This window comes from Macadamia integrifolia, unplaced genomic scaffold (genome assembly GCF_013358625.1).
Source record: "Macadamia integrifolia cultivar HAES 741 unplaced genomic scaffold, SCU_Mint_v3 scaffold553, whole genome shotgun sequence".
Taxonomy (NCBI): Eukaryota; Viridiplantae; Streptophyta; class Magnoliopsida; order Proteales; family Proteaceae; genus Macadamia; species Macadamia integrifolia.
The window spans coordinates 384,777-456,865 of record NW_024870482.1 but is presented as its reverse complement, the minus strand read 5'-3'; the positions used below and the strand labels follow the sequence as shown (position 1 = coordinate 456,865).

The following is a 72,089-nucleotide window of genomic DNA, read 5'->3' as shown; positions in this document are numbered from 1 at the left end:
GAGATTATACTTGAATTTGACCCTTGTTTCGGGTTAAATAGGGGTGGGCCCCTGGTTGATCCTGACTTTTCTCGTAGATTCTTTTGGCTCAGGAGAAGATAGTCTTGAACTCCAACTTCCAATTTCAAGAGAAGTTGACTGTGGTTATCTACGGATAGAGGTCCGACTTTATGATTAGCTTGTTTGTTGACTATTGATTCTGACAGAGCTTCCACTAGAGATGAGCTATTTTTGGAAAGATTCTAGGGGCACTCGGACAGAGTTTCCGTTGGGGCTAGCTATTTTTGGAAAATATTTCAAATGCACTCAGGCAGAGCTTCCTCTAGGACTGGCTACTTTTGGAAAAGATTCTAGGGGCACTCGGGTAGAGCTTTCGTTGGGACTAGCTACTTTTGGAAAATATTCCAGGGGCACTTGGGTAGATCTTCGGCTGGGACCGGCTACTTTTAGAAAAGATTCCAGGGGTACTCGGGCAGAGCTTCCACTGGGGATAGCTTATGGAAGGCTAGGCTGAGGTGGCACTCAAACAGGGCTTCGGCTTAAAACTTTTTTTCTTTGGCAAAAAAATCAAAAGCACTCAAAGGGGGAAGCTAAAACTTTTCATTTTTGGTAAAAAATGGATCGAGCTAAAACTTGGATTGAAGATCTTCAAAACCCCAAAGAACACTTCGAAGATCCAAGCAGAACTTCAAATTTTTATGAAGATCGCTTCGAAGCACGAAGAAGCTCAAAGGGGGAGGGAAGGAGGAGAGAGGGCAGAGCTCCTACAAGAAAGGGGTTGCCCTTAAGAGAGTCTTTTTTGTGTCCTTTCACAAGTGAAAGGGGGGGCATTTATAGTTTTTTTAAATCAATGAGGTGATGACACCTAATTTTTACTCAATGGGTAAAGATTAGTGACATGACATAAAGTGTGATGTGATATTTTTGAAAATGGTGAAGGTATTTTCTTACTTGTGAAAGTGGATAAGATCTTTTCTGACAAATAGAATCTTTTCTCAAAAAGTGAGATTTTTAGCAGAAAATCCGACTGTCGGGAGAATTTTATCAGAAAGCTTGACTATTGAGAGAATTTTAATCAATGAGGTGATGACACCTAATTTTTATCCAATGGATAAAGACCAATGACATGACATAAAGTGTGATGTGACATTTTTGAAAATTGTGAAGATTTTCTCTTGCTTGTGAAAGTGGATAAGATATTTTCTTGCTTTTGAAAGTGGAGAAGATATTTTCTGGTAAATAGAATCTTTTCTTAAAAAGTAGAATTTTTAGCAGAAAACCCGACTGTCAGGGGAGTTTCTGAAAAAAATACGAAAATGTCAGAAAATCTTTGGAAGTGTCGGGACTGACTTTCAGGAATATTACAGGAGATTCCTAAGTCCAATTTTGACGCACCATATATCGTTGGAATCGTATTTCCAAGTACTATCCATTCGTATAGTCACTTTTGATCCGATTCCTTTGCATATAAAAAGTAAAAATTGGACCTTCTTTCCTCCCACATCGGATTTTAGGGTTTTCGAGTAAATCAGGGTTTGGGTAGGTTTGGGGATGGTTAAGGGTAGATTACCATTGTTAATCATCTCTGTTGATTGGAAGTGAAAGTTTGCATCCACCATCCATGTATCATCATTACCGAGGGAGGGTGACAAAATTGGGTGTCTACAGAATGCCCTCTTTGGCCGAGGCCTGTGCCAACAGCTAAAGGGCAAAGAAAAGAATGACCGCATTTTATCACCCAGAGCATGTACTGCCGTCATCTTGCTCAACAATGACGGAGTTGAAAATGCACCAAGTAATATTTTCTAACTAGTCAAAGTTTAGAATCTTATCTGGTTTGCTGATCTTGCATGCAGGGATTTTACGCGATTCCTGTAGAAGATGTTAGTACTTGAGATTGATCTGGTTTGGCGAATGCCATTCTAAAAATGTTGTTTGTAGAGGTTTGAACCCTCTCTACAGAAGGGATTTAGTAAATTCACCTTAGTTTCCTTTGATCGGGCTTCCATATGCCGATCTCGGGTGGGGTTTCCAAGCTGGGCCTTTTGATCCAATCTGGGCTTTAACAAATTCACCTTAATTTCCTTCGATCGAGCTTCCATATGTCGTTCTCAAGAGGAGTTTCCGAGTTGGGCCTTTCGATCCAATTTGGGCTTTAGTCTTGGTTTGGATGTACAATGAAACTAGACTCCTTTGTACCGGTGCAAATGATTAAGGATCGCTAGGGTCGATCAAATGAGGTTGGCCTGTTCAGGGCCAGTGTAATGAGATTTGGCCACTTGAGGCCGAATTGATGATGATTTGGCCACTTAGAGCCGATGTAATGTGATTTGGCCACTTGAGGCCGATGTAATGAGATTTGACCACCTGAGGTCGATGTAATGAGATTTGGCCACCTGAGGCCGATGCAGTGAGATTTGGCCATCTAAGGCCAATATAATGATGCTTACCATGGATTGCTCCGAATATGGTACCAAAGGGGATGTTGATCCTTAACGATCCTTCCCTGGCAAGATACAGATATGGTGTTTCATTTTGAAATTTTCTTTTCCCTCCCCATGTTTGTTCCTCTTTTATTTTCTTTCTTTGTCTTTTCTCTATGTACTTTGTACTTTTGAAATGAAGAATTTCTTAATTTTAATAAACTTTTCTGCATTTTGAATATTTAGGCATGATGAATTCCACAACTCAATCATTCATCAGGGCAATTGGAATAATGTAAAAATTCAAGCATCACCATACTTTACTACCAAGTGAAAGCAAATGGATTACATGAATACAATTCTCCTACCAAAGGGAGGAAAGATGAGCTACAATGTGAGGAGACAATTCTTGGAGTGGATAAAAATCCACCAATTCCTCCAAAGTTGGACATATCTCAATGGTCATGAACCGAAATACATGGAGATTAGCGTCCCAATGTTAAGGTGCTTGTTTGAGTAAGCCATGGTGTAATTCCATACATCTGACCTAGTCGAGTATAGACAAATTCACTAATTTTAGTAGGTTTGGTGCAAAGATGCTAATGTTTAATGTCTACTTCCTCAATGTCTCATCCAAAGAGTCTATGATCTTTCCTGAAACCAAATTAAGCAAAGAAGAGGTATAATGACATTAGCCAGTGTCATAACCAAACCTTTACCATTATGCATCAAAGTCCTGACTAATCAAGGGTGGGGAATGATTTGGCCTTGATTAATAGTGTCGGGTGGCAATCTTTAGGGGAGAGATGAAACTCTGAATAGGTATTGGGAGGACCATAGGGGAATGGCAGATTCCTAATGATCATGTATGCCAAATGGCGATTCTTGGGGAAAATGATGTTTTAGATGAGATGTGATGGACTATAGAGGAATGACAGATTCCTGATGGTCATATATGCCAAATGGCAATTCTTATGAGACGCAATCTATGTTGATCTTTTAAGGTACCTTGATTATTAATCTGGGAACCAATTTATTGCCTTGAGATGGTTAAGACTGCACTTGAGCATATCAAGTTGCCTACGTATCCCTTAGGAGGAATCATGTCTAGCGTAGTTCGGGCTATTCACCCGATTAAACATAATATCTCCTGAGTTGATCCATATTCACCAATCCTAATACTTCTTCCCCACTGAGGTCAGTAAGCTTCACTACTTTGCCTGGTAAAATTTTTTTGATAGTAAACGGGCCACTCCAATTAGGCCGAAACTTTCCTCTTAGATCATGAATTGGAGCTTTTTGTTCATGAAGAATAATCTCGCCTTCTTCTATGTGTCGAGGCTTCACATTTTTGTTGAAAGCCCTTGCTATTCCCAGCTGATACTTCCTTAGATGATCCATGGCCTTCATACGCCTTTCATTAATAAAATTGAGCTCATCGCGCCTAGCTTTCACCCATTCTACTCTTGGTAATTGATTATCCAACAGTACCCTTAGGGATGGTACTAGGATTTTTACTAGAAAAACTACTTCGACTCTGTAAACCAAGGAGAATGGAGTTGCCCCAAACGAGGATTGCACAGAAGTTCAATATGCCCATAATGCAAGTGGTAACTTGTCTTCCCAATCCTTTTGTGTTTCCGCCATCTTCTAGAGGATAACCTTGATATTCTTGTTGATTGCTTCTACTGCCCCATTGGTCTGTGGCCTGTAAGTGGTAGAGTGATGCCTCTTGATGCCAAATTTTATGCAAATCTTATCAGTCTTGCCCCAGAAATAGGATCCTTGATCAGACATCAACTCTTGCGGTACTCCATATAGGCTAATAATGTTTTCTTGAATGAACTTTACTACCTTAGTTGATGTGAGAACTGCATATGATTGAACTTCAACCCACTTGGTGAAGTAATCAATGGCCACCAAGATGAACTCATGTCTATTGGATGCTTGAGGTTGACCTTCCCTATGATGTCAATGCCCCAAGTGGAGAACGGCCAGGGCGAACTAAGTGAGTGCAATTCCGTTGGTAGGATATGTATGATGTTGGCAAATATCTAGCACTTGTTGCATTACATAATTGACATAATCTGCTTCCATTATATTCCAATAATATCCCAATCTGAGGAACTTCTTATCTAACATTTTGGTATTCATATGGGGACTGCAAAGGCCTTGATGAATTTCTTTCATGATTGTCTGAGCTTGCTCTTCATCTGCACACAATAGTTGTATCCCATCATAGGATCTTTTGTACAACAAATCTCCTTGGAGGATGAACTAGAGAGCATATCTCCTTAGGAACTTCTTTTTCCTATTGGTAACTTCAACTAGATACTTTCTTTCCTTGATGAAGTCCAAAATGTGAATGAACCAAGATCGTCCATCTATGGTGGGAGAATTCACTGTATTCTGGCAGATGAGCTTGCTTCTTTGCTCCACTAAGAATGGTCGAATCTTGGCCATCGGATTGCATTCTACCATCGATGCCAAGGTTGCCAAGGTGTCAGCAAACCGGTTGTTATATCTTTGGAAGTATTCAAATGAGATCTTCTCAAAATGTCCCATCATGTCTTTGAAATGTTCTTAGTATGGCTTTAGTTTTTCATCTCTGGTCTTCCACTTTCCTTGTGTCTGACATATGACAATAGCTGAATCCCCATATACCTTGATTCTTTTTACTCCAATGGTTAGGGCTATCTCCAGTCCCAAGACACATGTTTCATACTCAGCAATGTTATTGGTACATGAAAAATCAAGGCGGAATGACAAGGGCAAATAAAGGCTGTCTGGAGTGACAAATAAAATCCTTGCACCACACCTCTGCCATTCGTTGGATGCGTCTTCTTCTTCAATTGTTGACATCTCGTCATCTGGAAAAGCATCATCTAGGGCTCTTCCATCTTCTGTTAGGTAGGTAGCCAAATGATCGGCTATAGCCTGCCCCTTAATAGCTTTCTGAGCAACATAAGTGATGTCAAATTCTGATAACAATAGCAGCCTACGAGCCATTTTTCCTGTGAGAGCTGGTTTCTCGAAGAGATACTTGATTGGATCCATCCTTGAGATCAATTGTATTGGATATGCTATCATGTAATATTGCAGCCTTTTGGTCGCCCAAATTAATGCAGCACAGGTTCTCTCTAGAGATGTGTACCGTGTTTCATACTCCAAAAACTTCTTTCTAAGGTAATATATGGCGTGCTTTACCCCCTATCTATTTCTTTCTGAGCTAGCAACGAGCCTATGGAATTTTCTCCAATTGACAAATACAGCAAGAGCGGTTCTCCTTCCACTGGTGGTGTTAAGGTTCATAAGATATTCTTTTATCTTTTCAAAAGCCTGTTGACATTGATCGTTCCATTTCGTGGGCTGATCCTTCTTTAGCAACTTGAAAATTGGTTCATAGGTCTTGGTCAATTGGGTTATGAACTTACTGATGTACTAGATGTGACCCAAGAACCCTTAGATTTGCTTCTCTATGCGAGGAGCGAGCATTTTTTGAATTGTCTTGATCTTGATGGGGTTAACTTCGATGCCTCTTTCGTTCATTAAGAAACTCAACAACTTCCCTGACGTTGCCCATAACACACACTTCTTGGGGTTCAACCTTAGCTGGTACTTTTTTATCCTTTCGAAGAAACTTCTCAACGCAGTAATGTGCCCCGGTTGATCTCTTGACTTCACAGTCATATCATCCACATAGACCTCCACATCCTTTTGTATCATGTCATGTAGGATGGCTATAGTTGCTCTCTGATAAGTTGCTTGCCCCGACATTTTTCAATCTGAAAGGCATGACCTTGTAGCAATAAGTACCCCATGGAGTGGTGAAGGCTGTCTTCTCACGATCCTCTGGGTGCAAACTCACTTGATTATATCCTGAGAATCCTTCCATAAATGATAGAAAGGCATGCCCTGTGGTGCTATCAACTAATACCTCAATATGAGGTATTGGGAAATCATCTTTTGGACTCACTTTGTTAAGATCTCGAAAATCCACACACATACATACTCTTCCATCTTTCTTTGGAACTAGTACAAAGAAATCAGTGATGGAAGAGTATGTATGTGTGTGGATTTTGGAAAGGGTGGGCCTGATTATTGAGAAAAGGGCCTAAAAAAGGGATCATACAGAAAGGGTGTGGAGTCGCCATCTAGGGTTATGGGTCTAGGACCCTGGGGGCTAGGCCCGATTCTTGAGAAAAGGGCCCAGAAATTGGTCTGGACTAGAGATTTAGGGTAAGAGTCAGGTTATAGAGTTGGGAAGGTGTTAGGCACTCAATCTACCCGGTTCAACCGGTCTTCCTACTAGATACTTAAGAACGAATATTTTTCATAATTTATTCCTATTCTGCATGCATGGCTATATTATCAAACATATGTACATTAAATAAAAATAACTGTTTATGTACACTAAAGCAAGGTTAATTAGATATCTACATTATGCTTAAATGAGGAGAGAGATTATACCTGAATTTAACCCTTGTTTCGAGTCAAAGAGGGGTGGGCCCCTGGTTGATGCTGACTTTTCTCATAGATTCTCTTGGCTCAAGGGAAGATGGTCTTGGACTCCAACTTTCGATTTTAGGAGATGTTGACTGTGGTTATCTGCGGACAGAGGTCTGACTTAGGATTAGCTTGTTTGTTGACTGTTGATTATGGCAGAGCTTCCGCTAGGGATGAGCTACTTTTGGAAAGATTTTTAGGGCCACTCAAGCAGAGCTTCTGCTGGGACCAGCTATTTTTGGAAAAGATTCCAGAAGCACTCGGGCAGAACTTTCACTGGGAATGGCTACTTTTGGAAAAGATCCCAGGGGCACTTCGGCATAGCTTCCATTGGAACCGACTACTTTTGGAAAAGATTCTAAGGGCACTCGGGCAAAGCTTCCGCTAGGGATGGGTTATGGAAGGCTAAGTTGAGATGGCACTCCAATAGGGCTTCGGCTTGAAACTTTCTTTTTTTGGTAAAAAACCAAAAAGCACTCAAAAGGAGAAGCTAAAAACTTTTCAATTTTGGCAAAAAAGGATCGAACTAAAACTTGGATTGAAGTTCTTCAAATCCCAAAGAACACTTCGAAGATCAGAGCAGAACTTCGGATCTTTACGAAGATTGCTTCGAAGGCCTGAAGAAGCTCAAAAGGGGAGGGAAAGAGGAGGAGAGAGGGAAAAGCTATTACAAGAAAGGGGTTGCTCTTAAGAGAGTCTTTTTTGTGTTCTTTTACAAGTGAAAGGGGGTATTTATAGTTTTTTGAAATCAATGAGGTGATGATACCTAATTTTTACCCAGTGGGTAAAGACTAGTGACATGACATAAAATGTGATGTGATATTTTTAAAAATGGTGAAGGTATTTTCTTACTTGTGAAAGTGGACAAGATCTTTTCTGACAAATAGAATCTTTTCTCACAAAGTGAGATTTTAAGCAGAAATCTCAATAGTTAGGAGAATTTTTAATAGAAAACCCGACTGTCGAGAGAATTTTAATCAATGAGGTAATGACACCTAATTTTTATCTAGTGGATAAAGGCTAATGACATGACATAAAGTGTGATGTGACATTTTGAAAATGGTGAAGATTTTCTCTTGCTTTTGAAAGTGGAGAAGATATTTTCTAGCAAGTGAAATATTTTCTCAAAAGTGGGATTTTTAGCAGAAAACCTGACTGTCGAGGGAATTTCTGGAAAAAATACAAAAATGTCGAAAAATCTCTGAAAGTGTCGGGAATGATTACTAGAGATCCATAAGTCCGATTTTAACGCACCATATATTGTTGGAATCGTATTTTTGAGTACTATCCATTCGTGTGGTCACTTTTGATCAGATTCCTTCACATATGAAAAGTCAAAATTATACTCTCTTTCCTCCTGCATCAGGTTTTAGGGTTTTCGGGTAAGTCAGGGTTTGGGTAGGTTTGGGGATGGTTAAGGGTAGATTACTACTGTCAAGCATCTCCGTTAATTGGAAGTGAGAGTTTGCGTCCACTGTCCTTGTATTGTCATTGCCGGGGGAGGGTGACAAAATTGGGTGTCTACACCATGACTAATTCAGTATTCTACTTGTTTAAGAAAACAAACTGTAAGTGAGCAAAACAAAATTTCGTTTATATCTAGGAATATCAGTAGAGTTGAAAAAATATATAACCAAATTATGAAGGGAGGAGAAAGAAAGTAAATCTGATTTGAAACCCAATGGGCTAGCAGTCCAAACTCTTCCTACTAACTCGCAATCAAGGAGAACATGCCATAATGTTTGTTGATGTTTGTAGCAAAACCCACAGGTAGGGTCAATATCCACCCACTTGTGCAATGAAGCCTTAGTGGGTATTCCTTCATTGGCAATTCTCCATAGGAAGATCTTAAATTTGGGGTGGAAATTGAATTTTTAAAAAAATCTCCACCATTGTGAGCAAGGTAATGAGCAAAAACACCTGTTTGAGCATTCATTAGAGTTTGTTAGTGTACCAGATTTGAGATATCTGGCAACTAGTTTAGTTGTGAGGGACCCCTCTTTAGAAATATGGCACCACCATCAATCGGGTTGAGGGGTATGGGATCTAGAGAATAGAATTAGTTGCAGATAAAGGAAAAAGTGAATTAAAACTCTAGCATTCCATTCCCTACCGATTAAATAGAGTTTGTTGATACATAACTTTAGCATCTCTGAACATCTTGAGATTTTCATCATAGTTATTCATTTCTAGGTCGTGCAACCAATTAGGTTTACAAAGAAACTTAGAAATCGACTACTGAACAAAGAAACTTAGAAATCGACTACTGATCCAATTTGAGTACCTCTGCGGGATAGACCTCAACAAATTTTTTGATTTGAAGTTTCCTAAGCCCATTATCAAAAAGGAAATGAAAAAATAATCAAGGTCTATGCAGTCTACTCTAGAATGGACAAGGATCATTCTACTGGTTGGGTGAGCCATTCAAAATTTTAATCACCAAAATGGGAAGATCATGATTACCTTTAACCCCGCCATCACAAGACCTCCACCCAATCTTGGCCCTTCTACAAGATTTCCTTCTCTCCATCGTCACTACTTGTTCCCATTAATTGGCCACCACAGATGTCGCCTCTCAATAGGGTTTTCTCAAAACCTTAGTTTTCTCTCACACTCACACAAGGGAGAGAGAGAGAGAGAGAGAGAGAGAGAGAATGTATCTCTAAGAAGACAATGAGAATTATATTGGATATTCCAATTCACTTAAAGCAATTTTAAGAGATAGAGGTGATTTTCAAAAAAAAAAAAAAAAATGAAGATGAAGAAGAAGAAGATAGAGGTGAAATTGGTTTCCATATTGGAGTCAATCACCAATAAACTCCTAAAATCATGCATAATCCTATCATGGCATGATTTTACTATTGTTTGAATTCGAAATTTAGATACTAAGTATTCTCCCTCTCATCGTCTCCTTAATCTTTGATATAAGATCACATTTGACAACAAGATTTCATTCTAAAAGATATCCTCCGAAGGATGATGGCCAATTCAAATAATGCTATCGTAATGGACAAATCTAAATCAGGAAGGGGTAGGACCCATTGGATTTCCATCTAGCAATGCCATGTGTCAACTTAATGCCACATTCACAATATGGTTTTACAAATAGATATGTATGTGTAACTAAAACTCCCAATTTAAATAAATAATTACACACCACTCCATCCACTAAACAATATTACATAATAGACTATAGAGCATATATTAATCTACAATCAAAACCTCAATCTATTGAAAAATGAAATTACAAAGATTATGTAATTTCAATTCGACCTTTAAAACATTTTCAGAAATATTTATGAAAATAAATATTACTATAAAAACTTTGCAAATAAAATTTACCAAAATGATACCGAATCCAGATTTATGTCCAATTGCAGACTTTCTCTCTTCGATCTCTTAATTAGGCCAATGAATTCTCTATTAGGTGTTTCTTTTGAATAATGGCTAAACATTACAATTTCAGTACACCGACATATAATTAGGGAGACATCAATCATTGATGCGTCAAAATTCATAATATTCAACTACATCGATAAGGATACCTCAGGTCAAGGAACCTATTGTACACTATGGATGAGAATTTCATTTCAAATTAACCGATAATAAAGCACATTCGAGATTATTGTATGATTTGGTTCATCAATGTATACATAGTATGTACATTCACAATTGTACCTTAGAATCTCCATTCCTAGATTGATGCAGTGTGATAACTATATGAACGTAATGTCCAATTCTATCCCTAATCATGAATAATTTTAGATAAAAACCTAGGGTTAACAAGGCACATAATTAAACCACAATTAATAATTAAATAATTTAATTTAATCAATATGGTTTGATGGACACACTTCCAACACCTTGTATATGCTCTCCATCTTCAACTTTTCAACACATGTTCTCTCCCATTACCAAAAATCACAGGTTCTCTCTCTCTCTCTCACTCATACGTGGTGTTTAATAAGGGAAAAAATTCTACCATGCTCTCACCTACAAGTAGTAGATTAGGAACAGTGTTTTTACCATGTGGAAGGATGATGTTAAAATTCGATTACTGGGAGTTCAAGAAATGAAGTAGATACAATTTTAGCCCCACTGAATCCACCCATATAGAAATTAAAATTGGGCTTAAATTTGATGGGTGAGAGAGGACCTTAGATTAAATCCACCTATAACAATTTTAGCCCCACTTAAACTAACCCATGACAGATGTTGACAGATATACTGTTCAACTTTGTTATACACCCACCTCTTATCAAAAATAGTGTATACAAATATGGAGAAAAGGTCAAGTTCTCCAAACCATTGGAGTAGGTATGCTAGGCTGCTAGCCTTCTTTATGTTTATCTTTCTTCTCTCATATGAAATGATTTTGTTGTCATGATACCAATTTATTACATCTCATTTGTACACTCTTTCCTCTATATTGTTTACTCAGAGAATATTATTCTATATATTTTAGAAAAAAGACCCAATGCGTGGTTGGTTAGGTAACAAGTAATGTGTCTATAATAATACTTTTCTCCACTGGTCCACTGCCAAGAGCCATTACAGTTTGCAGAGTAGGAAACTGCTTGCAAGTTGCAATTATACTGTTGTTTTTTGTGTTTGAAGGAAAGAAATTATCTTTAAATAGCCAGAGTAGGTATTTCTTTTCAATTAATAGTTGATGTTGGATCTGAAAGAATGGGACACAACAAAGGTAGACAGCACAGATCATGCATATTCACATGCCGAGATATCCATATTGTTGGCTTGGTGACCCACCTGAAATAGCTATTACCAAGGACAAAATTTCCTTAGACCGCACAGTGGGATTCATCGCACGATCCAAGGGTTGGAGATCCCACTCCCCCCCCTCCATCGATGGCCTCAACGGCACATAGTGAATGGATTTTTCCTTTCATCATGACCTTAGGAGAACTCAGTCCTAATATCAATTTAAAAAAAAAAAATCGTTTTTGACTTCTCTTAGTAAGACTTTAATTGTTGATAAAAAGAAAATATAAAAAAAAAAAAGTCAAATTTCTTAAAAAGAATGAGCCACATAGGTTATACTAGTGTTTTCTATCCATATTCTCTCTTTTTCGAACACTCACTCTTCTTTATTGACGAACTACATTCAGATAAAGAAACCAACTACAACAAACTGCATTGTGCACACCAAAAAAAACAATAGCATTCCTGCAGCACGAATGGCAAGTCCCATGCATTTTACACAGTATATAAAATAAGGAAGGGACCATAATTTACCAAAAAAAAGAAAAAAAAGAAAGGGCCATAGACTTCACATAACCACCTTATATAGGGAATATGTGTCGTTCATGGTTGCTCCTGCACTGTTGCTTGAAGGAACGAGATCAATTACAAATTGGGTTTTCAGTTATAATTAATCTATTTTAAAGACTAAGGATTTGGTCAATCAAGAAATAGCCATGCTTGGTACATTCTCATATTAAAACTTTAATCAATATGAAAAGAATTGCTTTAAAAATGGGTGACATAACTTTATTAGCTACTTTATTTTTTTTTTTTTTCCGAAAAATGCTTTAAAAATGGGTGGCTTAGCATTATTAGTTATCAAAGTCTTTTATTCAAGCCACGTGGAGAGACAATATGGGCTAATTATACAGATTTCCCTTTGCAATCTTAATCCTACAAAGATTTGATTTAAAGATCGGCAAGCAAGAGTTCCTCTTCTAAGTTCAACCCCAAATTTCAATTAATAATCTTGGGTGATTTTTTTTTTTTTTTTAGTGCGCAAACTATTGAAAATTCTTAAGATATTCCACTTCCATTGGGTTGGATAGGATATTCAATAGGAGGTTGAAGACTTTGACACGAGCTCTAATATTACACAGAACTTCAGCAATTTCAGCTGGCCAGGGTCTTCACATCTTAATATCACATTTTGTAAACCATATCTTAGTCAATTTTCCTTTTATGTAGAAAGAACCTTGCGAGTTTGGTGTTGCCTAATCCCAACCATAGGCGGACCATAGAAAGACCACCTTTGGCTCTCTTATTGGCCATACACCTGATGTTCCCTATACCAAGCTGACATGATTATTTTTTCTTTCTTTTAATCAAAATGTGCTTTGTTTATACTAACAACTGAATAAAAAGTCTAGCCTTCTAGGATTGGATTTGCTACTTATACCCTACCTTGTATTGGAGTGCATTTTTATACTTTTCAGCTATCCATGAATATCCATGCATCCCATAGTATTGTAGATTTTCATATCTTTTTAGTGCCGCTTGGCAAACTCTATTAGAGCTGAGACTCTAAGCTTACTTATGCACACTACACATAGGCCTACTTATCCACAAAATTTGGACATTCATCTGATCTGTCACATGGCAAAAATTTTAAGCCATTCCTCATAAGCTTATCAAGATGGCTCATCTGAAATAACTTATCCCAATAAGTAATTGAGGATACCAGATATATAGTTGTAATAATGAAAAAAAGAGAGAGATAAGCACAACCCCCGCATACAGTGAGCTAACGAGTGGCACCAATAGAGTACCATACAGGAGGAGCATGAGGTTCATTTTAAAGGGGGAAGAGAGATATAGATAGAGGGCATTAGCTTACGATACACCTGAGGTGTGCCCAGCCTTTATATTAATAGAAAAAAAAAAAAAATGCCAAGTCACCAACCAAACATAAACCAAGGCAAAGACAACTAATCTAAACAAAATCCCCACTGAAAATTAGCATTGATTATGAAAAAAAATAAAAAATGAATATAAACTACAATGTCTCTAACAAAGAATATTTAATGATGTAATAGTATCCGACGATGCTCTCTCTAACAATGAATATTCAATGTGCAAGTCTCTAATGATTATTAAATTTCTTTGGGATCAACTCATCAACTCAATTCCATAATGCATCACTCGTAACCTCAAACTCCAAATAATTAATAATATTTTATTATTATAATATTAGCTATTAGAATATTATATGCAAATACTCTATTTTTAATTAGTAATGTGTTTTTTTTTTCCATTGACTTTTTTTAGGTATTTTCTTATTAACCCCTCTTTTCAATAATTTGTAACTTTAACTTTTTTTCCCCTCTTAGTATATATATATATATATATATATATTTTTTTTTCCCAATGAAAACAAAAGTCTCAATACACTTATAGAGGTATCGTTCAAATAACCCTTTTTTTAATAATAAAGCCCTTTTAATTTTCTCCTGCTTGTTTCTTTATGTTCCACTTTATAGCGCTTCTTAATGCTTGAATGTTATAATACCGATCCAATTAATTGCTTGGAAAAAAAAAAAAAAACATATATTTATATCTTATCTTAAATGAAAGGGTAGAAAATACCTTTCTTTGTCTGATTTGAGAGGTAGGATCCGTTGGTTTCTTATACTTCTGTGTGAGACTTGGATCTATACCATAGTATAAAAGGTGAAAATTTTAACTAGTTAACATAATCAGAATATTTTATTCTTATAAATATGGACTCTTGCTTCAATGTTTAAAATTACTCTATTCTTTTTTTCTTTTTTCTTTATGATGATCTTGTTTAATAGGAAAATTTACATCTGTCTCCCCTGATGTTGGTCCAATTACACCTACCCCCAAAGTTTCATTTATTATATTTCAGTCCCAAAAACATAACACCATTAGTGAGTTTTGAATTTTTAAACCATTAAGTTATGCCATATTTTTGTCAATGTCCATATTACCCGTCTTTTTACCCTTTTATACAACCCTATCTCTAATGTCCTCAACCTTCCAACAAATGGAAGATCTCATATTTCTTCTCCAATGACTTGCCTAATTGAAGGTATAATTTCCAGCAATTTTGCTATTCATCTTCGGCAATGCTACCCGTCAAAGTAGAGATGGTCCTTTCTTGCGGCCGCCTCTGGGTCTACTGGGTCTACTGGGTCTACTACTATCACCACCACAACCAGTAGAAGAAGCAACATTGCCGACATCAGCTGCCTAGTTGCTACTCTGAGTCTGATGAAAAGATAAGTCCATGAGGTCGAGTCTTTGGCTGAAACTAGGGTTCTATTCTTGGTGATTAACTACCTCTGCCTCGTTCGACCTCTAAGTGTTAAATCTTCTTACCCTCTGCTTCTGTTTACAAAAAGTATCTAGAATCAGAGGGAAAAAAAAAAGAAGGAAAGGAAAAAAATTTGGCTCTAATGGAAATCTTAGCATTCCCATCCATAACATGCCCTGCGAACCCCTCAGAGCAAGTATTCTTGATGTATCCAAGTGAAGTTGAACTTTTGTTGAAGATGGTAGATGTGGTGGTGTTGGCGAAGCAGAGGAGCAGTATGAAGGAAGCTCTCTCTTCACTTTTGCCAGGAAGATGTATTTTCTCCATCTTTACCGGACAAGGAACTATAAAGAACCTTAAACCATTGTCTCCTTTAAATTGGGGATTTTAGTTTACATATAAGAAAGGGTAATATTAATATTTAATTATTGGATGCTTTAGTTCAAGATATAAAAGGGTAGCATAGTCTTTTCAATTTCAAAATTAGCACCTCTTTTGCGGTGTAGTAGTGCTAGGTTGATTTGTAATTTTCAAAATGCAAAAGGGGTGACTGTAATTAGATCAAACATCAGGGGAGGTATATATAAATTTTCCTTTTTAATATGAAGAATTAGTTCTATTGATTTAGAGTATTGATTCTTCAAAAGTCAAAAGCACAAAAATAAATAACCAATCCATTTTATTGATGACACAATTTCTGGAATTCTATTAGGCATCATGTAAAGTTTTTTATTTTTATTTTTTATTTTTATACTAATAACTAATATGGCCTTCTCCAGTTGTGAGTTTGTGTTAAGTTGAAATATTATTTGTTTAGTTTACGGGATGTTTTAACGTAACAAGGTTTGGTTATTTTTGGAAAAATAACAAAAAGATAAAAAGACAAATTTATAAGGAGAAATTATATTGTAGGAACAATTAATTGGGGGCATACAAGACATATCAATTTTTATAAATTAGAATCGGAAGATATATTCACAATTGAAATTCTAAGGCACTTCTATCATTTCACAATTGAAATTCCAGAAGCAATTTTGTCATTTCATCTTATTTCCTGCCTTACTCATTCTCTAATAACTAGGGGTGCAAGTTTGGCCCTGATGGCCCAAACCCGCCCTTAGCCCACCCTGATCCCGAACAAGTACCGACCCAAATTTTGGCCTCGAGGGCTGGTCCGACCCTAAAATTTCTGACCCTGAGTCAGGGTCAGGGCGGGTAAGGGTTGATGTCTTTGGCCAGCTCAACCCGCCCAGGCCGCCTTGAACTCGACCCTGATTTTTGCCACTGATGTTGACCTTGGTTGTGACCCTGATGTTAACCCTGAATTTAACCTAATTTTATATATTGTTTGATATTAAGTCATTGACACCTCAAAACTCCTAATATATATTCTCACCGATCTCTCTTATTTTTTTTTACCAGAAAAAAAGATCTCTCTTGCTTTTTTTACCAAGAAATTTGTAACTTTGTTTTTTTTTTTTTTATCTCCTCTTTATTATGAATAATTTTTTATTTTTAAGTTATTTCATATTTTGCAGGTCAAGGTCAGGGTCAGGATATACCCAGCCCTTGATGGCAAACCAAGGCCAGGGTCATTTTGGCCCGACCATGAAAAATTAGGGTCAATCAAGACGGGTAAGGGTTGGGCTGAACTCTGAAGGGTAGGGTCAGGGTTGAAGTTTTGCGGCCCTGAGTCAGGGTCAGGATGGGTTTGGACCCAATTCAGGGGATTCAGGGTTGGGCTAGGGTTTTAAGAAACCCAGCCCAACCCTGTTGCACCCCTACTAATAACCCACCTTCAAGTTGGGGTTTTATTTCGCTCAACCGAGTTTTTTGAATGGAACTTCATATCTTAATACCAACTTATCATCTACCCCCGCCATCGCCACCACATCAAACTTTCCACCCATAATTCCTTTTCAGAAGCTTTGTATTCTTGTATCTCCACTACTGTATAATCATCTTTCACCCAGAAAGTCCATTCAAGAGTTTTATCATATTTAATAGTCTACTCTTCCCTACCACCAACCTATTTAACCAGAAATGTATTTCATCAGATGCCCAGGGGAGGGGAACCATCTGAAATTATGAAAATTGAAAACCCACTTCCTCTCCTTTATGTTATTCCGTTTCACATTTTGAGCAAACCCCTTTCTTCTTCTGCGCAAACCTTTTCTCCCTTCATCTTCTTCTCTTTTTCCTTCTGTTAGGTTTTCTCGAAAAAAACCGCTACCGAAACTTCCTTCTTATGCATAGAATGGAGACACGTGTCTCGAATAGGCAGTATCTAGATAGAGAATTTGTTGATGAAGAATTGGAGACTAGCCAAATCGAGCCAAAATCAAAACCTACCCAATAACAAATTGTCATAATAAACCGAAACCAATCCAAAACCAAATTGAATCGAAATCGAAATTTCCTTATTGGTTCGATTTCGGTTTCACCATTTGCACGCTAAAACCAATTCAACCTAAATTGAAGCTGGCCCAACTGAGTGATTGACACCCTTAATTTTACCTACAAGGAGGGTAATGTGGTCAAGCCCAGTTTTAGCTTCCTAATCTACCCAAAGGCCCAATTGAGGGCTGATATGTTAGCTGGTAATCTTTGTCAAACCTAAGTTTTTTTTCGATCAACCTTGTGTTATGCTGGTTAATTTTGAGTAAAATTTAAGGCATATTTAAATAAAGTTTGGATATATTTGTCAAACTTGTGAAAAGTATATCAAATGATAGAGGTTTTGATGAAAGCGATAAATGATTTTATCAAATTTGTTAAGTTTGGCTTACTAATTTTGTTCATACTAGGATACTAGAGCCATTTAAGATGTACTAGTGAATTCTATTTTGCATATGAATAATTTGATCGAATCTATAATATTTAGATAATTTTGTCAAATTTGTTAAACTTGGCTTACGTTGTTCAAACATGAGATACTTTGGTCATTTAGGACATATTAGTGAATATATGTAGAAATGCAACTATAAAACGATGCAAAAAATAATGGAAAAACAAGAACAAGCAACGCACACATGTTTACGAGGTTAGGCAAGAATCACCTACGTTGTCCTGCCTGTCGAGGCGCTTGCACCAATACTCCCTGGATTAAACTGCGACGGAATACAAGATATTGTACACTTACAATATGCTGGTCAGTTTTGGTCAAACTGAAGAAAATTCAGGTATATTTAGGTAAGGTTGGGCATCCTTGATCAAACTTGTGAAAATTACCTCAAATGAGATTTTGGCGCCTTGTTCAAACATAAAACACTATGGTAATTTAAGGCATGCTAGTGAATTTCTGTTCTAGATATAGATAACTTGATCAATTATGGAATATTGGATAATTTTGATTTTTTTTGTTCAACATTGTAATGTATTAGTCAAATTTGGTGAAACTAGGAGCAAGTGCCTTGTGCACTTGTTAGAGTGTGAGGTGTTAAAATCCATCCTACCATGAGGTCTTGGGTTCAAGATTTTGGTTTACATCCCCCCCCAATAGAATAGAATAGAATAGAGTCGAAATTATCAAAGAGAAAAATTGGTCAAAGTGAAGAAAATTTAGGTACACTGAGGTAAATTTTGGACAACCTGGTCAACTTCTGAAAACTAAGTCAAATGATAGAGATTTTGATGAAATTTAGATTATTCTCATAATAAATTTATCTTACGCCAATCGCTAACTATAGTGTCACATAGCAAGTTCATAACATTCAATAATCACAACAATGTCATCATTAACCAATATTGGTTTTTCTTGTACATATTAAACCAATGAAGGGGAGTAGGATGATTTTATCCATCTTTTCCATAGAGAGAGGAAGGGAAGCATTTTCAACTTTTTTGTCCATCTTTTTAGTTTTTATTTGTTGTCTTATATATATGACAATTGTTATTTGTGCTAATGCAATTAGAACTAAAAAAATTAGCTAGATACAACAACAACCATAACCTTATTTCAACTTAATGGGATCAGCTCATCAAAAAAACTAGACGTAAGAAAATTCAATGAGTCTTGATGGATTTGAACCACCATCTCATGAGGAATTCCCAAGTGCTCTACCTATTTGAGCTAAAGACTCACATACAAGAAAATAAATAAAAGCAATTCTCACAGCATTCTGTGTGGAAAATAAATAAGAGCAATTCTCATAGTAATAATGCATTTTCCCCTTACCTCTCATAGCATTCTTTGTAGAAATGTTAAGGTCATAAACTGAGTAATGCAAGTGAAGAAGAACTGGAATAAAGAATAATAATAACACAAAAGTGTGAACTAACAAGGAAGAACTCAGCCTTGTTAACTAGCTCTCTGTAGTTGGAGAGTAACCCTAGAATATACAGTAATCTGTTTCCCTTCTTATTTTTGTTCTTGTTTTTCAGTTTTTCTTTTGGTAGGCCACCAAGGGCTGATTCATGATGCTTCTATCCCACGCTGGACTCAGTGCAAAGAATGCTTAATCATTTTTGAGGTAGCTGATGATTGAAGCAATAAAAGAAAACTCAAATTACTATTGCAATAGCTGTTACAGCCAGAACTCACTTGTGAGCTAATTCTTTTTAAATTGTCAACATAATGGATCTGAAACTGAAGTCCTGAATGGAAACAATAACTTTCACCATCCCTACTCATGTGAAATTGGAATATCTGCAACATAATAAAGAGATTCCTAGTTTATTTATCAGGACTGAGAAAGATACATATCATTTCATTTTCAACTACCTTATAAAACAAGGAGAATCTCATATTGGAGTTTCAAATACATTTTTCATGAATTCGAAGGTTGTTGATGGGAGGATGCCTTGCTTTGTCATTAATGCAACCATTTCAACATTTCAGTGATATGATATTGAAGCTGGATCGTTTTGCTTCCAAGTACAGATCTTTTGTGTTTCTAGCCAACATGGATTGAACAATGGCTTGAAATGGAGGGTGAACAGATTCAAGTTCTGTTCCCTCTTTAGAAACATAAGTGGTTGTCACATTCTTAATCTCACTAACCTGATGAGGGTTAGAGGATTTATTAAGAAGATGAATTTTTAACCACTGAAAGAGGGAAGATTTATTTGATGAGTTCCATGTGAGAAACCCATTTTTCATGAAGCTCTTGCCGCTCAGAACTGGAAGAATAATGCTCTTCAAATAGTTTTCTTTTTCCTTCGTTCTTAGCAGATCTGTACTCCTGAATTAGGAATTTCTTATTAATTTGGAATTTGGGTTCTTCAGTGATATGAAGCATCATGATTCTTGAAGGGGCTTGCATATCAGAGGGGGTTGGAGAAGAAGACCCAGTTTCCCCATTAATTGGAGCAAGAGGAGACTGGAATTGAGCCTGTGATTGTTCTCTTTGCAGAGGACCATAAACAGGTTGATTAACCTAGAAAGGTGTACGGTTGGTACCCTGAAGGTTTATAATCCCATCATAATTCTCATTCTGAATTCTAGAAGTAGAAGCACAAGAAGGTGCTTGAAACAAAGGATATTCAAAAGAAGAAGAAATTACAGAAGAGGTAAATCTTCTTGAATCATTAGATCTACGATCGAAAGTAATTTCAACATCACTAGAAGAAAGCTGAGTAATGAGATCTACATGCTGGTCAGTTTGATGAAGCCACAAACTTCCCAAAAGATTTATAAACACACCAAGCCAGTGGAATATGCTGCTTAGGTTATCTTCTTTTCTCCTGCTTTTCAATATCAGCTCTACATTTCTTAGAACTGCATACTTGTAGGCAATAGTCATTACATATTTGGAAGAAGATAGGATATATGCAGCAAGGTCAAGGGGTTTGGATCAAGGAGGAAGGCATAATGCTGCCACCAAGTTGCAGTTAGAATCCAGTAGAGCCTATGATTTGTAGCTTCATTTTCAAGGACTCATGAAAACCAATGATGCATCCAATTACCATAATTATTTAGAAGTCAAGGATTAGGCATTTCCTGGATGCAAATATTGTTCCAGAAGGTGCATATGAACATGGGAAGGTGGAAAAAATACTTCAATCAATTCATTTTTTCCTTACAAACCTCAACCAAAGCTTGAATCTTAATCCTTAACCTCAGTAAATTAAAAAAAAAAAAAAAAAAAAAAAAAAGGTCATTTCTTCCAAGAAAGGAAAGAAAATGAATCACTATTTTTCAGAAATTAATTACAGGAAACCATTGTGGCTACAGACAAAAGCATACCCATAAGGCCATAACACAATCAAGAAAATGACCTATTTTTCCTCCTACAAATCAGTCAAAATAAGCATCCATCCATATAGAAATCACAGATCCCACAAAGCATAGCTAGCCTAAACTTCACCCCTCAATTTGCTAAGCAAGCAACATCTATAAAAAAACATTTTTAGATTCATACTTGCTCAAAATATTGTCGACTCCATCTCAAACAGATGGATAAATCAAGAGAAGATACTGTTACTATGTTAGGCAGTATCTTGTAAATATAGGATCAGAAAACATGAATCATTTTGTACTTTAGAGAGTGAGGATGAAATGGGTAAAGTATTTTGTAGCTGTGTGGTACGCCTCGGGTAGCTAGACACTGAAAGAGTACTTGGTTGGAGCTAACTTCTAAATACTGTTTATTCTTTTTTACTAGACAAAAAATCACTCTAGGGTGTAGAACTTATAAGATTCACATAACATATAATGGAGTACTCTATGAAGAAAAAAAAAAACTGAGATAGCAGACAAGAAGAAGTGATGCAGATTAATTACCAAACTAGGCTTGTTTTATTAGGAATAAGCTTAGGGTTGGGTTCCATACATGTTGGGCCTTTGATCCCATGTATTTTGAGTGTAATAGACCACTTTTATGGGTCTAAAAGGAGGGCTCTAAGATTGAATACGGGATTACTAGTTAGTTTCATTTTTCCATTAGTTTCCTTTTTAGTTGGGTTTGATTTGAGTTATATATGTTTCCTTAGGAGTCAAGTTGTTAATTGAGTAAAGTCATTAGTAGTAAGTTTCCTTTTTCAACTAGTTTCTAATTTCAGTTAGTTTATAATTTCAGTTTTTAGTAACTATTGTATTAGGAGAATATTTGGTTTCCTTTTTGAGGAACCTTCTATTTTGTAATTCCCTCCCCCATTAACATTATAAATAAAAAAGATGAGGCTTCTAAAAACCTAAAATGATTTTGATAAAAAAATTAATGGCTATTTCTATTGTCTTCTTCATGAAGAGTTGTCTTGTGTTTGATCAAGGCTGAAGGAACGGCATGAAGTCCAAGAGGTCTCTTCAACTATTCTTTCTTTCTTTTCAAAGTTAATTGCAAGGCTGTTCAAACCAGGTAAGGGATCTGAACTGCTTTTGATTTCTGGTTCTGAAAATCTCAAGTTTCTCTCCTGCTGCCCCTATACTGTTCTGAAGATCCAGCCATCCGATGGCTCTCTGTTTTTAATCAAGTGTTAAGATCATATAGAGGGGAACTCAGCCTTAATTTGAGGTTCATCAGACCAGGGAATCTACAGTTATGGGATTTCTCCCTATTCTGGCCAATCCTAATTTCTGCCCAGATTTGCTAATCGATTTCTATTGGGTATTGCTAATTGGTTGCTGATACTATTCCTTATTGATTTGACTTCATTAGTTGATGATTTTAGTCCTATATTCCCTGCTGTTTATTCAGTTACAGAATTTCTGAAACTGAGATCGATTGGACTGGTTTGAATCTTGCTGTTGTGTTAGACTTTGGTTCATGAATTAAAGTTGTTTGTGAATCCAATTGAACTACTTTCAGTCCCTGGTTTAGTTCTAAAAAGTTGCTGCTGGTTTGACCTGATTAGTATTGCCATATTGAAGTCGATAGCCTGCTAGACTATCTTATATTATTTTGATTTTCTGTTGTATTGTTGGTTTGGTTCTGGTTATTCTTAGATTAAAAGATCCTAAAGCTGAGCCTTGGTTAGACCCCTACCCTAGTCTACATTACTTAATGTAGAGATGGATTTGACAACCAAACCAGACCCAAGACTGTAGGATCTTATAAACCAAAGAACAACCAAAATTCACCCAAAAGGAGACAGCAGCAATAATCCAGAATTTAACCAGTAAACAGAATTTGAAAACCAGAAGTAACAAACACAAAATTCTGGAATATCGACTAGCAGAAATTATACCAGTAAGCAGAATCAATTAACAACAGAATTAGGATAGAAAATAGGTCACAATCAGTCACCCCAGATCATAGAAATAGTATCGATCTGATAGGCAGTAACACGGTGAATAAATCAACCCAATAGCAGTTTTAGATTTAAATCAAAAACTGTTGAAGCGCTAACAGTTTTCAATAATCAAAAAACATTATTCAACAGTCCAGGAAATACTATTCAGATCAGCAGAACCAGAATCCAAAAAATAGAAACTTCAGTCCACTAAAAGACAAAACTAGGGTGATTTTAAATAACTCAACAACCATAGGTCAGAAAGGTCTCAAAGTAGGGTTGATCCCTAGTAAGGTATAGGTGAACCATCGACCAGGAATTTGGAGTAATCTGATAACCAAAGCTGATACTTCCAGTGAGGGGCGGATGCTCGGTTTTTTTTTGCAGAAATTTCGGGGTAAGTTCAGAATTCACTTACCTGGTTTGCAGCCTTAAGAAACCTTGAAAAATATATAAGAACTTAAGAGAATAATACTTGAAGTAGACCTCCTGGACTTCACGCCGCAAGGAGTCAATTGGATCAAACACCAATTCCTTCAACCTTGATCAAACGCAAGACAACTCTTCATGAAGAAGACAATAGCAACAACCATTATTTTTTTTTATCAAAATCATTCTAGGGTTTTAGGATCCTCCTCTTCTTTATTTGTAATGTTAATGGGGGAGGGAATTACAAAATAGAAGGTTCCTAAAAAAGGAAACCAAATATTCTCCTAATACAATAGTTACTAAAAACTGAAATTAGAAACTAGTTGAAAAAGGAAACTAACTACTAATGACTTGACTCAATTAACAACTTGACTCCTAAGGAAACAAATATAACTCAAATCAAACCCAACTAAAAAGGAAACTCATGGAAAAAGAAAACTAACTAATAATCCCGTACTCAATCTTACAACCCCGTTTTAGACCCATAAAAGTGATCTATTACACTCAAAATACGTGGGATCAAAGGCCCAACATGTATGGAACCCAACCCAAGGCTTATTCCTAATAAAACAAGCCTATTTTGGTAATTAATCTGCATCAAGAAGAGAGAGGGATAGAAATTCACCAGATTCATGCCAATAATCACAGTAATTTACTACGTGATGGCCCTATCACTAAGTATGACGCAAAAGTATACAAACATAGACACAAATGCAGTCTATTTGATGGAGGGCCTGTAAAGAAAGGAAAGAAATCCCTGAGTGAACTCAGAGTTGTAGGGAGAAGAGAAGAATCACACAAAAAAGGGAGGGAAAAAAGGTCTCACGACCAAGCAAACCACAAGCTTTCAACCAATTAATTAATTCATCATTCAAAATCTGCCTAATACTTGTGTTACATGCCTTTATATAATCAACTGAAATTAAAACTTACCTAATAAAATCTAAAATTAAATTAGCAACTTCTAATTTGTTTCTTAAATTCTACTAATGAAATCAAAAACATAATAAAACTTAAATTGATAAACTCCCTAATTGACTATTAATTACCCAATTAAAAGATTGCAAATAATCCCCAAATAAAATAAAATCCTAAAGATCCTAATGAATCCAAAAATCCAATCGGACCCAGTTTATCTCGATTGAGATTGCTTGAAGGGTCAACCCAGTTCAGCAGCATCAATTCTGCATCAACTCCTCTGATGTTGAGAAAAACTCATCCACGAGTTTTAAAGAATGATAACAATGAAAACTCACGAACGGGGGTAAATTGTTCATCGTCTGCATCACAAACAAAATCCATGATGTGAAGCGTTGGGGGTGCATTCAAGTTCGAAAAATCATGGGGAAGAACAAATTCATGATGGTGAATAAGTGACACTACATTGATGCCCTTCATTGCATGATCCATAATTTTCTCACTTTCTGTTGTCATCACCTATTCCACAAGAGGACGGTCTTCCACTTGTGTTGATGTATCTAGTTCGTCTTCTAGCTGTATTAGGGGTATCACTTTCTTTGACTCAACTAATCCATGAAGATCAAATTTTGTTCGCATGTGGTAAGCTTGGAAGGTGCACACATTGTTGTCACGATCAAGAATACCGTTCCGTTGTTCCAACTAGCCTTAATCCACTTTAATGATGCGCTGAGGAGAGTCAAACACTTCACAAAAAGCACAATCATAATAAGGAGGAATAGAAAATTCAACAAATACATTATCCTCTGACTAAAAAATGATCTGATTGGTCTTTAACAACATATCCACCATAGATCTGGAGACAAAATTGTCATTTAGTCGCTCATCAATTAACAATTTAGTAGGCTTTCCATTGGGCAGACAAACTCTGAACTTGAACACAAAGGACTCCATGATTGAATCACTTGTGGACTGAAATCGGATCACTTAGGGCCCACAAGAATGACAAAATACCTCAATTTAATGGTTGAGGGGCAATCTTGTAAATTCAGAAACCCTTAAGCACTTAAAAGAGTGGAAAAATAAATAATAGGATCAAACTGAAATAGAAATTTAGGAGAAGAGGGGTTTTCTGGAATTAAAAGTTTAAAGAGTGTGCTGCTCTGAAAATTAAAGAGGAAAGGGTATAGACTGAAATAAAGTCTAGCCATGGGGTCTTTTGTAATTTGACGAACTTATCTTCTTCTTCTCCATGATAAACAGAAACCAACGGAAAAAAACAAACCTTGAAATCGATCCAACAACCCAACGGCAATTCCAGATCTCACGAAATCTTGGGAATAAGATCGTTTTTCCTAACCGAGTTGAATCCAGACAACCAATCTTCAAACGGAGGATCTGAAACTTGTTCGACACTGCTGCAATCAAACTTGGCGCCAGGTAGAGAACCAGGTATGTTCTTCTTCTTCTTTTGTTGGTTGCTACTGGAACCCTCAAAAAAAGATGTTCAATCAAAGGAGATGGAAAAGAAAACCGGCGGTGGGATGGGTCGATGTCTCTGTTCTGAACAGAGACGATCGTTTTTTTTTTCACAGGTTTGGGACGGGGTTACGATGAGGAAAGGAAAGGGAGATGGTTACTTAAACAAGGTTAGGGAAGGGTGAGAGTTGCTGGAAGACAGAGGAGGGTTATAGGAAAGGACTTGAATCTCTGTTTGGACAGAGTTTTATTTTATTTTTTTATTATTTTTTTTATTGCTTTTCTCAGTCTCTGTAGAAACCAGAACTGAGAAGGGGAAGAAGATAGGGAAGGAAAAGAGATGGATCCTTCGGCTCTGATACCACTTGATGGAGGGCCCGTAAAGAAAGGAAAGAAATCCCTGAGTGAACTCAGAGTTGCAGGGAGAAGAGAAGAATCACACAAAAAGGGGAGGGGGAAGGTCTCACGACCAAGCAAACCACAAGGTTTCAACAATATAATTAATTCATCATTCAAAATCTGTCTAATACTTGTGTTACATGCCTTTATATAATAAACTGAAATGAAAAATGGCCTAATAAAATCTAAAATTAAATGAGAAACTTCTAAGTTGCTTCCTAAATTCTACTAATGAAATTAAAAGATTACAAATAATCCCCAAACAAAATAAATTCCTGAAGATTCTAATGAATCCAAAAATCCAATCGGACCCGGTTCATCTCGATTGAGATTGTTTTAAGGGTCAACCTGGTTCAACAGCATTAATTCTGCATCACTACTCTTTTGCATTTCAAAGTGTCAGGATGAAATTGGTTATTTTATAAATCTAGGTTTTCTCAAGGGAATGATTATTGTTTTATTGGTGTGAACACTTGGCCAGGCATGCTATACTACTCACATTGAAAGGGCTCACATGATCCCACAATGGTTGTTTCTTGTCCACCCAAAAACAAGTACACCATCAATGCTACACTTTTGATCACCCTTCAAGTACTTGTATTACTTTCTTCTCTAGCTTAGATGTCCTGCCAAGCTTGATATCCATCAGCACACACTTTGTTTTTACAATGGTGGCATAATTGAACTCCCAGTGAGGGGATACTATGTGAGAAGAACTGCTCCTCAAAGAAACCTCTTGAAGCTGGTAATCTTTCTGTTATACTTCTTCAATGGGAACTTTCCCAAAGTTTGGGGAGTTCCTCCGATTCCTTGGCTGCCATCCTTGTCGATAGCAACAAACATGTTCGGCTATTCCTGATGGGTTCTCTTGGCTTCTAGGATTTTGTGAGGTTCGGTATCTGTACCATCATAATGCTGGTTTACTATGTTTTTGTTGACTTGACCCATCAAATGGCAAGTTCAAATCCAGCAGAAGTTGTGGAAAAGAACATAGGAAAATTCTTCAATATGACTTGCTACAGTGATTTCAACTAGCATATTGGAAGATGATACAAATAGTTAAAAATATGTACTAACACTGAGGAAAATAATAGCTAATATAAATCCAAGATATAATTTTGCAGGGAATGATAGTTGCCTAGTCCATGTAAAAGTAAAAAAAAATTTTGAAAAATTATCTCTTTGTGCCATTTCTAAGGTTCCTGAAAATTGTGGACCAATCATACATTGATAGTAACCCTGCCATCTTAGGGAGTTACATGGTGATCACCCTAGAAACCAGAAAATGGTTGGGGATATACATGCTCATTCATCCAAAGATGAACTGCAAATATTAGGGTAATGCATCTTCAATTCAGTTCTGCCTCACTATTAACTAACGCTATTTTCCCCCACAAACTTGGCTCATTGTTGCAATAATTACCATTAAAGAGCTGTATTTTAAGAGATTAAGAAAACTGAAATTTTCTCTTCTTGGCCTTTAATATTTAATGTATGTCACAAAGTCAAATGTGGTGTTTATTCCTTAGTTGATGGCTAATATCCTTTGTTGCAGTTTAGATCTTTGTTTCAACACTTAACATGAACATCACATTTGTTCACTTGGTTAGAAGCATGATAAGTTAGTTCTCAACGAATGGTTTAGTTCTCAACGAATGGATGCCTTTTGGGGAATCAAGAGTAGGTAATTTAATAGTTTGTTTGCATAGGTCGATTAAACCAGAAGATCAAGAAATTCGATTTGGAGAACAAGAAGTATACAGTCATACATGGGATAGAGTCTGATTACATGCTTCCCATTGGAGGAGAGAGAGGGAGAGAGATATGATTTCTTACCTTAGTTGCAGAGTCTGATGACTCGACCGTCGCACGGTGCTACACCGTTGCCTCAACTGTAGATGCCAACAACTCCGAACGTCACATGGTGTGAAGGGAACACGGGAATGAGGGATTAGAAATGATCAATAGACAGGGAGAAGGAAGGAAGGAGGGAGTCGACAGAATGAGGGAGAGGTAGAAGGACTATTACCTCTGCCGGAAACAAAGAGAAAGGGGTTGGGTTGGTTCATGGTTGGAAACAAAGAGACGTTTGGGGAAGATGGATTGTTTTGAATAACTATTTAACCCTTCGTTGAAAAAGCTAATTAAAGATCTTGCATTTTATGGCCTTTTTCCTTATTATCCGTGGTGAATGTGAGTTTCCCTAATTATCCTTATAAATTTATATCTAATTGAATCCCTATTGTATTTTTAAGAGGGTAGTTGGTGTCTTGTTATGTTTGGATAAATAATAGACCTTTGTTATTTTAATAAAAATCCTTAGTTTATTTATTATTTTTAATTAAATTTGAGCCCTAATTATTTTAATATTGTAAATATTAATTTACATCTATTATTTATTCAAATTGAGATCTATGGAATAGAAAATTGCTGATGTTCGTTTAGGAAACCTTACCTTAATAGTTTTAAAAGTCTATGACATGGTAGATCAGATTGTTAAGAATTAACAAAGTAGCAAAACAACGATTTGCATTAGAAGGAAAAATTACAAAACCCTTGTGACACCACTTCCTTACGAGATAACTCCCTACATATAGTGTCTTCTGCATTACAAAAAGAAACCATAATCCCAAAAGTCCAAAATTACCCCCAATAAATTATTCCCAAAAATATCAAGCGGGAGGCTTCATCCCCCCTACACCCACTATGCATGGGGAGCCTCCTATCCCCTTGTAACCACCACAACCTGCTTATTGGCAAGGGTGCCACCATTAATTGGGAAATATCATTAATACTTCTTGGTTTAAACTGAGATCATGCTCGCCAATAACACAGATTTGGTCCAAATTTCATGGATAGGTAGACTCCATGGTTCCTAATGCAACTCAAAAATCACCTAGAAAACACTGAAGAGTTCTATTGCAAAATAAGGAACAAGCACAAGATAACAAGGATCAAAGAGGACCACTTAATTCAAAAGTTAGAGAGGAACACTTAACTCCAGGGTTGCTTGAGGGTTCACTTACCATAGAAGACCTCAAATTCAAATGGGGAGTAACTCACCAAGAATTGGGACTCTCACCCTTATTACATTGGAAACAAACCCCTTTTTTTCTCTTATAAACCAAAAGATATATGCATATACCAAGAAAAAAAAATTTGTTGGAACAAAGTCATTTGTTGTATATATATAATGAGTTTCAAATTATCTCACTTTTATTGTTTGAAATTTTGGTTTTCCCTCTCACATGATTTTATTCTATGCTTTAATGTGTTTTGCTTTTTGGGCATTACATTTTTTGTGTGTGGAATGTTTAGTTTCACATTGAAAGTAGAAGAGGAAGTAGAGAAGTATTTATGGGGATTATAAGGGACAAGAGCTTTTGAAGGGAAGCCTCCCTCCTTTCATGTGTTGGGGTGGGTTCAGGGTGTTTTTTCACTAGTGCGGTTTGGTGTGGTGTGGTATATATGCCCATATCCATATATATATATATATATATATATATCTTTTATGGACGTATCTTTTATGCCTACATAATTAAGGCATTACCTTATGGGCTTGAGTCGGGCCCATGTGGCAAGGAGTCACTACTCTCTACAGGGGGATATATCCATATGTTTATAAACAAGTCCAATTGCAAAGGTGCAACCCTAGTTCTTGAATTGGAATCTCTTAATATAATATTGAATCAAAAGTCGAACCCACATCATGACCAGACTTGGATCCTTTGTGGCACAACAGGTATCTGACATGCATTTAATACTCAGAAACGTCTTGAACTGCGACCACCTTGGACTCCATGCTTGAGTGTTTCTGACCGTTGAATGCTCGACAGATGCCCTATTATGTCAAAGAGGTATTCAAACTTTCAAGGGGCACTTGGATCTTAGCCCTAGGGAATAAAATCTTTTAATCCAACCCGTAGGAACTAATGAACACACCCACTCCATGGGGTACCTTGCTGGAGTGTTTACTCTACTATAAAGACGAGGAAGAGCCATAAACGAGTTGAACAAGTTGATGTTCAAATTCCTCTCTCTCTCTCTCTCTCTCCCTCTAACCCTAGGTTCTAATCCCCAAATACTTCCTCCACTAAGATTTGAAACCCATAATCAAATCTTATTTGTGAAGTACCGCCCATATCTGTTTCAGCCATTGATTATCAACAAAAATCATGAATATTGAATCTGTGTTGAGTGCTTCTACGAGCCCCTAGATGTTCTGAATCAGTACCTGAAATCTCAGGTCAACCAGATTAAAGGTGAGTGAGCTATATCATTTGAAACCAACAAGTGTTTCCTCAGGTTATCGGTTGTGGTGAGGTTGAAGTAGGTAAATAACAAGGGGGCTTTAGAAAATTGATAATTTTTCTCCAATCAGCTCTATTCAAAAGTCATACTTGTTACTAATCATAATTGATGCATGTCTTTTCTCACCACTTCTCTTACAGTCATTTTAGCTTTACGCTTGCCTCTTTTAGCTCATGCAAACTGAATTAAATCACCCTTCGTATAAGAGAATCCAAAAGCCTCCATATCATCTCAAACGAATTTCCCTCAATTTATCATGTATTGGAGTTACTCCTAAATTACCTCTACTTTGATCATCCTTCTTTTCTAGTTTTAAAACTTCTCCATCTCAACATCCTTATTTCAGTTATACTTAGATTGTTTATATGTGTTTCTCCAATGCCCACTATTCAGCTCCATACACCATTCCCCCATCCCTTTATTAGTTTTCAAAAATACCTCTTTTAAGTAGTTGCTTCCAATTAAAATCCTTAAAGTCTCAATCTTTTCACTTGATTGATTCTGAATTTCAAGAAAAAATTCCATTAACTATATTATTTGATTTGTTTGTCAATTGGGTGAGCATGTGTTTCGAAACCGTGGTTGCATCAATTGGTAGTAGAGCCAAAAGTCCTTGCCTCCGTTTGGCCATGGTAGCCAAAAGTGACACTAGCAGTTTAACTCCTATAAGGAAGAAAAAGAGGTAGATGTTGCCAACTTCATAAACTGTGTTGATACCCTCCACATAATTATCGATTCCCTCTAGACTGTGATGACATCCGTCCAAACTTCTACGGACCAACTAGTATCTTCAGATAAACATAAAGAGTCCAATCCAATCTCATGATTCTTCCAATTCCAATCCACAAAGCCCATCTCATATTACCACCAATAAAGAGGGTTGGCTGACCTTGACAATGCTCCTTGGAGCTAAGTTATATTTCTTTGATTTCTATAGAGATAATAATCTAGAGTTGATACTTGGATTGGATTCATAGTCTAGAGACCAAGGTTCTATGTATCTTACCCAATCTGTCAATATTAATCAATATGTATGGTATCTTTAAGGTACCGATACAATACTTAAAAAATGTGGTAACAATACTTGTAACAAACCTCATCATCTTTTATATAATCAATTGAATGCACTTGTCTTGTCGTTATATGTTTTCCTTTTTATACATTATATATTTTATGTATTACTTATTTAGGGTGTTTTATGCTTCAAAACTGTAATTTGCACATATCATAAGCATTTCATACATTTCTTAACCATTTCTACACACATCTTTAGTGTATCATACATCTCTTTGATACGATATGATATGTCTCTCAAAATTACCCTTACAATACAATACATGATATTGATACTTTTAACCTTGCTAGAGACATTTTTCTGATTGTAGCGGTTGGCTGAGATTAGGAAGATTTTATATTTTTTAAGTCAAATTGAAGGGTACGGCTCGAATATGGTGAATAAATACTAGCAACAGAATCGTACTCAAGGCATTGGGTTAGTAGAGACTTAGGTTGAAACGCAAAAGGCTATGAATCAACGATTTTTTGCCTACAAACTAACACATGCATCTCAAGTTCACTCAGCTAAGGCAGGACAACATGGCTACTAAGGATATGTTGTAATATTTTACTATTTAGCCACTCGGTCTGTTTTATTAATGGGACGAAGAGATCTTAGTGGCACAATTTCAGAATTGTTTGCATCCTTATATTAGTATTGTATTAGCTTTCAACAGACTACCTATGATGGACGATGTCGTATGGGTAGCGTAATAGGTGGAGGACAATCTGAACAAGGCCTTAAAGTCAGAAGAGTATTTTTAACACCTTCTCTAAGGGGTGATAGTGTGAGAAAACCTCCTTCCCATATGGACTAAGCCACAAGTCAATGGTTTTTTTGTGGCATCTTCACGGTCGAACCACACTTAGACTCGTCATGAGTGTGGTTCTTCAGACCTTATGTGATGACAAAGTTTGTGATTTAATGCTTCAAGTGCAAAAGGTATGAACATGTCTTTGCTCAATGTCCCAACCGTTTGGTGGCCTATAGTGTGACGAGATTCTTTCATACCTCTTGTTTCATAAGAGCAACAAAATCCTAAGACAGATTATTTGGAAGCAGAGTGTAAGCTTGGTGAAGGCAACGATGATAACAGTGACGGGGAACAACCTTGCTATATTCTTCATCGACTTTTGGCCACTCAAAAGGCTTTTGAGGGAGAAGATTGACATGCAACAGTATTTCCCAGACCCAAGTGAAGTGCAGTGACTAACTTTGTAGCATGGTGATTAACGAAGGCAGTAGCACTCGTCTTCGAAGACGTCATTATAGCTTAGGTTGAAGGCAGAGCAATATCCCTACAAGGTTGCATGGGTGAACAACACCAATCTCAATATTACTGATAGGTGTTTCCTCGCATATTCTATTGGTGGGTTCTTAGATACGATGCAATGTGACATCCTACCTCTGTAGTTGTGTTACATTCTTCTTGGGTGAATGTTGCTATACGATTAGGCACAACATTATGGATATGTGAATATCTACTCTTTCAAACACAGTGGCCAAAAAATGAAGCTTTTTTCCCATCAAGGACCTCGCCGAGATTAAGCTCAAGAAGGTAGCAGGTTCATTTCTCCTCCAACGAGTTGAGTTGGACAACATCATTGGTCTCAGCCGAACTTGATGAAGCCGAGTTCTTTTTCAAGGGGGGAATTGATGCAGTTGGGTTATCATGGTTGGATCGGCATGACCAGATCTGGATACCGAGACCAAGAAGAACCGGAGCCAAGACGCGGCTTTGAGGAGATTTATTTTATTTGGAACAGTATTGTGTATCTTTCATTTATCTTATTGTCTTTAGTTTCCTCGTTGAAGGCAGTTTCCTAAGTAAAAGTTGACTTCTATTTTTGTGTTGGAGTTTTTCTCCTTGTATATGTGCTAGTGTAACGAACTAGTGATGGAAGACAGAAAATTGAATGAATAAAATTGCAATTAACTTACAGTACCCTAAACTGTGGGAGCCAAGAGTTGGTTGTACTGTCTTCTGTTAGATCAAAAGTCAAGAAAATACGAAAATAAACAGATAATAAATCTGTACAACACAGAGATTTAACTAGATTCACACACGGATGTGGTGTGCTAGGTTCTCGGGCGAAGAAGAAGATATTTCACTATGCAAAAGAGAGATTACACTGAAGCAGTAGCAGCGAGAAAACTCGCCTTGAGACCCTAGCTCGAAAAACCCCCCAAAATACAATGACTTTCTCAACAAGACAATAGTACATTATATATTCCAAGTCACGGGTCGACCCATCGGGTTGCAGTCAATCTGGTCAAACCATACCGCAGGGGCGTATCAGCCCAACCCCTCTGCTTCCATCACAGATCTCAGAAAACTTTCCATTCAGGTTGCCACCAAAATATGTCGGAGCAGGTCAATCTTCAAAACGGATCAAGAATTCAAGACAAACTTAACATCTTCCTTCCTCTCATTGATCCAATCTTATTCCCTTCACAGCTGAACTTCTTCCCTATCAAATACTTCCTTCACTCCTTTGTGTTGCTTACCCACTGTTGTTTCTTCTTTCCATCTTCCTTTCTGTCCCGTCTTTCTTCAATTTTACTACTACTCTTATCGTTCCCATGCTCTAGGTAACCTAGATTAGGGACTGATCTCTCCCGCCTCTTCTTCTTTACTCCTCATGTTTTGGGGGTTTGATCACTCTAGGGTGACTCAAACCTTAGGTTCCCATCCCCAAATACTGATTCCATTGTGAGATTTGAAACCATAATCACATATAGTTTCTGAACCAAATCCCAGATATGTTTCATCCATTGGTTATCAAAGCAATACCTGACTATTTGATCTGTTTTTGAGTGCGTCTAACAACCCTAGATGTTGCGAATTAGTTGCTTTATATCTCAGGTCTAACAAATTAAAAGGGAGTGGGATATATCACTTGAAACCAGCATGGGTTACCTCTGGTTATTGGTTGTTATGAGTTTGAAGATCTCCTCTCCAACATTATTGTCTAAATACCCCTCCATGCCGTACTTTATTCCACTCCTTCCCTATCTGATCCCTTTGTCAGTTCCCAAAATGCCCCTTTTTAAGTATTTGCTTCCAATTATATCCTCAACTCTATTTCTCCACCTGATTGATTCTGAGTTTCAAAAAAATTACAGAAGTTCAGATCAACCCAATTTTTGTTTGTTTGTCAATTGGGTAGGCTCATAGCAATCCAATTTAGGGGTTTCGGAACTCATGGCCACATCAAATGTGGTTTAAAATTCAATTCTTGCCACACCACAGGGAGTTTTGAATCCATAGGCTAGGAAAAGTAAATGATCTCACAAATCTACTTGCAGTGTATTCTGGACCATGAGGTGAGTTGCTTCCATTATATAATCATGTAATCAAAATATCCATCTTGTACCACAAGGAAGTCCAAAATTTGTGCAAGTAAAACAAGAGATGAACTTCTCATGAAACAACATCAACAACAACAACAGTTTTAGGGAATCATTCTGGCTTGTCATTCTCCACTTTTGAGAATGAAGAAATGGATGTATGGTCATAGGATCTTTCCCAGTTTCTCCCATCAAATTGCCTGATCTCAATGTGATCCAGTGTACCAGGTTCAACACACCAGACTGTCACAGCAATCCCATCGGGATTTGTTCATGGTGTATAGAAGGAAGTTATGCCACAAACCTTGCAGAAGGTGTGCTTTGCCATGTGTACCAAAGGTGTATGTTGTGAGAAACTCCTAACAATTCAAAACATGTGGCGGGGACTATGAAGTGAGTGTTGCCTCTCATGTTGCAGTCGGAACAGTTGCACTTCCAATCAACAACACTTCTTGGCGCTTGGACTTGCCATCTCACGTGCCTGCAGTGACATCCTCCATTGTGCACCACTTTCTCAGAACCCATTTCCAAACAGTCCCACAAACCGCTTAGAAGAGATGTATTTCTAGAAGCTGATATCAGTGTAAAACTTGCATATCCTATTGTTGCAAAAAAAAAAAAAAATGTTGTCAATCAAATTTTGTCAGCTATTGTGATCACCTTTATGATTATGGTTCAAATTCTCTCCAGGCAGGAATTTGATATGTCAATCTGTTGCTGCAGTTAATTAGGGAACATAAAGAAACTTTCACTTCATATTCATGGAAATGGGGTGATTTAATGGAAAGCCATAAAATCCAAGGTGACTGGCCTCAAGCAGCTAAGAGGAGTCAAACACAGGTCACCTGCCGATTTAGACCAGCGCCCATGCCAACCCCTCACTATGAGTACTGAATCCTCATTAATCACACTGAGCATATAGATAGAACATGCAACTCAGTAAGTCCCTAGGAGATATAACACAATGATGGCAGAGATGGGTTCCTAGTCACCAAATAATAGGGTTCAGAAATCCCAGAGAAAACCAGAATTGCAGTGACAGGAACAGTAAACCAGCGAAGACATATCAGATGAGCAGATAATCTTGGTCAATAGTCCAACTCAAGCAGCAGAATATCTTATTCTTAATAAAATTTGAAAAGAATCCAGCTGACAGATATCCAAAGTTCAGATTATTTAAGAGAAAAGTATATCTAAATATCAAGCTAAGCTGAAGGTCAGAATAATATATATTAAAGAATCCTAGTAGCAATAGGAACTGATAATCTGATTAAAAATTCAAGACCGTAAATAGTTTCAGAATAGCATTTAATGGTAGGATATGAAATCAGAATTGAAATATCAGAAACAAGAAGGAAGAGACTGAGATTTCCAGAATTATATAATATGCAATAACTTAAGTAAGAACTGACCTGTTGCAGGAATTGAACAATGAAGAAGGAAATTAGAAAAATAGAATAGAAGGACATGACCAGACCTCTCACCTGGCCTCACTGGAGTCACCAGCGTACAGGAGTCTCACCAATAGAATAGTCGAATCCCACAACTAAAATCTGAGTCCCAAAGGAAAGAGCAGCAAAAAGCCAATTTCATCCAATAATAATAAAATCCTTAGGGGGCTCTACAGGCTCTACAGGCTTACATATTTTAACCAGAAACTAAAGTGTACCTACAATAGGAAAGGAAAGTGTACTTTAAATAGGAAGGAAAGAAAGAAAGAAATAAGCGCATGCAAGCTCATATGTTTGCGCTTCTCATAGATGATTTAACTAGAGAAATTCAAGATTAGGTTCCTTGGTGTATGCATTTTGCTGATCATATTGTTTTGGTGGATGAGACAAAAGCAAAGATTAACGCCAAGTTGGAGTTATGGAGATCAACTTTGGAATCAAAATGTTTAAAGATAAGTAGAACAGAGACGTAGCATATAATATGTTTAGTTACACTATGATGGATAATGAGGTGTTGAAAATTGATTAGAGGGAGATTCTGCAAAGCAATTATTTTAAATATCTGAGCTCAATCATAAATAAAGAAACACCCATTAGTTGCAACTAATTGACAATTTACATAGATAGGGAAGCAGACAAGACTGACAAGGAAAGAAGTTGTGAAGAAAAAGATTGAGAAGGGAAAAGCTAAAGCTTGTGGAGTTCTTCTTCAATAAGACATGGATTCGGGTATGTTACAATTAAAGATTCATCATTGTTTATTGTATGTGTTCATTGATCAGTCATATTGATCCTTTAGTTATTCAATCATTCTCAGGTAAATCTCTTCCCTAACAAATACGTCATTTGTGTTGTTTACCCACTGTTGTTTCTTTCCATCTTCCTTTCTGTCCTATCTTTCTTCTTTTCATTCTTTCTTTATTCATTTTTACAACTACTATTATCATTCCCATGCTCTGGGCAACCTAACAGTTACTCACGATAGGGGACTGATCTCTCTCACCTCTTCTTCTTTACTCCTCATCTTTTGGGGGTCTAATCACCCTAGGGCGACTCAAACCTTAGGTTCTGGTCCCCAAATACTAACACCACTATGAGATTTGAAACCGTAATCACATATAGTTTATGAAGCAGTGCCCAGATCTGTTTCACCCATTGGTTATCAACACAATGCCTGAATATTTGACCTGTTGTTGAGTGCTTCTAAGAGCCCTCTAGATGTTATGAATCAGTTGCCTTAAATCTTAGGTCTAACAAACTAAAGGATAGTGAGCTATATCACTTGAAACCAGCATGGGTTTCCTCTGGTTATTGGTTGTTATGAGGTTGAAGACAACCTCTCCAACATTATTGTCTAAAGCCTCTTCCTTAATTTACAGAAATACCCCTCCAATCCGTACTTCATTCCATTCTTTCCCTATCCCTTTATTAGTTCCCCAAACACCCCCTTTTAAGCAGTTGCTTCCAATTATATCCTCAACTCTATTTTTCCACTTGATTGATTCTGAGTTTCAAGATAATCACAGAATTTTACATCAACCCTATTTTTGATCGTTTGTCACTTAGGTAGGCCAATAGCAATCCAATTTAAGGGTTTCGGAACCCATAGCCACATCATATGTTCTTTATCCTAGATTCCTTTTTTTACTTTGTGTAAAGTTTTAGATGAATTTATAAACATTTTTTAACATCAAATGTTATGCCAATATTGAAATTTTGAAGTTCTCATAGAATTTATGCTGAATGTGGTTTAAAATTCAAAGCTTGCCACAACACCGGGATTTTTGAATCCATAGGCTTGGAAAAGTAAATGATCTCACAAATCCACTTGCTGTCTATTCTGGAACAAGAGGTGAGTTGCTTCCATTATATAATCATGTAATCAAATATCCATCTCATACCACAAGGAAGTCCAAAATATGTGTACGTAAAACAAGAGAGGAACTTCTCATGAAACAACAACAACAACAACAAAGTTTTTGGGCAATCATTTTGTCCTGTCATTCTCCACTTTTGAGAATGAAGAAATGGATGTATGGCCATAGGATCTTTCCCAGTTTCTCCCATCAAATTGCCTGATCTCAATGTGATCCAGGGTACCAGGTTCAACACACGAGACAGTCACAGCAATCCCATCAGGATTAGATCGTGGTACATAGAAGGAAGTTATGCCACAAACCTTGCAGAAGGTGTGCTTCGCCATGTGTGTACCAAAGGTGTATGTTGTGAGAAACTCTTTGGAATCTCCTAACAATTCAAAACATGTGGCAGGGACTATGAAGTGAGTGTTGCATCTCATGTTGCAGTTTGAACAGTTGCATTTCCAAGCAACAACACTTCTTGGTGCTTGGACTTGCCATCTCACTTGCCTGCAGTGACATCCTCCATTGTGCACCACTTTCTCAGAATCCATTTCCAAACAGTCCCACAAAACCGCTTAGAAGAGATGTAGTTCTAGTAGCTTTGATCACTGTAAAAGTTGCATATCCTATTGTTGCAACCAAAAAAAAAAAAATGTAGTGATTAGTGAATTTGAATATGTCAGTCAAATTTGACAGCTATTGTGATCACCTTTATTGTTCGTACTCTTGCTGCAGTTAATTAGAGAGCATATAGAAACTTTCACTTTTTCCCCTCCTTTTTGTTGATTTTTTTTTTTTCCTTTTGCTAACGACGGGTATGAAGGCCTTTTTTTTTTTTTGGTGAATAGTAAATGCATTAAAAGAAGGGGGAGGGAAATTACAAACCCAATAAGGGTAACAAAAGTCCATAAAGGTCAACATCCAAGGCACACATGGGCTAAAAACTTCTACAACCCGGCCCAGATGCCCAAACAAAAGAGAAGGCAAACCAGAGATCCACAACCATAATCTAATCTCAACAAAATAGTTCCTAGCCGCCAACATGAAGGAGCACCGCCAGCAAAGAGGCAGCCACGGTGAAGGAGCTCTAGCCTTGCGGAGGGGCGCGGTGAAGCGGGCAGCTGGCCTAGCGGAGGGGGTTGCCAAGGCAGACCCGCACCAGCCTTTCGGAGGGTAGCGGGAGAGTGGCTGCCGGCCTAGAGCAGCCCAGCGGGCTAGTGTTGAAGAGGCTGCTGCTGATCAGGACAAAGATCCAGCAACCAACAGACCAAAAGGCAGGCTGCCAATGGCTAGCAGGGCCAGCAGACAGCAAGGGTGGAGGCCAACATGGCGAGTAAGCGGACAGACCAAAACGGGCCTGGCAGCCTTGAGGGCTGATGACCAATGGGATGGTAGGCTAGGCAAGAGATGGGTATCCAGGCCTTCGGCCTAACTAGTCCCGCGGGCCCATACTGACCCCACAACCACATGGACCGTGTCATACCGGGGTTGAATGAGAACCATTCAACTTTCACCGAAAGCAGCAAAGAGCACTAAACAACCCCCTGTGAGTGGCCTCAATGAGGTAAGAGGAGTCGAATTCAAAACCACACACTTCCTGAGGCCAAGGTCCCTTGCCAACTCCGCTACCCACTTGGGGTTACTTTTTCCCCTCCTTAATTCCTAAAGAAATGTTTGACTCATATTGACTGATCAAATTCATGGAAGTGCGGTGTATGTCAGATTCTACCCGGAAAAAAAGGGTGTATGTTACATAGTTTCAACACAAATGAAGTTTGTAGAAGGCCAAATATGTCAACTTCTCACTATGAGGACAAATATAGCATGAATCCTCATTAAAGACAATGAGCAGTTGGAACATGCCACTCAGTGAGTCCCTAGGAGAAAAACACAATAATGGCAGAAATGGTAGGGTTCAGAAATCCCAGAGAAAACAAGGATCGCAGGGAAAGGAGCAGCAAACCAATAAAGAGAGATTTCCAAAAACTAAGAAAAGACATATCAGATGAGCAGATAATCCTGGTCGATAGTCCTACTCAAGCAGCAGAATATCTTAACAAAATTTGAAAAGAATCCAATCAACGGATATCCAAAGCTCAGATTATTTAGGAGAACAGTATATCTAAATATCAAGCTAAGCTAAAGGTCAGAATAAAGATATCAAAGAATAATAGTAGAAAAGGAATCTGATAATCTGAGATCTGATTCAAAATGTAAGACCCTAGATAGTTTCAGAATAGCATTTAATGGGTAGCATATGAAATCAGCATTGAAATACCAGAAACAACAAGGAAGAAACTGAGATTTCCAGAATTATATAATATGCAAGAACTTAAGAACTGACCTGTTGCAGGAATTGAACAATGAAGAAGGAGATTAGAAGAATAGAATAGAAGGATATGACCAGACCTCTCGCCTGGCCTTATTGGAGTCCCACCAGCGTATTGGAGTCTCACCAATAGAATAGTTGAATCCCACAACTAAAATCTGAGTTGCACAGAAAAGAGCAGCAAAATCCAACTTCATTCAATAATAAAATCCACTGGGGACTCTACAGCCTTACATACTTTAAATAGAAACTAAAAGTGTACCTACAATGGGAAAGGAAAGTGTACTTGAAATGGTAAACTCTATCCATAATAGAAATAGATGTCCCCTATAAATAAAACTCTAACTTAACTAGTTATAATAGGTGTCCCACATAATTAAGACTTTATCGAACGTAGGAATAGGAGTTTCATTCATATAAGACTCTATCCTATCCTTAATAACCAAGGAAATAACAATTATTTTATGAACTAAAACAATGAAACTAAAATAATAAAATAAATCACATATTCCTACCTTCTACCCATAATTTAGGCCCTTTAAAACGGCCTATTATAAAGAAAAACCCATTGGAATAAAAGCCCAACATATGTATCCCAACCCAAGGCTTATTTCTAATAAAATAAATCCATTTATATGATCTATCTGCATCATCAACCCTTGGTTATTTCAATAATGCCCCTCCAAAAATTCTGTTTTAAATTATCCCATTCTAGTTTTAAATTTCTGAAATGCTCTTCCCTTTAAATTTTTATTACCATTGGGTCCTAGTTCTTGCTTAGCACATCCAAAGGGGGTACTAAACTGTTCTAAATATAAACAAAACTGCCCCTACTCATTCAATTTGAGTTATTTGTCACTTGTGGGCTGGGCGCATAGCAGCCTAGTTTAGGGTTCCATAACCCTAGGTTGATTAAAGTAGGGACATCTAAATAATCACCAATACTACCAATATGAGAGGCAAGATATTTGCCTCCACCAAAACTCATCTTTCCCACACTAGGTATCAAAAGGATTGCAGTAGAAATAATTTTTCAGAAGGGCAACTTGTTCTGTCAGATCCCCATTGAATTAGCAAAACCAGAATATATGGAGGGAAGAAAAAAAAAAAAAAAATCAAAATAACCACAAAAACTTGACAAAGAAGCTCCAAAGATATATTGATTCTGTTAGGGATATGCCCACACTCCAATAGTTGGTTTTGATGATAACAAACATATGAAGGTATGTCACAATTTTCCTTTAAGTATTGTTTTGTAGAGACTTCATATCAAAGATCGAATTTGGTGAATGAAACGAAGAAATGAAGAGTATCAACAAGTTGGCATCAATGCTTGAAGAAAATATCATAAGAATTTAAGCTTCAAGATATCAAGGCATGAAGCTTAAAGACATGGAACTGCAAACAAGAAGAAAAGAAGATAAAGTGCCAAAGAGTGGAAGGTTCAAGTGAAGAAGAAGACCACTAGGATAGATTGGTCATTTTTAATGTAATTTGTAACTTCTACAAATATATATGCACTAACCACATGCATGTGCATTGCATCATACTAGAATGACCATAGAGCCTAGGTTGATTAAAGTAGGAAATCGAGTCACGATTTCAACACAACTGATTTTAGGTCATTCCGAGATCAAATCAAAAAGTTATAATCAAAACACTAACGACTGATCAGTATGACAGCATTCTATCAAACCAGTCTGTCATGTTGGCAGTCGACCGACTGAAAGCCCCGGTCGACCGGAACTGTTCGAGACCATAGACGGTCGACCGGTAAAAAGTCCCGGTCGACTGGTGACTGCCTGGAAGTGCCCCAACGGCTATATTTTGGTTCAACGGCTCTTGACGGTCGACCGGCTACCGATGGCGGTCGACCGGTGGACCCAGAATATGACCGTTTAAGTGAGATTTATTGCCTAAAATGCTCTCCTAAGCTCACCTATAAATACCTCTAATACCACTCATTAATTAACAATTAATCTCAACTTTAGAGAAGCGTTATTTGAGCATTAGAAGTGAGAATTGGTCTACACCATCTCTTGAGTTCAAGTTCTTTATTTTACATTCAAGAGGAACTCAAGACCATTTACAAGTCTTCATCTACATCTTGACATTTACATTACAAGTATCAAGAAGACTTCAAAAGGTGCACTCATTCTATCATCATTGCATATTTCATTTGCACCACACTGGAGGTAATCCTCTTTTATTCCACTTCTCCATTTTCTATTTTACATTAAGTCTAGACTGTACTTAGGCTTGTGTAAGGACTCTTTCATCCTTAAGAGATTGTAAGGATCCTCTTATCCTTAAAAGAGTGTAAGGTGCCTCTCTACCTTAAAGGAGATTGTAAGGTACCTCTCTACCTGCAAAGGAGATTGTAAAGGTGCATCTCTGCCTGTAAAGGGGATTTGTAAGGATACTCTTATCCGTGAAAAAGATTGTAAAGGTTTTCTTCCCTACCTATCGTACTAAAAGGGAGAACTAGTGGAATACCTTACAAGAGGATTCTTGTAGGGAGTGGACTAGACTCAGATTGAGTCGAACCACTATAAATCTTGTGTTGTGTGATTGTGCCTATTTTATTTATTCCGCATCGTTTTTAACTTGCAATCACACTTGGGACCTATACATCTAAAAGAGTTAATTTCCACTAGTATAACCTATTCACCCCCCTCTAGGTTATTTCAGATTCACCATCCCTCTTTACATCACATCCAAGTGGAAGAGCCTGATGAACCGACTTCACTACTAAGAGGTGTGGTCAACCAGTATAGCAAAAAATTTCTTCCCAATTTGCAGACCTTGAACTGCCAAACTTGAGCACACCCTACAATACACCACTAGCTAGGGTAATCCCAATTTTACCAGCTATAGTTCGTGTGCACTCCCACCTTCAACCAAGATTGGTTAGGCCTATGAGGAGATGCACACCTACTCTACACACACCACAACAGTTCTATCAAATATCAAGCGCACAATCACAACACAGAAATTTTACGTGGTTGATGAAGGCAAAAAACTATGAAAACCGTTGAAAGGGATTTAAATGAGAAAGAGCCAGTGAGGTACAGCAACCAAATTCTCAAATCAGACTCACGGCAATTTTTGAGGAGTAGCAGTTTGTTAACTTCTGTGAAATTTCTGAAATAGAGCAGTAGGCCATAACAAAGATCAGATCATCCATAGAGCAAGTTAGTCTATTAAATCAGGGGACCTCCAACAGAAGAATATTTTGTCCTTACTAATGATCAAGATACTAGATACTACATAGCCCACATCACACCTAATTAAGGGCAATATGACAGGTGAAGACTACTTGCAAATGAACTTCCATGAATAGATGACACACAATCTACATGCTTGATCACAATCCACCACACGTATGACATGTCAGAATGCTCACTAACACATTTGCTTATCTGCAATGTTCAAGCCTGTCAAACCCACCCCTTACCCCCCCCCCCACCCACCCTCCCGCATCAAGCTCACTAGTTTCTCCTTGAGGTTGCCGGCCTACTAGGAGGCAGTTGTTTAGATAATTCTTAACAAGACCCAACATTAAAGAAGGATGGGATTGACAGAATTTGGGCAACCAAGCAGTGAATGAAGCAATAAATAAACATATGCAGTGCAGATTCTAAACCATTTAAGGTCATGGGGTGAAGGAGGTGGGTTTTCCAAAATTCATCAAGAGCGCAATAGGTATGATGGCATGATGAGTTCATTTTATAACAACTACTCAGCCTCATCCCTCCGCTGTAGTGTTGTTACTTTGGAAGGGAAAAAATCCTCGACTCTTTCATGACATGGGAAAGTCTCCTTTGTGCTATGTAGAGCTGTTTGTTTTATATTGAAGGCATGGGCAAATGCAAGGCCAGAGTTTAAGGATCTATCAGAGGATCAGTTTGAAGAAAGATTCATGAGTAAGATATGTAAATGATGCTAGCTGGTACAGTTTGAATCATTTCCTTAGTTTTTGGTCTGTTAGCAATTTTTTCAAGGTACTAAGAGGTTCTATAATTACAGATTCTTCTAGAAATGAAATCCTTTCACACTTTTCCTCCATCAAGAAGATTATGGAATATCATTCACTTTGCTAAGCCCAAAATACAGAAATCTGCAACCACAATCATGTGCAAATTAGCTGTTGTTTCAGATATAAAATACCCGTAGGTTTTACTTTCACTTGTCCATTGTTCTCTGACCAATTTGACTAGAAACTACAGAGCCAAACAAACACAATAAATGTTCTCTTGTTCTTATGATCAAAAGAATCTAAGAGGAAAGAAAAAAAAATATATATATATATATAGATGTTTACGGCTCAGAAATAGAGGAAGAAAATTCACGATAGCCAAATAGAACTTTAAGATCAGTTTCTGGTTAAAGAGAAAACCTCCAAGATGAAAAGATTTATGGGTTTTCAAAATTTTTGATAGATGTTCATATCCAGAGGAGAAATTTAAAGAGATGAGATGTCAAATTTCAAGATTTTGAAGAAGAGAAACTTACATCAAGGAAGCTGGGTTGTTGGGTCGTCTCCTACCAGTCTACCACTCAGCTCCTTCTGAGCTGCTTCGCCATTGCCATTAGATGGTGAGAGAGAGACCTTTGAAGAAAGAAAATCAAAAGCAGGAGACCAATATAACCTCGCAGACTGTCAAATAAGACTTTCGCGTCTCACCGCATTTCCACCCCGGCCCCTGGCCTCCCTCTTCGGACGCCAACTCACATTCCAGTAATCCAATAATGGGGCAAGAAAAGGCATTTTGAGGGTACTCCCGTAAAAATGCTTTACAATTGCCACGTGTAAAGAACTTGCAACACCTAGGATACTCTTTACTGTATCCTTATTGGCTTCATTCTCTTGCCCTCCGTCAAAACCCCCTTTCCCTCCACTTTTTTACCGCGAGAACGAAGCGCGGCAATAGCAGAAGTAGCTTCCGGGTAAGCTCTGGCTATCTCAGTTCCAACCTCTGGGCTCAGGTATACAACAAAGACCTCATAAATCATTTGATCCTTGACAGTTCTACTCTAATTTTTTTTTTTTTTCACAGATCATCTTCAATTCTCCACTTTGCAATGCATCATTTAGGGTTTTGCAAATCGATTATAGTTCTTGGCATTCATCTCATTTGAAACTTGTTCTGCATAGAACAGATGAAGATGAAGGAAAGGAAGCACCGAAAAAGAAACAAAGAGACTTGCGATAGGATCAGCCTCCTTCCAGAGACAATTCTGCGCCAAGAACAAGCTTCTTGTCCAAGAATTGGAGGAACCTTTGGACTTGTATTCCTGTTCTAGACTTCTGGGAGCCCATATTTTATAATTGAAAACTAGAATATTATTTCTTTGATCTGGTAAATGATAGAGATTACTACGAGACGCGGAAATGGAAGAAGCAATCGGCCGATTTGGTTGCTAGATCCGTACGTCTTCATGAGGGCCAAAATGTTCGTGAACTCAAGATAAGCTTCCACTATCTTGACTATTATGATCTTACGACTCGTGCTGATCAATGGGGTTCGCTTTGCATTCACAAATTTCCCTGTGGTCGATCTGAACTTCTCTGGTCGTCGTTGTAATCCTGACCCTTGTCCTGAAAAGCTTTATCAGTTGCTTCCTTGTCCTTATCCATCCAAATTGTTGAAAGTTCTGAAATTAAATTTTTTCCTGCTTAAGCCATTGGAGCACAAGAGTTTTCCTCACCTAGAGACCGTGATTCTGACTGAAGTTTAATTACCAGATACGTCGGTTCAAGATCTAATCTTTATTTGTCCTCACCTGGAATCTCTACATCTGAAGAGCTGTTATCTTCCGGAAAATTTTAGTATCGGCGCCCCACATTCGCTACTCAAGCACTTCTGGTTGGATTCATGCTTGAAGTTATACAGAATATCAGGTTTTTGAGTCCCATATAAACGTTCCAAGTCTTTTGCACTTTCAGTTTGTGGGGAAGATGGTGGATGGATTATTTGTAAAGAATTTATCAAAGCTTATTGATGCAAGGTTGGAGTTTCAACAGGATTTACTTTTTACTACTCATGGTGGAACGCTTTGTGAACTTCTGGAGGATATGGATCATGCCAGGGCTTTGACCCTTTCAAGCTGGTGTCTCCAGGTATATTCTTACTGGTTCATTGAGGTTGCTTTATTTTCTCGTATCAAAATCTTGTTCTAGAAGATGTGATTAAAGTATTAAACCAAGATGGACCATGCTCCAAGCAATATAAAATCTCAAAATGACATTAGTTGCTAAAAGGAGTGAAGAACTGCATTGTGCTTTCTAGCTTCTGCATCTTACAAATGAAACTAACCTTGATTTATCTACTGATTCAAAATTATTTTTAATAGAAGAGAAACTAATATGCAGAAGACAGAGGAAAGTTTACAGATAAAGGGTTAGATATGAAATACATCTGCATAACCCAGCCCCATACAAATAGTCCATTCCAGTTTCTCTGGTCGTTGGCTAAGCTAATTGTATTCTAGATTGCTTCCTATGGAGTATGGGTGTCAGCTGCAAAAAGAGACCACTATAGGAAATATACCCTACACTTTTCAACTAGGATCTCCTGATGGACTGCACTAGAAATTTTTCAAGATCTAATGCTACTCCTTCCATAAATGATGAAAGCACACATTTAATTGATGAGACGAAAAATAGCATAGACAGTGATGCAGAGAAAAGGGTATTGGAAACCGTTCTACAAGTTCCACCAGGCCTTCTTTTAGAGCTTTTGTTTGGTGCAACTCACAAGGGGTACTACTGGGGTTAGAATTTATGTCATTAGATAGAGCTTAAGTGCAACATATGGGATTAAAACAGTTTTGTTATAGGTCAAGTAGATTAGAAGCTACAGTCAGTCAAAGTTGAGTGCAGTGCGAGTTCTTTAATTAAGTAGATGTAAGGGTATTTTCAGAATTCTCATTTCCTTAATGGACTCGTTCTAAGGCTGCCTTTTTCTTTTGTTCGGATTGGGAATTCTAGTTTTTACCCAACCCTATCTTTATTTGAATAAAAGTAATGCATAATTATGGTGGATGAGATTGTGTAATTTCTTTATAAGATTAGGAAAAATGATTTTTGTGCAACCTGCTTAGGAAGGGGTTCTTGCGCTATCACTTTAATTGTGCTACGTGGATAGATGATATTGCTATTCCAACTGTTGGATAGAGGGGACATTGTCTGAATTAGCCACATGTGAAATTTCAGAGTTTAACTCAATCAAATATCCTCTCGTGTATTGGCAAGCATCCTCATGTGTGTACACACGTACTGTACTCCAAACACTTGTGTGTACTCTTTCATTTTCCAAATTTTCCAAAGCTCTAGTTTGCCGCTTAGAAAACTCTGTTTGGACTGGAATTTAATATGTGAGAATGGGACCTTGGGGAATATAGATGTGGCAGATATTTGGGCAGGGCAGGAATCCCTTCCTAAGACCTTGAAGAAATCTGGATTAATGATTCGTTGATGAGAAATATTTAGGAAATTAAGCCATGTGAGAATACTTTGCTTGTGGTTTTTCTTGATGTTGGTGGAACAAGTACTAATGTTTTCATTTATTGGCTCTCCTTTCATATGAAGGCTCTGCCAATTGTGGATGAACTTGATGGGTTGCGAGAAATTTTACCTTCTCCAGTCCACAATCTAAGGCATTTAACACTTCAAACAGGCTTGGACAACTATGGACCTGTTGGGTTAGCTTGCTTGTTGAGGAGCTCTCCTAATCGGGAGACTCTTTCAATAGATATTTGTAATTCTATTAAGATGGATTGGGTAAGGAATATTAATTCTAGTTTTTTCCATCTTATTCTCAACCTATTGATGCATTTCCTTATATCTAATTGAATAGTTTCTGATGTGGCTTTGTAGGAGTACATAGATGAACCTGAATACTTGGATATTTTTCATCTTGATGGGGGAAAATTTGGGGAGTCACAGTTGCTTCTCTTTGATTGCTTAACTCACCATCTTAAGAAAGTTGAGATCAATGGCTTTATGGGACAAAACCATGAAATAGGGCTAATAAAGTTTTTGCTCTAGATCGAAATCACTGATTTTGAAGGAAATGGTTTTTACTCATGTCAAATGCTTCCGTGTTAACTTGAAGTTCTTAAAGGTAAAAGTTGAAAAATGCTCAAAAGTGAATAGTTCTCCCAAGAGCTTGTCCTTGTGTTGAGGTAAAAATTTCATAGAACATCTTGGATATTTTGTATAGACTGTAAAAAGTCCAGGGTACGTAGTACGTCTAAAGTGATGTAATTTTGTACAGTTCTAGAGCTTAGCATTGTAAATGCTTAATTCTTTTTTGGGGTCTTCATGTGCATGAGAAATGTATTTTTGTTTTGTTTTTTTTTTTTTTTTTTTTTTTTTTTTGGGTGGGGTGGTGGTGGGGTTGTGTTTCTTTTCAATGATGGATCTTGTCTTTCAAATTTTATGTTGAGTAAACTAAAAAGAGGGTGGACCTTGATGCAACGGTAAGATTACTCCATATATATCGTATTTTGAATCCACTTAACAAAAAAAAAAAAAAAATTGAAGCCTAAGGTCAATCAGATACTTTGCTTTGTATGCTTGTGTAGTCTAATAGGACTCAAGCCATTGTTATGCACTCTTCTCAATCTTGATTTTCAAACTTATATTTTGCCATGTGGCAAACCTTGTTTGCATGTGAACAGGAACCTTGAAGCCTCTTGGGTTTGTGTATTTTGATTTTCTCTACAGCTCTATTTGTAAACCGGATGGAATGCTTCAAACACCAGAAGTGGGACCAAGCGCACAACAGATTTGTACAATCCACAAATTTCAGTCCATCATTTGAAACCAACTTCGTAGATAAGGAGTCTTACTCCTGTCTCGAAAGGGGTTTATGAACGAGCGAAGTGTTACGGTTTTATAACAGTTATAGGAGGGTCTGATCCCACATCGATCTCACAAGGAAATTGATGTGGGTTGTTTTTGTCTTCTCGTTATATTGTCAAGGAAGTCATTGAAGCTGTTAAGATTCCAGATTTTTTTTCCTGCTTCTTTAGTGGAGGTAGCCTTCATTAGCTTTTCTAAAATAGTGGGATCTATGATCCATAAGAACGACACACGAAGATTTATAGCATGAAGTATGCATTCCATCAACCCTAGAAATACAAACTCTATCTAATGGCGTAGCAGTACCGAATGGGAGGAAGTTAGGTATGCCAGAGGAGACCAAGTGGGCAGCATATTTGGTATTTGAATGTTTTGCACTAGCCATGTGGCTAATATAGTTGGCATAAAAATTTATCAACAAAAAAAAAGAAAAATATATAGAGAGAGAGAGAGGAAATTACACTCCCGTCCCTGAACTATGGTTTAATATCAAGTTTCCCTCATGTACTTTCATATATACTACTCTCATCCCCTTTAGTTTGAAGATTTTATTAGATGTACCATTTCTGTTAGATATCCCTGTTAAGTGATGATATCAGATAATTTTCCTCATTTCTTCTTCTTTTTTTTTTTTTCTCTCCTTCTCTGTGTTGCCTACATCCCTACCTATAGCATCCAATCATAAGCCAGAGGTATATATTTTTCTAGACAAAATTTCTAACAAATCCTTTGATCTTCTTCTTGTTCTTGTCCCCCTTCCCGCGTTGCATGTTATTACCCATCTCCCAAATAAAGAGTACTAACACAAGAAGAGGATGAGAAGCAGTAGCATGAAAGAAGCAGAGCAAGGGAGAGAACAAATATAAGCTTTTGGAAATTGATGGGTAATTCTTTATATATTAAGAGACTGAACTCTCTCCAAAAAAGGACAAAGATAGACTATAGTTTAGGAACTTGAACTATTTATACTCACTGATGGAAAAATCATTCTTATTCCTATAAATGACAGAGATTCAAAGGGAATGAAACCTTTTGTTTGGAACGAGCAACAAAGGGTAGAAGAGGATTGGATTGCATCTGATTTAGGTGCTAAGACTGGTTTCGAAGGAAGAAGTTAGTGGCGGCAGCGATAGCAGCGGCAGAGGCAGTGGAGAAGGAATAAAAGAGGGTGTAAAGAGAAAAGGAGAGGCAGAGTTGTGCGAGATGGTCAAGCAGCCCTATTTTATTTTCAATCACACTCTCTGCATCTCCTTCAATTTTATTCATCTTCAAATTAACTTGAGATTTTAGGCAACAAAAATTGCAGTCCATAACCCTATTTAATGCAACCAATAACCAACCAAATTTTGGATCGAATAACAGAATAAAAACCTTTGAAATTACCCCTGGCAGTAAACTCAAATCCAGCCCCGATTGTGGCTATAATCTCACAACAGAATGTGATTTTGGGAACAAGCACCTAGGGTTTGGGTGCCCTGAGGTTTGGAGAACAAGCAGATTTTTACTCAAGTCTGTACTCAGTTGATGGATCATGGGTGACGGCTGCTGACCATCAAAGTCCTGATCTCTCTCTGTAAATGGAAAATCTGAAGCTTCCTTTCTTTCTTTGGATGTTTTAATTTAATTTTCTAGAGATTTTTATGTTTCTGTGTAAAATAATTCCATGATTTTCTATTTTGGTTTAACTTTGTTTCCATGGATTTGTCTGAAGCAAACATGAAGCTCACCCCATGGAAACCCTCTGTAGTATATCATAGCCGTGACGCCATTGTGCCGTGACACCCCTATAATAGCTTCCAATATCACCATCGAAGGACTATCTGAAACCCTGGTTATAGCCACCTCGGTTCTCCAATGCACAAACTGCCACTGCAATAGCTTCCAATACCCCCATACAGAAGATTGAGACAACATCCAACTCTTTTGCCCCTTTAACAAGTTTTGAATAGAGGAAGAAAAAGGGGAAAGGACGGCTGAGACGGGGCACTCCATCAATAATAAACAATCCAATAGAAATGTCCAACAATAATAAATCAAACCAGAATTCTGATGAAGAGAGTTTTTAGATGGGTAGTTTAGGTACTTCACATTTACTAAGCGTATTTTGATTTTTAAAAAAATATATAATAACTGGCATCAGCATATAAAGTATATTCTGTAATAGGAATTAACGGCAGGGGGTATGAGTCCAATTTGGTGAAACAAATGGGATGTTCTTATAATAGCAACATTCTCTAGGGGGTGATGTGGTAAATTACCCTATTTTTAATGTAACTCAAAAACGTCCCATCACAAGACAAAATGAGAATTAGTTAAATTTGGAAAAATAGTGAAGACAAAAGACAAGAGAAAGCCCTTCTCCGCTGTGGGAGAAGGGAAATGAATATTCTAAGCTCATAATAAATACTCCCTTTTTAAGCCGAAATCTGAAAATGATCTTTTTTTCACTTTGATTGAATGACCTTGTCCAATAGCTATCATGAGTCCATGGAGAGCTAATCGAGTTATAGATTATCTATAATTAATATATATATATATATATATAAAATGTTGGGAAGGGACGGTAATCGTAGTGGATTACCTAAGAATAAGGCATGCTAGCATTTACTGGCCGTTAGATGAAATATAAAAAACCTCATCCATTGGTATCTGTTGTCTTACATGACCTTCCCAATACCGCCACTCCATGGTCTTCCTTCTTTTTCTTCTTCTACCTTTTGTCTTCCTTTCAATCTCTGGTTCTACATCCCTTTCAAAAAAAATTGTCGATCCATATTGCCTCTCTCTCTCTCTCTATCTTTCCCTCCCTCTCCTACAAAGCATTTTTTTTTTCAAATCTGCCCTTCCTATTTCTTTCTCCGATCAATTCCTTCTTCCTCATGCACTCACAAATATAAAGAGGGAAAAAAGGGGAGAGAGACAGAGAGGGAAACCGAAAGCGAGATTATCGTGAAGAACAACAATTTGCTTTCCTTGAATCTCGTTGATAAGAGACAATGAGGAGAAAGAAAAAGCGACAAATAAAAAAGAGATAACATAACAAATTCTCTTGCGTAAACTTCAATGTGTTTCTTGAGAGTGAAACTAAAAAAAAAAAAAAAATTAGAAAAATAGAAAAAGAAAAATTAAGTGCAGGACTGTAATTGAAGATTAAGCACATAATAGAAAACAGAAGAGGTGGGATTCCAAGCAAGGTGAGGGTGCAGGTTTGCAAAAGAGATTAACCCTCACCTCGGCTAAGATATTAATTAGCAGGGGGAGGGAAGCAAAGCCCAATTGTGGTCAGTCGGGGGTAGAGGGATTGGGATTTTAATTAAAACAGACGGTGAAGGTCAGGTTGCAATGGTAATGGCAAGGGCGGGGATTTGTATAGAGACGAACAATAAGGAGAAAGGTAGAAGAAGAATTGTGGAACGGTAATGTTGGGAAGGGACGGCAAGTTGTATAGAGGTTGAAGAGGTGGAACGGCGGGAGGAGGGAGATCCAACAGAGGGTGGTGAGAGGGAGAGAGGGTGAGGATTCAGGTCAAGCAGCGAGTGGTAAAAAAAAAGGGGGGGAGAGATAAGGTGTAGTAGCAGTAGATTGAAGGTTGGAATCTCTTCTCTTAATCCAACGGTTTTATTTAAGATGATTGAATCCTACGATTCAAATTCCGCTAGCACATAAGATTCCTAGGTAACCCGCTAGCATACCTATCCCTCTCCCATATATATAAATGATTTTTGCAAAGCTTATAATTTATACAAATCTTTTTTAATTTTCAATTTGATCCAATCCAAATTGACATATTATATTCACATGATTTAAAAAATCGATTTTATCCATGTATTTTAGAGGTAATCATATTATACACATCTAATACATTTAATAATTATTAATACGTCTATTTTGAAAGAAAAATAATAATAATAATAACCCCAAAACGACAATCAAGAAGTGAGAGAAAATGATGGATGAATGGATGGATGGTAATTGGTGGTGTGAACAATGTAATGTATTAATATCATCCAAGCACATTGGAATCTGTGGATTAGGTTGTTTCAACAACTCATTCATTACTCCAACTAACAAAACTTCACCAATACTAATAAATGCTAAAAGGGCCCATGTTCAGTTTCTCATCAAGATTGACACACCAAGGCTTCATCATGAGACATCCACGAGAGAGAGAGAGAGAGAGAGCATTAGCATGTAAACTGTGATACCCTACTTTTTAAACCCGATCTAATTATCAGTATTGACTTGGTTTGATCATGTAGGGGCTGAATCGGAGCAAACTGATGCAAGTACCATATGGGACATGGTAGCAAGAGTGACCTTGAACTCGAGTTGGCTTGACATGGTCGAGCGGGTACCAAGTGTAATATGTGCACCCAAGCCTTACACCTGCATGTGTCACGAGGCCATATATAAGAAGTAAATGTACATACTAGTATTTGTGGGTGCCAACGTAATTTAATTATAAGTATGAATTTGTCCCCATTGAAGTCTAAGTGGAACATTAGCAATGGGTTGACTAGCATGGTATACTCACCTAAGATATACCCACTTGAGAATACCCACCTGAGATATACTCACTTGAGAATACCCACCTATGACTAGAAGATATTTTTGGGGGCCCAGGTATAAAAGATGAGACATTTATTGTCTTTTACCTCATTAATGATTGTTGGTCAGTTGGAGAGTAAAGAAGAGAGAGAAGGAAAGAAGAAAGGAAAAGGAGGAAGAAGAAGAAAGAGAAAGGAAGTCAACCGTAGAGCTTCACCAGAGTTGGGTCTTGATATTTTGAGCTCAGATTAATGATCAGCTCATCGAGATCTTCGATTTGAGGTAGGTATTATACACATTCCAAGGATTCTTAAGAAAACCCTTTTCTTAAACCCTTTTTTTTATTTTTTGGAAAGAACCCACTTAGATCTTGCTAATCCTACTTGAATAATCAAATCTAAGGTCTAATGGAAAATGTGTATAATGATTTTAAAGGATTTGGAAGGAGTGTTGGTGAAGATCTAGAGTATTTCGAAGTTCTTGAGCAAAAGAAGTGAAATTTGGGGTTTCATTGGTGTTCTTAAGAAAGAGGTAAAAATCTCCATTTTCTTTTGATTTGATCTTAGATCTAGGTTGAGGATATATGATTGGACCTTAGATGAGTGATTTAAGTCACCAGATCAACCCCAAACAAGTTCCCCAAGCTGGAGAGAAGATGGGGAAGATGATGGAAGGATTTCGTTTCAAGACTAGGGGGTGTTTTAGACCCACCTGTCTTTGGTTCTCTAGCCCACCTAAGTTCCTAGAACCCAATCTCTGAGCTCTGGTAAAATCAACGGGCATGAAACCGATGGACTTCGAGGCCCACCTGTCTTTGACTCATACCCACCTGTCTTTCCAGAATGCCCAGAATGGGTCTAAATTTGATGGGTAACCCCTATTTATGATTCTAAACCTGATTTTAGTGTTTAAACATGATTTTGATCACAAAATAGTGAAATGATAAACCATTATGTTTATAATAGACTACACTCATTATACGTGTACCCACACATCGGATCTCTTGCGTGTCGGGTACAAGCACCATGTATATATACAAATAAGTGGGGAATGGACTCTAATTTAATTTTAAAATGTTTAAAGTGTTTAAACAGTGTGTTAGTCAAGTCATGTCATCATGTCACTTGTGTGTAGACTAGACATCACATATGCCATATCACGCATTGTATGTGCATTTACATAACATGCTATGCTATGTTTTATGATGAATATTCTTTATATCTTGATGTATGTGATGGAAGAATTTCATATGGATATGATATGCATGCTAGATTAGATATCGTAGACAGCTTAAAAACTGCATGGTGGCTCATGGAATAGGACGTAGTGTCATCGTGTAATCATACTATGCTCATATAGAAGCATGCGGCTAGGATTTATATACCCCTTTGTGCTACGACCCTTCTCAACAAGGGTTTACATGTAGGATTACTATTGGGGGAAAGCATCAGGTTGCGATTGTCAAACTCCTGCAACGGTTAGAAGTACGCACGGCTGATCACTAGGATAATCAGTAACCCCGGTGGTATATTTAGAAGGCCGATTTTATTGCTTTATTTCATGTGAAGTAACCCATTTACTTTATGTCATTTAAATTTGTCGAAAGTCGGCTTGCATTTTAAATTCCGATACCAACGGTGGGCCTTCTCCTACAACCCTATAGGTATATCGTTGGATGGAGTCCGCGGTTCGTACCCAGGGCATATGCGCACTATGGTTGTGAGTAGCACATAGCCTATGACCTAGTAATGTTGTTAGGATAATAAGATTAAAATGAATTACATACATATAGGCACATTTGTGTTGTGACTGTTTGTGTGGTTTTCTGTGTGTGGTCTTCCTTTCCACTTACTGAGCTAGTGAGCTCATCCCACGTGCACAACTCTTTATAGGTGATTTTACAGGTTACCTGCCTAAAGATCAAGAGTCAGGATCCATTGTGGAGTTTCCGTCTGAGGACTGGTAGGTCCCTAATGAGTTCGAGCACTGTGCCTATTGCACGTGCGAGGATTATGCTGCATAGCAGCAGTGACTCCTGAGTGATTCTTTTTTATTCTTTTTGATGTACTCCCTTTTGATTATTTGATGCTTAAATTATTATATTTTCGTGTATATATCATGCCTTCAGGCCCAAATGTATATAACTTTTATGACTCAATTTAGGTATCAAGTATTTGGGAAACAATTACAGCTATTATTATGAATAGATCTTCCGCTAATAATACATGCCTTATCTTAGTTTAGTAGATGTATGTTATATTGTAGTTACTAGATTATTGATCCTGACAGGTTTGTGAGTTAATCAGAGTTAACTCGGTCACTAGCTCGGTTCTATGGGTGCGGGGTGTGACAATGGCAGTATCAGAGCATGATACTTTACCTACCTACAGCATACTACTTAGACCCCATAGAAACTATAATAGGTCTGGGGTGGGTGAAGATAAAAGCCTTATGAAAGCAAAAAAAAAAAAATTATTTAAATGTAAAATTTGCATTTTATGGCATGCATGCATTGATAGTATGAATTTTTGTTAACTAGTTTTGAATTTATCATAATTGAATTTATTTCTTAGCGAAAATTTTAACAAAATTTTGATAGTATAACGACGTAAAATAAGAAAATAAAAAATTTTCAACATGAAACCTGATAAACAACAAAAATAATATAATAGTAACATATGGTGACCGACACGACCACCATCAAATCACGTAGTTTAATATAAGAAAATCATTCAAAAAATTTACAAGTACTATCAAAATCATAATTCAAATTCTAAGTACACAAGTAGAAATGACAAGTAAAAGGTCAAAAAAGGGTAATAGGCCATCAGCCTAAATCACTTGTCAAAGTCATCGCTAGAGACATCGAAAGGCTCTCCTAAGTGAACCCTAAAGTCAATTCTAAGACGCATGTTCCAGTGAGTGAATCGATCATGGAGCCGCACCACTCTCCTCTATATGGACATCAGCAGAGTTTACCTTAGAAGAGTGGTATATATCCCAGGTGAGTCACTGAAACCTGGACTCCATCTCTCCAAACTATCTCCACATCTAGAGCTCTCTACTGGTGTCTCATCCACTCTCCTAAAAAGCTCCTACTCCCGGGCCACACTCTCTCCAAGCTAACCTCTAAGCTCAGCCTAACCTTCCCTCAAGGTCCTCAATTCTGATAGTATGTCTTGTAAGACAGATGCCTCTCCAGTAGGTGGGGGAGCTGACGCCTGTGTGCCAGAAGCACTAGGGATATCTGGGCCACTAGCTCTGGCTGATCTGGAACCCCCAACTCCAGGGAAAACTGGATCTACTGCCCTTGTATCCAATGGCACCTCCTCTAAAATCTCCTCCTCTCTGATATCCTCATGATTAGGTACCCCATGGGAACCCTCCTCCCAATACGGGAAATAATCACCGTCATCTCTATCATGCTCATCCTCATCTATGGGCACATCCTCCCCCTGCTCCTTGTCTACCTGGGGCTCTACCATCAAGGTGCGTAAGTTCATCTACCTCAAGGTACCTTCAATGAACTTGTCCCTTAGGACCATTCCCACCTCCCCAGAAAGGTCAACTGCAAAATGCTTGAAGACTCGAGTGAGAGCTCTGCCATAGGGTAGGTTTGCGTCCTCTGGATGCATGGCGTGGTGGTGCATAGACCTTAGCATGAAGTAGGGAAGGCACAGTCTAGGTACATTGCCCTCTAGGGTAGACAGTAGGCAAGCAACCAAGTAGGTTGGCATGAAACCCACCTGATTCCTGTGACCACTCCTAGGAGCTAGGTTGAACTGCACCAATCTGGAAAATACCCTACCCGTAGGGAAAAAGGCTAACTCGAATGCAGGTCTCGCACATGAGCTATTGATCACCTATAGATGTGCTCCTGCATGTCTCGGCTCATCAATGGGCCTATGCCTCTGGTCCTAGGAGGATTGTAGTAGTGGATGCCCTCTGAGGAGATACCAATAATCTCTACCAATTGATCCACAGTCAGGATGATCTCCACACCCTTCACCATACCGATTATGGAAAACTCCCCCTCCTCCTTTGTAGCCTCAAGGTTGCAATAGAACTTCCTCACTAAACCCTTGTAGCATGGTCGGTCGATGTTGAGGATAGACTCCCAACCAAGAGTGAAAAACCTCTCTAAGAAGTGAATATGGGAGATGCTCCACAACCACCTATTTCTCTAATATCACAGGTAGTGAGCGGAAAGTACCCCACAAGGATGTAGCTCTCAAACTGTAGAAGATCATCTCATCATAGTTGGATGTGTCTTCAGGATCCTCCCGTTCCCTAGATGGAGATGGGGTTGAAGAACTAAACCCCACCTTTTTCTTCTTGGCTTTGGAAGCTTTCCTCTTTCTTGATGGATTGACAGGTTCCTTGCCTTTTCGTGGTGGCATCCTGAAAATGCAAAGAAAAGGGATAAGCATATGATATAAAATGAGAAGTCAGAGTATAAGGAGTACCAAGTTGAGACAGATAGTAGAAGTGGAATCAAATAAATGATTATAATGAGCTATAATAGCATATGGCAGAAAGTTTTAGGAAATGTGATCTAAGATAGCATATTATAAGTTATCAAACCCGAATAACTAAACTAGCCAAGTGATTTAATGCATAGATAAGAATGATTAAGGTGATGGAAATCACTAAGTAAACACAAGTAATGCAAAGTGGTTAATGAGATGATGCATGTGATGATTGAGGTATACAGTGATCCCAATGAGATGTAGCCTTAATGCATGAATGAGTCCAATAATATAGAATATGAGTAGATCCTTTCAAGAGAACACGAGATATAGTACTAGATTAAACAAGAGATATCATATCACTATTGATTTTAAAATAAGAAATGGAAGGATTTCAAACAAGTATACCAAGCATGTAGGAAATTTCTAATTGGGAACCTAGCCAAATGAAAGATTTACATTTCAATGAAAACAATTATTGATGATTCTAATATGCTTGAGAAATTATGATTCAAATGTAAACAATGAATTCAAGAGTGGCTAGATATAAAATTCCCAAATGTTTTACCCCTCCTTTTGGGCAAGTCTATATAAGGGTTGAGAACAACCATGCCGTCCAAATTGGGCCGAAGTATGCAATGGAATGATTGGTGAACACAATAGAAGCCCAATATTGCAATGGAAGCAAAGAAATTCATAATGGGAATGCTAGATTGACATAGAGGAGAGAAATGAATAGTAAAAGCCCCAAAATCGATGGTTAGGGCATAAACGGGGAAAATTTCTCCAATGTTTCCATTCTATGGATCAAAGTACTTGGAAACCATAATCTAAGCTCTACATTAGCATGTAAATTATTTTCCATAGAAAAAATCGAAGGAAAAACCAAAGTTCCAACCACATTGACGATTTTCCATTCAAAAAGAGAGAAACACAGATTTTTAGAGAGGAAAAAGAGGGTTTGTGAACTCACCTTGATGATTGAATGATAGAGAATACAACTTGAACGGATCGTTGAGTCGATTCGGTGAGTTGAGCCGTAAGGGATCACCCAAAAATCATCCAAGAACCACCTGAGTTGGAGTGAAGAAGAAAGGAGAGAGAATGGGAGAAAAACAACGGTTTAAACCCCTTTTAATCGCAGCTCTCAGGTAACTCCAGTGGGTATGAAACCGGAGGGATTCAGCCAGCCATGCCCATCGGTCTTTAGCCCGTCAATTTTGGCAGTGAGTGCCTGATGCTACCTGTGGGTCCTACATGGCCTGCATTGGTGGGTTTGAAGGTCATTTTTGAAGAATTATGAGTTTATAGGCGAGATTTGGCCGACACATATAATGGGATACAAATTTGGAGTTTGAATTATTATGTGCATTTTTTCCTCGACTGTTTTAAGGGTGCAAGTGCGCAAGATTGCGCACTAAGATTCGAGCAATTGTGTAATGAGTTGCAATACTAACTTATAAAATTTTATGCAAATTAGGTACACTAACAATGGTACGCACTAAATCCATGGGTATCGATCAAGGTGAACCTGGAGGTTCTCGTCCTATTGGTAAGCCACCAATTAATAGAAGGCTTCAACCTACGGGGTAAGCATCTAATGCATAACCTCAAGAGACAATTGATCAGAATGTGGCTCATGAGAATCTACCCATGGCTACACTTCCTAATCCTCCACCAATACTTACCCCAGGTGATGTTGTGAACTTGATTCAATAATCGAATCGGATTCTCCATCAACTGATTCTCCAGCAACAGCAAGCATTTATGACTGCTATGCAATAATAATGGTATGCTGTACTACCAGGTCAGCCCCCCAGGTAGATATTCCACAAGATCCAACTGGAGGGTCTGATATTGGGGCACAGGTTGGAGATACACCACCTGGAATCAACCCTCAGAACTAAGTTGGAGGTACACCACCCATACTACCTCAGGGTACACCTCCATATATGATGCCACCTCCCTACCCGTACTATCCAGCATATGCACCATATTTTCAGTCAGTGGGCTATACCACAAGAGTGGTGGAGTCATTCAAAAGGAACCTACCACCTACATTCACTAAGGTGGGAACTGGGAAGTGACCCTTTGGAACCGGACCTATAGATCCAAGAGATTGAGAAGATATTTGAAGTGATTGAGTGCACCGATGCCCAAAAGATTATTTGTGTAGGGTTATAGTTTAAGAATAAGGCCAACTCCTGGTGGCAAGCCTCAAAAGCTATATTATTTGCTACACACCCAAAACGCACATGGGAGCAATTCAAGGAGTTGTTCTTAGCAAATTGCTACCCTCAGAGTTTTAGAGACCACAAAGAAGCGGAGTTCTCGACCTTGACTCAAGAAAGCAAGTTTGTCCTTGATTATCAGCGACAGTTTGAGGCTCTATTCTACTTTGCACCCCTCACATGAAATCAACTGAAGAAAAGGGTAAAAAGTTTCTGAAAAGATTGAAGGTATCCATTAGCACGATACTTGAGGCATTAGATCACACCGATTATGCCTTGATTGTACAGAAGGCCAAAACCATTGAAGACAAACTGAAAAATGAATCATCCCTTACACCTGGAGTGTGAAAGAGAGCGAACCCTTATGTGTATTCGGGAGACCCGAGTAAGAATTTTCATAGATCATATGGATTTGGTCCTTCATACAGGCATCCCTATAGGCCATTGGGTTATCCTCCTCAACCCGTTGGTGGGTCAGGTACTACATCTTTTTGCCGAATACCAGTATAGTACCCACAGCTATTAGGCCACCTCGCCCTCCACTTGCTACAGGTCAGGCTCAGAGAGCTTCTGCTCTGGTTCTAGCTTTGCAGAACCGTTGTTTTAATTGCCATTCATATGGGCATTTTGCTAAAGATTATCGAGCCCGACCAGCCTTACCAGCCAATCAGCCTTCTGGGTGCAGACCTGCTTTGACTCAAGGGAGTCAACTACAAGGAAGGATGTATGCTTTGTTAGCTGAGGAAACTGAAGCTAGTACAGAACTGGTAGTAGGTACGATTTAATTTGAGAATTATCTTCTGGTAAATATTGATGACATGCTTTACTTATGTGCATTGCTGCATTAGGTGTCCTACCTGTATCAGGTATACCAGCATATGTCTTGTTTGATTCAGGGACTTTGCATTCATTTACATCAAAGAGATTTGCTGAGAAACTTGACATGACACCCAAGATATTAGAGCATAAGATGATAGTTAGTATACTTACAGGAAAAATTTCACAGTTAAAGGAAGTATATGGGCCATGCACCGTTGAGATCAACGGAAAGTAGTTAGATGCCCAACTCATCAAGTTCAACATGCAAAACTTAGATGTTATACTAGGCATGGATTGGTTATCAGCACATCGAGCAAGCGTGATGTGTACTGAGAAACAGATCAAGGTAATCAATAATGAAGGGAAGGAACTGATATACTAAGCATATATAATAACGCGGGCTAAGGAGGTCCTCATCTCTACTCTACAAGCGGTGAAGTTGTTGAAAAATGGGTGTCAAGGGTACCTAGCATCGATGATTGATTTAGATGCAAAGGTCACACCTCTAGAGGAAGTAGAGGCAGTTAAAAAGTTCCCAGACGACTTTTCAGATGATCTGACTCAACTACCACCTGATAAGGAGTTAGAATTTGTTATAAATTTGATTCCTGGAGCTGCACCGATGTCCAAGGCTCCCTACAGAATGGCCCTAGTAGAATTAAAAGAATTACAAGTATAGTTGCACGATCTGTTAAATAAGGGATTCATACGCCCAAGTGTATCACCTTGGGGTGCTCCAGTGTTGTTTGTTAAGAAGAAAGATGGGAACCTACGTATGTGCATTGATTACCGGGAATTGAACAAGTTAACCATCAAGAACCAGTATCAATTGCCACGTATAGATGATCTGTTTGATCAGCTACAAGGTGCTAAGATATTTTCAAAGATTGACCTCAGATCCGGGTATTATCAACTCAAGATAAAGAGTTGTGATATACCAAAGATAGCCTTTAGAACTCGGTACGGTCATTATGCGTTCTTAGTGTTGTCTTTCGGGTTGACTAATGCTCCAGCAGCTTTCATGGATTTGATGAACCGAGTGTTTCATGATGTTCTTGACAAGTGAGTCATTGTTTTCATTGATGATATCTTGATCTACTCGAAGTTAGAAGAAGACCATGCAAAACATTTAAGGATGGTACTACAGAGACTGAGAGAGCAATAGTTGTATGCGAAATTCAGCAAGTGTGAATTTTAGCTTAAACAGGTTGGATTCCTAGGACACATGGTGTCTGAAAATGGAATCGAAGTTGATCCGGATAAGGTGAAAGCCGTAGTAGAATGGGAGGTACCCAAGAGTGCAATAGAAATTAGAAGTTTATTGGGTTTGGCAGGTTACTATAGACGCTTCATCGAGAACTTTTCTCGGATTTCAGCACTAATGACCAACTTGACTAGGAAGGGTATAAAGTTTGATTAGTCAAAGGAGTGTGAAAAAAGTTTTCAAGAGCTGAAGGAGCAGCTAGTGTTAGCACCAGTGTTGAATATTCCTAAAGGCACAGGTGGAATGACAGTGTATACCGATGCTTCCAAAGTCGGATTGGGCTGTGTACTTATGCAACACGGCAAGGTGGTAGCATATGCATCCAGACAATTGAAGGAATTTGAAAAGAACTACCCTACCCATGACTTGGAGCTAGCAACGGTCATTTTAACCTTAAAGATTTGGCTTCACTATTTGTATGGTGAAAAATGTGAAATATACAGTGACCACATAAGTCTTAAATACTTTTTCTACCCAAAAAGACTTGAATATGAGACAAAGGAGATGGCTTGAGCTTATGAAAGATTATGATTGTGATATTCAGTATCACTCAGGAAAGGCCAATGTAGTGGTAGATGCATTAAGCCGGAAAGCTCAAACTGTGTCACTTTCCTATCTAGCAGTCCAGAGCTTGTACAGGAGGTAATGTTAATGGATGAAATCCTTTTGTATGAGGGAGTGACCTTAGAACTAGAGCACCAATCAAATGATGTTCAACAGTTGATCATGTCCTTGGCAGCTCTACAGGTACACTAATCCATCAGGGAAGAAATCCTAATGAAACAGCCCTTGGATCCTGAGTTGCAGCGGATCAGAGAGAAGATTTAAGAGCAAACAATAAATGACCCTAGTTTTACATTAGTCAGTGATGTGGCATTGTTATTTCAGGTCAGATTGTGTGTACCCTACGATGAGGTAATACAAGATAAAATAGTAAAAGAAGCACACTATTCCAAGTACTCTCTTCACCTTGAAAGTACCAAGATGTACAAAGACCTAAAGTAACACTACTGGTGGCCAGCAATGAAGTCCATAATAGCTCTGCATGTGTTGACTTACCTTGCATGTCAGAAAATCAAAGCTGAACGACACCAACCTTTTGGCACTCTTCAACCACTCCCAGTACCTGAGTGAAAGTGGGATAACATTACAATGGACTTCATCACTGGACTACCACGTACACCCAAAGGAATCGATGCAATTTGGGTGGTAGTTGACAGGATTACTAAGATAGCTCACTTCATTCCGATCAGAACCAATTACACCATAGATAAGCTGGCATAGCTTTACATGGATAACGTTGTACGCCTACATGGTGTACCAGTAAGTATTGTATCAAACAGAGACCTGAGGTTTACCTCCAGATTCTGGAAGAGCTTGCAGCAAGCCTTAGGATCACAATTGAACCTGGGCACAACCTTCCATCTATAGATAGACAGACAGTCTGAGCGGACCATACAGATATTAGAAGACATGCTCCGAGCCTGCCCATGGAAATGAGTGGCAGTTGAGAGGAATATATACCTCTTATGGAGTTTTCTTACAACAACAGCTACCAAGCTACAATTAGGATGGCTCTATATAAAGCATTATATGGTAGAAAATACAGAACTCCTCTATACTGAGATGAAGTAAGAGAACGCCGAATGTTTGGACTGGAGATGATTCAGATAACATGTGATAAAGTTGATGTCATTAGAGAAAGAATTAAAACAGCCCAATCATGTCGAAAGAGCTATGCAGATAGCCGTAAGGAATTCCAAGAGGGAGAGAAAGTGTTTCTCAAAATATCTCCTACCAAAGGTCTGCACAGATTTCACAAGAAAGGCAAGTTAAGTCCGAGATATGTTGGGCCATTTGAAATTTTGAAGCTAATTGGGGCAATAGCATATATGTTGGCATTACCACCTTTTCTCAACAGTGTTCACAATGTCTTTCATGTATCCATGTTGAAGCGGCACATTCATGATCCATCCCACATGCAATTTGTGGAACCGAAATACTTAGAAGCCGATATAACATATGAAGAACATCCGGCTGAGATCTAAGATCGGAAGGTAAAAACTCTTTGCAACCGCTCTATCGCTTTTATGAAGATTCGGTGGGCCAACCACCCGATCGAAGAGGCATCTTGGGAGAAAGACGATATTCAAACCTTGTATCTGTTGTAACCCGGCAGTCACTGAGAGGGGGGGTGAATCAATGAGTCCAATTCCGATCCCTAAAAACCTGTCCGATGTCTGGGCAAGAAAAACCTGATATACCTGTCCCTATTTACACACAGTCGTATGCACACTCAGCCTCTCATAGGCACTTTCAAGTGTACACACTCATTCCACATTCAACGCACTTCAATATAAAATACAAACAACAAGCACCCACAACACAGGGTTTTTACGAGGTTCGGCAATTTTCCTACATCCCCGGAGTAGTGACTGTAAAGGCTTCGTACCTACTCAATACACTACTTTTGACTGCACCCACAGTCGGGAGCACCCACACCCAATTTTCTGAAGCCGAAGCTGAGATGGCACTCGTAGTGCTAATACAATATGTAGCACCCACTACACGGGAGCACCCACTCCCGGTGCTTAGCACCCACTAAGCACACAATAAATAATACAATTAAATTGGGCTTATATCAATGCCCTACAGTCAAGCTCTGCCTAGCATATGCATCCACAACTAGCTAGCATGCTTACAGTTCATCCACAACTAACCTAGCATGTATACATTCATCCACAACTAACCCTAATATACATACATACATGTAATGTAAAATCAAAGGTTAGAGAATCTCACAATCGATTGCCTGGGATGACTGGAAACTTGTACTGACAAGTTTGGTGCTCACACCTTCTCTCTCCTTGGCTTCTTGCTCTTCAAAGCAAACACATTCTTGCTTTCTTCTCTTCTTCCTTGGCTTTGAGTTAATGTACCATTAACACACTTCAACCACCTCTTTTACCTCTTTTAATGGCCTAAGAACATTTATCATCAAGAATGTATGTTCATTCAAGGATCAACAAAGAGGGGGAAGCTTCTCCTACCAAAATCGTAGCCTTATTTCACTCAAAACCCATTTTTCTTGCTTCCATAGTGTAGGGCTTGAAAAAACGAAGAAGCTGCAACTTGGTTCACCCAAATCCGACTTAAAATGAGGGAGATATGACCTTTTGAAGTTGGAGCAATGAGATAGCCTGAAATGGAATCTTCGTAAGGGTGGCGTAGGCTACACCGGCGGCACGCGCAACAGGGGCGAAATCTGACCGTAGATCTCATATAAAAGATCTTGTAATATAAGCCGTCGGATTAAACCAACGGACAATAGATCCAAACCATTAAATTTGAATCTCGATGACGTCATCATGACGTAGGCGCTGACATCGTCAGAAGTATTGTCGATCTATGATTGGTTGTTTTTCCGGATTTTAAGGGAGTTAATGACTTCACTACAACATTACATTCCAATAAAAAAGGAAAACTATTGACTTGTTGGGTTAGCTTGCTTTTTGAGGAGCTCTCCTTATCTGGAGGCTCTTTTAATAGATATTGGTGACTCTATTGACATAGATTGGGTAAGGAAAATTAACTCTAGTTTCTTAATTCCAGCTTACTCTCAACCTATTGATGCATTGCTTCTAATTGAATACTTTCTGATGTGGCTTTGTATGAGTACATAGACAACCCGAATACTTAGATATTTTTTATTTTGATGGGGGAAATTTGAGAGTCACAATTGCTTCTCTTTTATTGTTTTACTTATCATCTGAAGAAAGTTGAGATCATTGGCTTTAAGGGACGGAACCATGAAATAGGGCTAATAAAATTTTAGCCGTATTTTGTGGTTTGATATATTCTCTTTGATGGTTGTTTTGCCCGCTCCCCTTGGTTCTTCCTTAATTTGGTTGAGTCAGCCTAGCTTGTGGCATTGTTCTGGGTTTTTTTTTTTTATATTTTTTTAATATATTTTCATTCACCCAAAAGATTATGAATGCTGTTACATGATCTATTTGTAAACCATAACTCGGTTTTATAACCACTATCTCATTCGTGGATGGAATGCTTTTACAAATACCCGCAGTGGGATCAAGTACACAATGGATCTGTACAAGACATACAAATTTCCATCCATCTTTTGAAATCAGCTTAGTAGACAAGGCCGCTCGCCCCTATCTCTAAATTAGAGGAGGCTTATGAACGAGTGGAGCCTCAACACATGACCTATTTTGAGGGTTAGAATCGAAAAAAGCTTAAAATTGATCTTTGATTAGACAATGGTTAAGACTAGGTGTAAGGGAAAAAAATTGACTTTCTAAGTTCTTAGCTCTGAGAATGGAAAATCCATGTTTCGGGCATTGGAGGAGCCCTTAGACAATGGGCTGGAGAGTCATGGTCCTATACACCTATTGACATCCCCAAAGTTTACCGCTTGAGTTGAGGTCATAGCACTTCTTTTAAGACTAGACTGAAGACTGGTTCTAAAATCATTTTTCCAAAGTCAAGAATCCAATTACCATATTTTGGCCTTAACGACTTAATTTTTTTCTTTTCTTGGTACCCAAACACAGCCTTTCGAGGAACACTTCCACAACAACAAAAGTATAAAACCCACGAAAATCAATTATTCGTGCCACGTGTCATTGCCGGCGCTTAAATCCGGCTGTCTTAATTTCCCGCTAAAACAAACAAACAACACAATTGAGTGATACGCTATATAACTCCACAGAGAAGTTATAGTGTTTCCCCCTCTTGTTCTGAAACCCCATCGTCTTCATCTTTTCCTTCACAACAGGCGAGTTGGAGGAGAGGAGGTGATGGTAGAAAGCAGCAGAGCTAAGCTTACAGCCGTGTCATATAATCTCTGGTGGGATATCAAAACTCCCTTTTGATCTTTCATATTATCTGTGTACTTATAGAATCGGAAAAAAGTTCAAAATGGAAGAGACGAAGAAACGCCGAAGAACTGAAGACACCAACTACGATCAGATCACCAACCTACCTGAATCAGTCCTGCGCCACATAATCTCGTTCCTTCCCACTGAAGATGCTATGAGGACGAGTACCCCTGGACCTGCATTCCCATTCTAGATTTTGATGAGTTGTTCTTCTCTGATCAAAAAGCCCTAATGGAATTCTACATTGCTGTCGATCGACAGAGAGAAGTTCAAAGTTATTGGTTTGAGGGACAGAGGAAAGTTCATTACGATTTGAGTCGGCTGCACAAACAGAAGAAGGCTTTTGTAGATTTCGTTGTCGAAGCACTTGCTTCTTCATGAGGGAAAAAATATTCAACAACTTCGAATATTGTTCCGCTATTTTACAGGTTCGTTTCTCATACCGATCAATGGTTCCTTTTTGGGATGACGAGCGTCAGAATGCTTGATCTGAACTTGTTCTGAAAATTCTTACGAGTTACCTCTCTGTTCTTTTTCAGTGAAATTGTTGAAGGCTTTAATTTTGCAGTTGTGTGTGTTTAGACCATTGGATTACAAGGGTTTTCCCTCTTTGGAGAAGGTGATTCTGACTCAAGTTAAGTTGCCGGATGCATCAGTTCAGGATCTGGTCTCCCATTGTCCTCTCCTGAAAGCCCTAAGGTTAGAAAAGTGTTGTGTATCCACCGATTTTGTTATTTATGCTCCGACATCGAATCTCAAGTGCTTGTGTGTGGATTCGTGCTTATGCTACATGGATGAGAGCAAGTTTACATGATAACCATCTGGAATTGTCATGAAAAACCATGGTGTTCTCTGGCTTATGTGTCTCCCTGGTGATAATTATTTAATTTCTTTATTATCTGAAAAAATTATTAACCTTGAAGTAGAAGATACAAAGAAGATAAAGATCTGAAGGGTAGAGGTCTGAATTTAATTTGCTGTAATTTCAATGAGAACCAATCTCATTATGACAGCCCATCAACTTAGCTCGCCAACCAAACTGCTAATATTATGAACATGGTTGAAATAATTAATTGCAGGGTGTGTCTTCCTTTCACAGTCTGAGGTGTCCTGGTATCTAGATCTTATGAGGAACTAAGGGAAGATAGAGAACTAGAGATTGATAAGAGTGCTTTCTTTCTTTTTGATGCCTCCTCCCCTCTTTGTGCAAAAGTAATGGTCTTAGTTTTGGAAGATCAGTATTGATATTACATATCCAAAAAGAGAAGAGGGGAGAGATTATTTTGCAACTATCTGGATTAGTGGATAAGTAATGCTGTGGTATTTGATACCACCCCGATGCGAGCCCCAACAGGGTGGGTTTGGCAAAGTCAACTGGGTTTGGATTGGTATTAGGTTTTAGTTGATGAACTTGTGACTGGTTCTAATTATTCCAAAACATACCTTATTCCAAGACTTAACCTTTATCAAACATTTTGATCATTTGCAACATATAATGCTACTTTCTTCTTCTATTTTATCGCTTTTTCTAATTAGATTTCTCAATTTTTGGTTGAGGTTAGGGCCAGTTTAGTTGGGTTCAGGTTAGCCAAAACCTGTCCTGAAACCTGACATCTTACTGACCTTAGTGAAAGAATAGGACCTCAGGAGAAACAGGATACCTCAGAATATTATTTGATTTTGGTGGAGTAAACTCTGCTGTTCCATTCGTGTTTTAACTATGCTTTCTTATCTGAAGGTGCTGCCGATAAGAGATGGAGTTGATGGGTTACAACAAAGTTTGCCTTCTCCACTTAGGTATCTGAAGTATTTAACAGTGAACACAGGATTGGACAATTGTGGGGTCATCAGTATAGCAGGTTTGTTGAGGAGCTCCCCTAACCTAGAGACACTGTGGATTCTTAATTCCATTAAATACTTGGTGTATATCTAAGCTATAATTTCTGAATGACTCTTCAGGAATTCTTGGACGATGCTATGGATTTAGATAATTTTTATTTTGAGGGAGAGAAGTTCTGGGAGTCACAGCCATTGCCATTTCATTGTTTACATCATCATCTCTGGAAAATAGATTTGTTTGGCTTTGAGGGACAAGACCATGCAATAGAGTTGGTAAAATATTTGCTCAAGAATTTGATAGTCTTGGAGGAAGTGGTCATTAATTATGTGGAATTCAAGTCGTCATCCCATTATGAGTGTTTGGAATTCCTAGAGGAACAGATGAATAATCTTCAGAAGTTGTTGGCCTTCCAAAGAGCTTCACCTTGTGCTGAAATAATATTCTCTTAGAATTTCTCTTGTTTCCTCTTTTGGAGATCTAGTTCAGATTAAAATCAATAGTTGTTTTGGCAGTGACGTAATCCTACATCAAGAGAGTTTGGGCACTCTTTTATCTAATTCAAGGAATCATGTTTGTGCTTCAGAATGTAAATTGATGGATCTCAGATCTAGACATTTCTCCTGACCCTGTTATTGATAGCCGTGTCTTCTGTACTACAGATGATCCAGACAACATGTTAGGAAGAACCAACTCTTCCTTTTTTCTGAACTATCCCGTTTTTTGTTTGTGGTGATGCTACTAACCATTTGAAAGCAGCTTCAGGATGGGCTTTTGGCATCTTTTTTCAAGGTTGATTTAGAGCTATCAGTATTAGTTTTGAGCCCACAAAGCAGCAACTGGATGCAGAAGCTTTGGGAATTCTGGAAGGCCTGAAATTGGCTTCTCACAAGGGATGGAATATCACTGAAGTTTGGTTCTCAACAAAGGAATTATTTCAGCTTATTCGGCAACCAGAAGGATCCCGGCCATGGCACTCCTTTCCTATTTTTTTGGATATTTACTTGAATTATAGGGCTGTCTCATTTTGTTTCACTAGCACTAGTAGTACATATCTACGAGACAGGTAAGCAAAAGTAAGAAGGGAACCTCTGCTTCTTGTAGATCTTGATTCATTTTCTTTATTGAGCTGATCTAAACACTATTGAGATTATCTAAACACCATTGAGCTAATGTGAATCACCTCTATTAGTCAAAGATGTATCAATACTATGTATATTTTTGCGCATAGGAAATACATGCTTAAAGAAATCAACTTCTTTTGATTTAGTAATAGTAGTAGCATCAAAGATACCATCCGTTGGTTCATCAATAACCTATATGTAAGGGTGTTAATTGATTCTGTTTTGGTTTAAATAGTTCGGTTTGGTTCGGTTCGATTCACATATATTTTGGCTAAAACCATAACCGCACCATTTACTAAATGATTGCACTTTTTGAAACCTAAACGGTTTCGGTTTCCACAGTTTTTAAACGGTTTCGGTTTCACAGTTTTAAACGGTTTTGGTTTTGGTTTATTCCATACGGTTTTTAAATGATTTGCAATTGGTTTGCTAGTTTATTCACATGTTTACTAAAATTTGCTTTTTGTGATAAACAATTCAATCTTAAGAATGTGAAATGCAACCATTATGTTTTATTAAAACAACTAAACAACTAAGCAAAAGAAAATATTTTGATAGAAAATAGTCTCAGACGCATCTAATAAGTCAGTAAGTAATGCTTATAGTAAGGATTTTCTTCTTCTCCCCCCTCCCTCCCAAATAATGCGTTATAATATTAAAATATATATATTTAATATGCCATGGTATAAGCAAAAATTGCATTCTTATCAGTATACATTCTACTAAGTGAGTTGGATTAATGTAATCGGCATTCCAAACAATGAGCAACTACCTCTAGAATTACTTGCAGGCTTGCAATGCTCAATCTTTGAATCAAATGAGATATTAATGATATTTTGCAACCACCTTATTTAATCTTTAAATGGGTTAATCGGATCCATTTTGACGGTTTAAACAGTTCGGTTTCCACGGTTTCAATTCGGTTTGAAACCATGGTTAAACTGCTCGGTTCGGTTTCAACCCGTTTAGCCAATCGGCCTGAAATTTGAAACCATAACCGAACTATTTACTAAACGGTTTTGAGATTTCAGTGTAAACGGCTCTGTTCGATTTCGGTAAACGGTTTTGATTTCAAATTCACATCCTTACCTATATGCCATACTATGATGTGCATAATCAATAAAGAAACAATCACATATCTTTGGTCCAAGTTTCATTTTCTTAGGTTCTGGTATTCCTACTTTGGACAAGCAACCCCAAACCTTTAAATACTCAAGGTTGGGCTTCCTATCATACCATAACTTAAAATGTAGGTCGCTACCCCTCGCATAAGGGCAACACCAAAATAATGAGCATGTA

General features: G+C 37.9%; 2 protein-coding genes and 1 pseudogene across 2 annotated transcripts; 1 reads left to right on the top strand and 2 right to left on the bottom strand.

Annotated features, from left to right (window-relative positions):
• Window positions 1–35,051: 35,051 nt before the first annotated feature.
• LOC122069193 lies at window positions 35,052–38,852 on the bottom strand (annotated as a pseudogene).
• On the bottom strand, window positions 38,376–45,450 carry LOC122069192 (centromere protein V-like). Its single transcript, XM_042633148.1, has 2 exons — window positions 45,244–45,450; window positions 38,376–39,025 (listed from the first exon to the last, which is right to left on the bottom strand). The coding sequence occupies exon 2, from the start codon at window positions 38,948–38,950 to the stop codon at window positions 38,525–38,527; it is 426 nt and encodes a 141-aa protein (XP_042489082.1). The 5' UTR covers window positions 38,951–39,025; window positions 45,244–45,450; the 3' UTR covers window positions 38,376–38,524.
• Window positions 45,451–45,618: 168 nt separating this feature from the next.
• On the top strand, window positions 45,619–70,848 carry LOC122069204. Its single transcript, XM_042633163.1, has 6 exons — window positions 45,619–45,717; window positions 45,789–46,852; window positions 48,323–48,514; window positions 48,611–48,775; window positions 69,568–69,672; window positions 69,789–70,848. The coding sequence occupies exons 2-6, from the start codon at window positions 46,691–46,693 to the stop codon at window positions 70,116–70,118; spliced, it is 954 nt and encodes a 317-aa protein (XP_042489097.1). The 5' UTR covers window positions 45,619–45,717; window positions 45,789–46,690; the 3' UTR covers window positions 70,119–70,848.
• Window positions 70,849–72,089: the final 1,241 nt, after the last annotated feature.

Bases quoted from the DNA above. Each gene is read 5' to 3' on its own strand.
- LOC122069192 (XM_042633148.1), bottom strand. From the start codon at position 38,950: ATGGATTCTGAGAAAGTGGTGCACAATGGAGGATGTCACTGCAGGCAA.
- LOC122069204 (XM_042633163.1), top strand. From the start codon at position 46,691: ATGGTGGATGGATTATTTGTAAAGAATTTATCAAAGCTTATTGATGCA. The intron at 48,515-48,610 runs GTAAGGAATATT...GTGGCTTTGTAG, and splicing joins ATTCTATTAAGATGGATTGG to GAGTACATAGATGAACCTGA. The intron at 48,776-69,567 runs CTCTAGATCGAA...TCTTATCTGAAG, and splicing joins TAGGGCTAATAAAGTTTTTG to GTGCTGCCGATAAGAGATGG.